The following is a 71,878-nucleotide window of genomic DNA, read 5'->3' as shown; positions in this document are numbered from 1 at the left end:
GAGACTGTGTCCTTGGCTGAATAGGTTCATAAGAATCTCTCCTAAGATCTATGTATGCTTTCAGCTCCCTGTGATCACAAGTCTCTGAGATTTGATAAATGTCTCTTATTTTTCCTCAAGTGGTTGAATGCTTGCAGTCATTTCAGGAACTTGAAGAAAAACAAATATTTATTTTTGACCAGAAGGCCATGTGCAACCAAGTGTTGAATAACCTCCTTCAGATTCCTCAAGTGCTCTTTTTGGTCGGTCCTGTGACTCAGTCTTGTTCCAGGTGTACGGCAATACATCTTCTTCTGGTTAAAATAAATTAAAAAGGGAACTGGCAGGAAAATGCCCCTTGAAAGATGACCGCACCTAGGTAGACCTTTGCTGTTGCTTGCAATTCCGTAGCCAATGCTAATCGTTTCTATGCATGGGGCATCTCCCATTTAGTGATGCTGATGCCTTGCATGCCAGTCTTCCAGATTAGAAACTGAGCAATACTTTCCTCTGCTGTCTTGGTTTGCCATTTCCTCACAAGGCACCATTGCTGCTTCACGTAAACAAGCACAATGTCATCTGGAAGCTTCCTGCACGGAAGCAGCTGCAGACTCCGTTTCCAGAGTACATTAAGCAGGACCATTTTTAGGGGGCCTTTTTAACAGCTGCATCTCCTGGTCAGGGGGGGATCCATGACAGTTTGGCTACCAGAACAAACTTTGAGTTTAAGAGCGTCAAGGGCAAGTTTAAGACGAACAAAGGTTTATTTGTTGGTCTTAAAGGTGCCTTTGGACACAAATTTTGTTCTGCTTTTTCAGACCAACACGGCTACGCACCTGAATCAATCAGTTTGGCTACCAGTACAATTAAACATTAAAAAGAGAACTTGCAGATGTTCAAATGGCTGTCCATGTGGCTCTGAACTACATGTGCTCTGTCTTGTCAGGAATCTTTGGATGTGGCAGGAAACAACTGCTTGCATAATTTGACAAATCTGGACATAGTTTGGAGATGACAAAACTGGTGAGATCGGAAATGGCTGTGCAAAGCTTTGAGGGTGCTAAATGATGCTGCAGTGTAGTTTCTACCATACAGCCCATGCATGTCAGGTATGCACAAATTTATGAATGTAACTCTGCATAAGGATGTTTGAAGCTTCCTTTTCATCAAGGTGTCTCAATCTTTCTTTTTAACTGTCTTTTCAGGGCAAGCACTACTGGTAAGAAGTTTGGCATCTTTGACCCCAAAGCAGTTGTAGGTAATAAATCTACATATATAACAACACAGAGGGTGGCCAGATTGAATAGATACTAATAGATCAAATTGCCCAAGGGTTAGGAGCCTACGCCCAATAGATTAATATTCAGCACATCAGAAACAGTTGGAAACCATAACAAAAAAATGTGCATGAGTCAGTTTCCAGGTTCATCGTCAAGTCAACATTTCATGTCTGCAATATGAGATATCCTCTGAGTTGAATCAATTCATTAAAGAACTTGGGGCTTCTTTTTTTGGAGGGGGGATATTATAAATGCTGCATAAAGGACAACACAACAGAGTTACTGGTGGTTTGTATGGCAACCTCCTGCCCACAGCCTCAGGGACTTGCCAATTGGTTATGATCTTGCAGTGATGAAGATTTTGTGCTATTGGTTGAGGGCTGAGCCTGTATTCAGATATACAAACCAATCCAGACCACAGAATTGCAATGCATGTCTAATTGTGCAGACATGAAGAAAACATAACATCAGTTCTTAGACTTATTTTTTAAAAAATATATTAGCAGTGCAATACTAAGTTGAATTCTACCTTTCTACTTTTGTTGAACCCAGTGATCTTAGAAGGGCATAACTCTGTTTAGGAGTGCACTTAACAGAGTTGTCCCAGCCTAGCTTTTGAGCAGTGCAGAGGTCTGAATTTGACCAGCTGTTTCCCACCATGCTTACATGCTCTGATGTAAGATCATGATGTGACTAAACCAATTTCACAATGCACTCCAGGCAGACATCTCCGGGACTTCTTCAAACTTTGCTCTTGGATTGGGCCGTAAACCTACTTTTTGAATGAAAATTATTTTCTTGGGGCTTTTTCTATCCCTTCCTCTTTCAGACTAGCCCATTTCCTTTCTTCCCATCCCTGTTTTAGTAACTTTCTGAATCAAGTACATACTGCCTAAAATCTTACTATTTTTAAGACTAGCAAGCCAAAAACAAAAAGGGATACCAAAGGAAGCAGACGGTTGCTAATCGCCAGCTGCGTGCATGTGTGCTGGGGAAGGGGAAGAATCATGGCAGCAAAGGAGGGGGAGGTTGTTAAGTCATATGGGAAACATGATTTATGGGGAACTGAAAATGGGTTTGCTTTTGTAACGCTCTCAAAATGTTCTGGTGCGGTGGTGTTTCCAGAGGGAGTAATAATGCGTATACAGAGTCTTGACAATAGCTGGCCAAGGTCATTCTGAGATCTTCATGGCCAAACGGGGATGTGAATTTGGGTCCTCCTGTCTTGGGTCACTTCCACACAGAGCTCCCTCCTGGCTCTGCTGAATGAGGGGACAGAAAAATGTGGATTTTCACACTTCCCTGCCCCTATTGGATGCCCTTTCTCCTCTTGCCCTGAATCTTGCATCCCATTGCCTGTGGATCTTCAGGTGGTGTTTTCTCATTGATAGTAGATACACCACTATAGCGGGGTGTTTGTGGAATGGCACACGGGGGAAAACACTGAGGAATCACCCCATCACTTCAGGGAACACGAAGAACAACAACAACAACAACAACAACAACAACAACAACAACAACAACAACAACAACAACAACAACAACAACAACAACAACAACAACAACAACAACAACAACAACAACAACAACAACAACAACAACAACAACAACAACAACAACAACAACGGTTTTTTGTATCCTGCTTTTCACAACTCAGAGGAGTTCCAAAGCAGCTGACGTACACCTTTGCCTTCCTCTCCCCACACCCTGTGAGGGAGGTGGGGCTAAGAGTGCTGACAGGACTGTGACTGGAGGAGGAGTGGGAAATCAAACCCAGGGCTCTACATCAGAGGCCACCACTTTTAACCACTACACCCAGCTGGCCAAACAGGCCTTTGCCCCATAAGGAGGCAACATTATTTGACTCAGCAGTGTTATCGAATGGATGTAGATCTTGCACTCCTTTGGGCAAAAGCCCCCCTCTCTAAACAGCCTGTGGGTCATGTTCTGTCGCTGCTTCTGACTTATGGTCACCCTATGAATTAATGACCACCAAAATATGCCATCATTGATAGCTTTGTTCAGATCTGCCACTTGAGTGCCATGGCTTCCTTTTCATGAGTCTTTTCCTGCCGCCTTCAACTTGAATGGTCCAGATGGTGAATATATTTGATCCACACAATCATCAAGTTATTGGCTAAGCCAGGAGAAATTAGTTTTAATCTAGTTTTACCTGACTGCTTGAGTTGTGCTTGGTCTGCCACAGAGGAACAGGGGTCCTGATAGCCACAGCATCACTGGGCTGATCGGTTTCCTTCTATGGTATAAATATAGCCCCATTACTGCAGGTTTCCTCTTTCCTCTGAACTGTTTTTTTTTCTTCTCAATATCACGAATCCCTCTCATGCTGCTAAAATTAAATATTACAAAACACGCATATTACACTGTTGCAATCTCTGTAGGTTTACTTATTTGTCTTTCTGCAATGCAAAAACAATGGAGAATGGAAATAGCTGGGGTTGAAATTTCCCCTTCTGGTTGTGCAATTGTTTCTTTGACTGGTTCAGGCCTGGAACAATGCTTCTTCTTCTACCCGGTTGAGGGGTTTTGTTTTGTTTTTTGGCAAGCAGAGAAAGTACCCTGAGCTGGCAGAGGAAGTGGAGATGGCACTCATTCAAGCACGCTTCCTTGGAGGCCACCTGTCCTGGGAAAAACTGATCATTTCAGCAACATGGGCTTTTTCAAAATCCTCCCCCCCAAAATGCTTAGCAAGGTCTGGGGCAGGTGAACAGACCACTTATAGGGGTGGTGGCCCAGTATGGCTCCACATCTTGCTGCAGATTTTCTTGGCTTCGGATTCTGTACCCATCTTATGCACCATCCTTTCTCCTCTGGTGCCTTTATCTGCAGCTACAATTTTTAAAACACACTTTTCTAAATTGGGGTGGAACAACATTTGTGACATGGGGAGGGTGGCAGGGCCACCTGGTTTGGAGACTACCAAGAAAGTCCAGGGTCTCCACACAGAGGTAGGCAATGGTCAGTCACCTCTGAGTGTGTCTTGCCTTGAAAACCATTTGGGTGGTCACTGTAAGTTGGCAGTGACTTGGGGGGAGAGATAGCACCATATCCTGTGGCCGTGAGTTATGCACATTATGTAAGAATAGAAGTGGTAAGTGTCCTCTTTTAGAGAAAGCTCTCTGCAGCCTCAGAGGGGTGGATGGAGAGGAAGGCCCCTGGCAAGCCATTCACCCAATGGGAGAGCAGCTTCAGTGGGTGAGGGAAGAGGCAGTCCCCTAGCTCATGCCCCCTGGGTGGGCCGCCCAGGCTGACCGGGGGGTGGGCTTTCAGCGGAGACACAGAGGCCGTTTAAGGGTTCTGCAAATGGCTGGGCCCACGTTTCTGTAGGAAGGGCCAGAGCACTCCAGGTTGGGTGGATCCTGAGCAAGCCCAGCCTTCTGCCCACCTGCTGCCTCCCTCACCAAGCTGGCCAGACTGGGGACATTGACTGGAGCCCAAGCAGCAGCCAACGAGGCAGAAAGATACCTCCAGCCTGAGCCTTGTAGGAGATGAGCCAAGTTGTGCTGGAGCCCCCATGGCAGCCGACTGAGCCCCAAGTGGATTCACCCTGCAACACTGCGCCTCCTTTGGCAAGAGCCATGGGTAAGGTGCAGGCAGTGGGAAGCCACCATAGGGAGCACTGGGCAAGGAGAGCTATGCTTGGCCTCCCAAGAGCAGTAGTTCCTGAGCTGTCTTCCAGGGTTTCTTGCCACTCAGCTGCCCCCCCCCCAAATAAAGCAACCCAGCTGCCCTGGGCAGCAGGAAGCTGGGCCTTGGCCCCATTTGTTGCCAGTCTACAGAAGTAGAATCATAGAATAATAGAGTTGGAAGGGACCTCATGGGTCATCTAATCCAACCCCCTGCACTATGCAGGACACTCACATCCCAATCACTCATCTACTGTAACCTGCCACCCCTTTGCCTTCACAGAATAAGCCTCTCCGTCAGTTGGCTATCTAACCTCTGTTTAAAAATTTCCAAAGATGGAGAACCCACCACCTCCCAAGGAAGCCTGTTCCACTCAGAAACTGCTCTAACTGTCAGGACCTTCTTCCAGATGTTTAGATGGAATTTCTTTTGAATTACTTTCATCCCATTAGTTCTGGTCTGTCCCTCTGGGGCAAGAGAGAACAATTCCACTCAATCCTCTACATGGCAGCCTTTTAAATACTTGAAGATGGTTATCAGATCCCCTCTCAGTCTTCTCCTCTCTAGGCTAAACAGACCAAGCTCCCCCAACCTTTCTTCATACGTCTTGGTCTCCAAACCCCTCACCATCTTTGTTGCTCTCCTCTGGACACATTCTAGTTTGTCAACATCCCTCTTCAACTGGGATGCCCAAAGCTAAACACAGTATTCCATGTGAGGCTGAACCAGAGCAGAGTACAGCAGTACCATCACCTCCCGTGATCTGGACACGATACTCCGTTTGATACAGCCCAAAATCCCATTTGCCTTTTTAGCCACTGAGTCACACTGCTGACTCATGTTCAATGTATGGTCTACTAAGACTCCTAGATCTTTTTTGCACATAATACTGCCAGCTGTGCTTAGGTGAGAGTGCTTGGCAGCCATGCTAGTGAAGCCATTCCCAGCTTGTGGGCAGAACTCTTGTTGCATTTTTCCCTATGAGTGCCGTATAAAATGTTCTCATATCAAAAAAGGGGGTGGGGTGGAATTGCCCTATCACAGTAACATTCAGCAAGCGCCCTACATTTAAATCCTTGTGGTTTGGGTTTTGTGCATGCACTTTAGCATTAGTTCATTGAATGAAAGGGAACAGAAAGGAATGCAGTCGAAGTGGAGAAACCAATGTTGAAACTGTCCAGACCTTTTTGAAACTGACACACAGCTGCAAGCCAAGCACCAGGGAATTCTCTGCTGTGTTATCAGCCACTGTGAAAAATGGGGGTCACACAATCTAATAATATGGGGAAACATGTTGAGTCCTTTTCCACATTAGGAGACATATCTTGTTTGAGTCTCACTTTGGATTTCCTTTGAATGCTGTGAGTTGACGCTAGCCTTTCCACATCTGGGCTTTCCTCCTCTCATTTCCCAGGTTGAAATTCATGATACACTTTCTGCACTGTCCAACACAGACACCCTCCCATTTGCTCGCTTCCCCTTTTCAAAAAATGCAAAAGGAAACCACAGGTTTGGCTCTTCTGCAGTATGTGCAAACCTGTTGCAAATTAATGAATTCAGATATCCAGTTAATGGGTTTACTGTTTATGTAAATACTTTCCTCAGTTGTGTTACAAAGTGTACTGTGTGTTGTATTATATGCCCGTGTGAAGAATTGTACATTGGAATTAGTTCTTGACCTTTGAAGATCAGAATCCAGGAGCACCAATCCCACATCAGAAACCGAGTCATTGATGTACCAATTGTGCGCCATTGGATTGGGATGAATCATTCTTCAGAAGACCTTCTCTTTTTGGAATAGAAGAATTCATGTCTGAGAATAGTTTCAGGGTGGAAATTCAAAGAAAACTACAGCAAAGGGAATGCTTTTACATCCATTCATTGGATTCTCTGCAGCCACGCAGTTTAAACACGACCTTGGAACTATCGTGCTTTTTATTAACCTTTTTCTTTAATACTTTGAGGCATGAGTACATTTGGTGTAATTTGGTGCTGTAATAAATTGTAGTTGTGTGTTGAAGGTAATTGGGACCAGGTCATTGTATTTTGAATCTCCATACGTAAAGGGTCATTTAATCACATTATACTTAAAATTTGCATGTATAAGGTATGAGCTTAAAGTAGGGTGTGGATTTTCAAACTTAAATTTGACAGTGGTTATCTTTGATTTATCAGTATTGAATGCATAATATTTACTGATCATATTAAAAATATAAGGAGAGGTATGGTTGATAAATATAAAATATGTTTTGTAATAATATACTTAGGCTATGGAATATTAATAATACTTATTTGGATTTAGGACTTGCCACTGAGGAAAAAGTTGTGGTTTGAAAACTGATTTATCTGGACACCATCCTGGCAGGGTTCTTAGAACTGAATAAAAGAAGGAAAGAAAGAAAGGACATTGTAAAAAAAAATCCTTTATTAATTTTGTTACACACCTTTTGGAGAGGTCTTTATTCTTCTTGGTGTTTCACTTCCGACTGTCCTGCTTCTTGTCTTTGGAGTTTGAGTTGGGGCAGGTTGCCCCACGTCTTCCTGCTCCCACATGGGAGAGCATTTGGCCTGGTGCACCTGGTCTGCCCCTGATTTGGGCTCCCGTGTGGGAGCTGGGGCAGCAAAGTTCCCAGTGCAGAAACAGTCTTGAGCTAGAGTGGTGTAGTGGTTAAGAGTGTTGGACTAGTATCGGGGAGACTTGAGTGTGAATCCTTACACATATACATACAAGAAAAGTAGTCAACCCTTTGAAACCAGAGATCATATCAGAAGATAACCAGAAGATCATGGCCCCCCCTATAGGACTGGTGGTTTGCGAGTTCCATCTGCGCCGTTCTCCCCTCCTCCCCCCCCCCACTAGAGGTATTGCTGGGGATGGGACGATGTTTTCACCACATTTTTTATTGTATAGTTTTGATATTGTTGTACTTTATGGTTTTATGTCAGAGGTTATAATGGGTTTTTTTTGGGGGGGGGGGTTATCTGACACTGTAACCCACTATGAGCTTCCGGGGAGTAGCAAGAAATCAATTGCAGTAACAACAACAACAATAACAACAACAACGACAATAACAACAACAACAACAATAACAATAATAATAATACTACCACCATGGAAGCTTGCTGGCTGACTTGGGCCACTCACACTTTCTGTGCCTTACAGGGTTGTTGTGAGGATACAATAGAGAACAGGAGAATGATGTAAGCTGCTTTGGGTCCCCATTGGGGAGAAAGGTGAGGTATAAATGAACCAAATAAGTACATAATAAATAAACAAATGCAGTTGGAAGGAGGAAGACCCTTCATGGTACTTCTCTCCATTTCTTTTACTGGCTACAAGGACATAAAGAAAATTCATATAAATTATATATAAATCATTATGAACAAAACGTTTTAAAGAATTGCTATCTCCAAAGGAAAACAGTGGAAAGCTTAAAAAAAATTAGCGAAAACGCTTGTCAAAGGCCAAACTACGAAATCCCTTCAGCTGCTCCTTTCTGTTTTGTGAAGTACAATGGAGAGCACAATTAGGCTACTGTACATTTCCCACCCTTTGTAGCTCAGCCAAGGCAACAGTTTTGTGCCGTTTCTAATTTCAGCCTTTGAGAAAACACCCAGTGTATTGCTTAGCAGGGACTTTGCTAAGTATAAATGACCTAGAAAAATATTTTCAGTTATGAGGTCCTTCAGCTTTCACCAATTGATATGACTGAGATGGCTCAACTCAGTACAAATTGAGCAGCCTAATACAGTCATTACATCGTGAGTGTTCCAGGAGTCATAAATCTGAATGCTATATTTTGGGTTTTTTAAAGAAAACCCAAAAGGAATTACAATTACATCCTGGCAATCTAAAGTCTAGTTTCGTTCAATTATTGTCAGTATGTCAGCCTGCAACTCTGTAAATACAGAAAGCTCATCCTGGAAGAAATAGAAGGGGAGGCGGGGCGGGGGACAATGCCTGAATATTCATTACTATGGAAAGCATACATACATTAGACCTCAGGCTTTCTAGTCCAGGATTTCTCCCTAGATTAAAATGTTTTGCCCATGATGATCAGGTTTATGGGACACCAGGGATTCCTCACTTTTCCTCTCCTGCCCTCCCATCACACCCACAAGTTTGTTTTGTTTTTCTTCTTGATTAGAGGGAAAATGTTACAGATCTGTAATGGGGAAGGAAGGTCTTATCCTCTCTCCCTCTTTCTCCCCCCTCCCCATTAGTAAAACACCAACACTTTCCATTATAAGTAGGAAACACATGGTTTCCATATAAATCACATTTCAGCTAGCTTTAAAGGGATAGAACAATTTTGGCTCCCCTACCTATGCCTCTCCCTCCATATTTCTAGCAACAAGTCAGCCAATAATGATGGGAAATGTGTCTGCTATGCAGTCTACTCCAGTGTAAATTTGCACAGGGACTGTTTATTGGGCTTCCTTCTCCCAGGGCTGAGTTGGCCATTGAATATAGCCAGGACGCAATGAGCTAGAAATGCCATGGGTGCCTCATTTTGGGGGATCTGGACCTATGTCTGGTAATTTGAGTTTGGGAAATTCCTGGAGATTGAGGGTAAAGTCTAAAGGATGGCAGAGTTTGGGGAGGAGAGGGACCTCAGTGGGATATATTGCATAGGACTCACCCTTGAAAGCAGCCATTTTCTGCAGGGGAACTGACCTCTGTAGTCAGAAGATCAGCTGAAATTCCAGGAGATCCCTGGGCCCCATTTGGAGGTCAGCAACCCTGTGCTTAAGTGGATTCATTTTTAAATGCTTTCTTTATTTAGTGGGATGTTTAGCACAAACAGGCTTGCCATTTGTCCACTGACAGTAGGAAATTCCTTGCTTTTATCCTCAATATCCTGTTCTCGGTCATCTGAAAAGCAGGAGAAAAGAAACATGAGTGGGTGTCAGTGGTGGTACTCTAGGAATTCCCCTAGTCTCTATGATCCTTATCATAGAAGTTACTGAACATTCCTATATAGTCTCCCAGGAGTGAAGTCATATCCTACTTTAACTTCCCAGGCACTGCCTCTGAAACCTCCCAGCATTTGCCAATGTAGGCTTCGGAACCTTAAGGACTCCTCAGCCTTGATGATTCTCGGGACATTCTTTTAAGTATGCAAAGACATAATGGCTGCCATAACACAATGGCTGCCATGAGACAGAAGCAACCACAAAATGGCTGCCATAAGGAACGTGGCTGGATCTCGCCGCCCCCTGCCCTGTTTCATGCTGGTAGTAGCTGTTTTTGAATAAACACTCTCTGAAACACAAAGGTGACATCTTCTGACTTCTGAAGCACTCCTGCAGCAAAGAAGTAGAGGAATGCTGGGAATTTGTATCAGCTCACTGTGTTGGGGAAGAGATGCTATTCAGTTGTTCTACCAAAAGAAAGGAGTATTTGTGTTCTGTGTAGACCTAGGCAGAGGACCAAGCCCAAAGAAAGTCTGTCCCTATGGCCAAAGGGGGGCGGGAGGCATGGTTGCAGCAGCCTCAGGAATTTGCAAGTCAGTCACCTAGTAGGGAGCAACCTGAAGTCCACCCTCCCTTTTTGATGTGGAACACATCTTCTGCCATGCCTCTCGGGATGGAAATGGTTATGGACATGATACCTGTAGTCCAGGGAGCGTGCCAGAAGAGGGAGGGAAGGAGGAGGCCGGTAGAAGTGAAGGTCAGGGCGCTAGCCGTGAGCAAGAGACGGAGATGGTTGGTGGAAACAGAGGCTGGGATGCTGGCTGCAAGCGAGGGAGGGAGGGGGCTGGTGGAGGCGGAGGCTTCTGGGTCCTGAGCTGGAGGCCACATGGATGGTTGAGGCACTTCCCTGGAGGCCTCTGGGGATCTGGACTCAGGTTGCAATGCCAGCGCAGGCCCAGGCACTGCCCTCCAGGCTGGAGGAGGCTGGGGCCCTCTTGGGCCCTCTTGGGATAAAAGGAAAGGAGGGAGGACGGAGGACTCTTGATGCAATGTGATAATGCATGATTTTGAGAAGAGAGGAAGTGGCAACAGAATGCCACCAGTGAATCCAGGGCTAATGACAACAGGCTGTCCTGACAATCCGGATGATGCAGCAGAGATGACTGGGGAGGGACTGGGAATCTCTGTTGGTGATGGGAAGTGCCATCAAGCCGCAGCTGACATAGGCTACAGCAGCAGGGTTTTCAAGGCAGGAGACTTTCAGAGATGGTTTGCCATTGGCTGTCTCCGTGTCACCACCCCGGTCTTCCTTGGAGCCTCTCATCCAAATCCTAGCCAGGGCCCACCCTCCTTAGCTCCCGAGATCTGATGAGATTGACCAGAAGAGAACTCTCTGTTATTACACATTTATTTGGAAATCAGTTCAACTGCTTGTCTCCTTATCTCCAAGTAATTGGAGTCAGATGGCTTATATGCTTATGTTTATGCAGCATTCACGCTGGATGACACCAGGCGCTGGGGATGCTGAGACACCTTTTGCAATCATCCGGGGAAGTCTGAATCGGCTCTTTCGGGAGGCTTATAATCCTTAGGCCCTTTCTGATAAAAGCATCAACCTGTAGAATCCCATGGCTCAAAGCAAGGCTTGGCGGAGCAAAGGGAAGAATCGAACCAAGGATATTTCCCTCCTGTTTGTTTGTTGATTGTGCTACCAGGATAAACTGGCCGCGCCAGAGTTTCTTGAGTGGTGTTATCTGACCTCGCAGCCGGCCAAAAGAGTCATTTCTACCACTGTAAAATGCAGCTGTGGCTATGAAAATGGATTAGTAATGCCCCAGTGCAGGCGAAATCCGGCCCTTGGGGAAGCAGATGCTCCTGCCTGTCAGGATGGAGGTGTGAGAGTCAAAACAGCAGGCTGGGTGGGATGGTTGGCATTTTTGCAACAATGTGAGAGATGGCTGGATTCCTGCTTGGAGGGCCAGCATCTCCCCATTTGTGCGGTTCCCCTCCCATTTTCACAAGAACCCCACAAATCACAGCAGGCACTCAAAACGAAACAGGCATCGACTGTCAGCCTCTAAAACTTCATGCTACCAAGCACCTCTGGCTTCATTGCTTCCAGACTGTTGAACGGATGAAGGTCATGTTAGTTGATAGTTGTCCTGTTAGTTGTTCTTAGTGGAGTGTTCAGATCACTCCGGTCTTACTGAATGTCCGTATCTTCTGGTCTTTTAGTGCTGGGCACATAGAGGGCTTCATCCTGGACCTATCAGAGCCAGAACTCAAGCAGGAGGCCAACATACTACACTGCAAAGAACGCTAGATCCAAAGTATCCCCTCAAATATGTCTTTCATCAGGGGTAGGTGGAGAAGGAGAAAGGAGCTTCTCTGAGCTGGCTTCTCTCTGGATGCTTCCATGTGGGTGAATGTGATGAAGATGGCCAGGACACCTGCGGGGTCACATCCTCATCCCCCTGATTGCTTGCCTACTACTCTTCCTTGTGGCCTGTCACACTGACATACAAGCACCAAGGCAACCACAACTGTGTCTGCCCCTGACCTGAGCTGATTCTCCACTTATATTGTTTTTTCCATTGTGGATCCAGCTGAATTCAAATCAATTTGAACTCGGGTCTTCCTCTACCCCCCCCCCATTGAAATAGAATGTGTTCTGCCCTTGACTGGGGAAGCTCAGAGGGGAATAAAGCACAGCAGGAGTCTCTTTCTTTTCTTGAAGGGGGGGAGAGAGGATTGGAGACAGCAGAGGAGGGGGGGAATAAATCCAAGAGGCAAATTTCTGCTGAGAGAAGTTAGGGCTTCTGGAGAGCAGCCACTTTAAGACAAGCCTTGCAACTGGGAACCAGGAAGACTTTGAACTGACACCGTGGCCAATCAGGGAAGATTGCTTTGCTACAAGGCATGGAGAAGGGAGTTAATTATAAAAAAAGCGAATATCTATATGCTTACTGATGGCGATTTTTCAAATATCGAGGCTTATAACCACTTCTGGATATTGCAGGCGAAAGATAGGGTCCCTCCAGATCAACCATGCTTGTTGCAGAGGGAAAATTTAAAGCACCCAAAATCCAAATGGAAATCAAATTCAGTGTAGGCAGGAGGGATTTATTTGAGCTGTGAGTGGATAAAAAGCCCCATAGAGACTATACCCTAGAGTTGTCAAATTCCAGGTGGTGGCTGGAGCTCCTCCCAGCCTGGACATGGAAAGCCTAGTTACAACTTAGTTATGACTGATCTCCAAGTGACAGTGACCAGTTTGCCTGAAGAAAACGCTAGGTTTGGAAGGCGGACTCTATGGCATCATGCCCTATTGAATCGCCACCCAAACCCTGCCCTCCTTGAGTTCCACTCCTCAAATCTCCAGATACTTCCCAACCTGGAGCTGGAAACCCTGCTCCCCAACCTTCTGGAGAATCCCCCTTTCCCCTTCACCGTGGAATGGCAACACTCACACTCAGCTGGGAGAAAAGTGATGCTAGCTCCCCTCCCCTCCCCTCCCTGTCTTGGCTTCCACACAGAGGCAGCTACTCCCCATCCCACCGTTTGCATCATGAGGGCATCATGCTGACGTCATCCTACGACAGAAGCAGCCTGTCTCCTGTGTGGCCAAGAGGAAGCAACCAAACCTACAGAGCCACAGTGTGCCAAAGCAGACCCTGGGTCCATCCCAGTCGGTATTGTCTCCTCTGACTGGCAGGGGCTCCCCAGGATTCCGCACTGCCTGCTGCCAGATCCTTTGAGGTGCTGGTGATGGAGCTGGGACCTTCTGCATGCCGAGCAGATGTTCTACCACTGAGCCACGGCCTCTGCGCTTGTTTCTGGCATGGCCTGCTCCTTGTGCAAACGGAGAATGGTTCCCAGAACCCCCTGCAAAAGGGCAGGCGAGGCGGGTGCGTAACTCTCAGGATCACGTGCGCCTCTGGCAATATGATTAGGCCCCCTCTGGAAAATATATACTTTGACTGGCTGCAGATTGCTTTGGTGAAGATAAAACATCAGCAGGCACCCTTGGTGAATGCGTCATGGTTGCTTTACCCTGCAGCTGCCCATGAAGCTGCCACTTCGAAAAAAGACCTTTTGCCACAGTGTCCGTTTTGGCCCACAGAGAGATGGGGCAGGAGGAGTATTTCAAAAGAGGTTTATCCGTGGCTGAAACTAGACACCATGAGGAACAACCCAGCTTGGGTCTTGCTGAGTCCCTAAAAGTTGGGGTTGGGGAGCTTTCAAGTGGAGCTTGTCCCTGTGCTTCCCCCTCTAGGGAGGTGTATTAGATGGGAAATAACACAGCTAAAAGCAGCAATTTTGCCCATCCTGGACTGCTTTTTAGAGCTTCCCCTGCCATCCCCTTTCTAGGGACTCAGAGGTGCCCTGATCCTGATGCATATTGCCGGTCTGCTACAATCTCTCCTATGCTCGTCTTGAGACATTGTAAAAACCCACACCTCGCCACAGCTGTTCCACCCATACCCTCACTCAACCCACAAGCAAATTGAGCAGTGTGCTTGAGCATGGCCTCTTATCTTCCCATGACTAAATGAACACAGCTTAGGCATTCTCTCTCCCTTCTCAAAGAACCCTCTACAGGAGGCTGTGGGTTCAGCACCCTTCGGATTTCACATCCCAGGGCAGAGACTAATTCTGCATGGCCCTCTTGGATGGGGAGGGGAGTGAACAGCCCACCACATAATAAAGTAGAGCGTTGGACACTGGACCTCCTTCCCCAAACAGCTGCTGAATTCCTTTCACAGAGCTAATGTGGCATATTATTCGAAACCGAAATCGTACGTGCATTGTAAAGCACAGGAAGGCCAAAATGTGATTATATGGGTATCAATCGATTCAGTAACCTGGTACCGGTGAATCCAAAACAGCCTTTCTGATTTTCACATGTCAGAAACCTGATACCATCACATTTAAGAACAGCCTTTAAGTTTTTCACCTGTGCACATTAGCTGTGGGAGAAGGACCGGGGACACATGCCGGGAAACGCAGCTACAACCTCCCCTCAAATTGCAGCGGATTTAAATTTAGCTTCCGGGTTTCCCTTGGCTCCGCTGCCATTCCCCCCTGCTTTGGTGTGATCTTGCCTGGAGGACGGTATCCAAAGTGAACTTGGAAAAGTATAGAGGAGAAGAGGCTGATTTCCATAGCTCCTCACCTATATCCAGGGCCAATAATTTCTCCTTTGCCCTCTTAAATCTTAGTAGTAGTCAGGTTCCCTTATGGGAGCCAGTGTGGTGTAGTGGTTGAGAGCAGCAGCCTGTAATCTGGTGAGCCGGGTTTGACTCCCCCCACACCTCCACATGCAGCCAGCTGCATGACCTTGGCCCTAGCTACAGTTTTCTTAGCGCTCTTCTCACAGAGCAGTTCTGTTAGAGCTCTCTTATTCCTACTTCTCTTAGAGCTATCTCTGTCCCAGTGAAAGGTGTTTGTAAGCCACTTTGGGACGCCTTCAGTTAGTGAAAAGTGTGGTATAAAAACCCAACATTATTATTATATCCGTGGAACTTTGGGTGATAGCCTTGGGAGAATATTTATGGGTACAAATGAGACAGTGCATGCAGGGGAATTGGCACTCTTAGAGCACTGGGACATTCCCATATTTGCAAATGTTCCAAGTTGTAAATGTAGTGTACAACATCCAGGTAATATTTTGGCTTTCACACCTGTATTGCACCTGTATTTAGGATTAATTTTTATCCTGTGGTTCTCTTATCTCTAATAGGAATGGGTTATTTTGCCAAGGGTGGGACCCCAGAAGGAATGGAATGCTGAGACTTCACATGACATTCCTCTGACAGGAGGCAGCCATCTGAGAGGCCTGATAACCCCACTGGCTGCAAAAGCTAGAACCTGGTTTCATTGATGATATCTCTGCATCACTGAGACTGTTGATATGACCAGCTGAGACAGAGGGGGAGGAGCAAATGAGCAGGCTTTGCAGAGTGGAAAACCCAGCCATGAATATTCCTTGCTAGTGAATAGTATTTAGCTGACTTTTCCCACTTGCTCTATTTCTTTCTTTCTTTCTTTCTTTCTTTCTTTCTTTCTTTCTTTCTTTCTTTCTTTCTTTCTTTCTTTCTTTCTTCTTTCTTTCTTCAGCAGTCTTTACAACATGGTCTTTACAACATATAAGGTAGGCCAGATGAAATTAACAGTTTGCCCATGAGAGATCCAGAGAAATGTGAGCATAACTGAGCTCACTTAGCCTCATCAGCTGTGTGTGCACATGCTAAAGAATGTCACAGAATAGCAAAAAAACACTGAGAGCATACACAAAAGCCACATACTTGATGCTGCAAGGAAAAGATATTACAAGGAGCCTCATATTCTACAGTTAATATTTATAATACTAAAAATGAAATTACTGCCGAAGTCTGTGTTTACATTAATGTGTGCAGCTGTGCATTGTTATGCTTAATGTTTGTTGCACAGTTCATTTTGAGTCTTTGGGGTCAAGATATGTTTACATTTAGGAATATATTTGAGAAATATGAGTGCTGTCTTACACTATCCAAAGCAATTAACAAACCAAGCAACAGTCATAAACCAAACCCATTCTAATTCTGGGTGCTGCAAAGAAATGCCTGAGGATGTCAAAATCCTGCAAAAAGAGAGCTGACACGTGGCCCCCATTCAATGCCCTGCAGTGACATCATAACTCTTGCAGGTTTGCAGGCCTCCTGATTTTGATCAGTGACAAGAGGTAGGTACCCTTTATGGGGAAACAGGGCATTGCACAAGCATTGCGTGAGCAAGTCAGCTTGAAGAATTTTTCCTTCCTACATTTCTGCAAACCAATTGTAGATTGAGCCGCAGATATAGATCTGATTGTTCCCAGCAATTCAGAAAATCTCCCACCACCACTCTGAGAGGTAGAGGAATACAGGGATCCAGGGCAGAGGATCCCCTGCCACAAAGGAGGGCTGGTCACCCTACTAAGATTATTTTATTGATCTACTAAGAATACCATCACATCCTCCCTGGGTCTGCCACAGGTAAATGCCCTGGAAGTTTGATGCTTGAAAGACAGCTCCCATGAGTGCAGGGGCCTGATTTGGCTCAGGACTAGAATGAGGCCTACCCTTTTCCCCTCCCTTGTTTTCCCAACTTGACATGGCCCTGGGCTGCTCAGTTGGCAAAACCAACATGTAGCCCTCAGTATATGTACATTTCCCTGAGGAAGTCAGACAGCAGCTCCCTGGGGCCATTTCAGGTTGGGAAAATGGTGTTGGGAGGAGGTTTAAGCTACTTCTCTCAATTGGCCCTGTTCCCCTGGGAACTGAATTCTGAACACCAGACCCACAGGGCATGGCTGGCTGAAGGTCCTAGTGGTGGATGTGGGAAGGTTGTGAGGACAATGTCATGTTTATGTAGGCCTTGAGGCTGAGAGATACCATTGCTTAGCTTCTTATATGCAATTTTTAAAGAACAGCATTTTGTGTTGGGGTTCTTATTTATGACTTCAGTAGAGAGTAGTAGCAGCAATGCAGTCAACTTGACTGGTTACTATAGTAATGGGGACGGGTCAGACCTCAGGAGTTCTAGAAATCGGGGGTGGGGGGAGGGAATGAGATTTGTGCTAAGAGCTATTCTATTTTGCAAAGAGCCCTAGACAGTGCAGACACCCTGTGGGTCCAGAGCCAGAGTGTTCGATCCACTGTGAATCACCTGGGATTAGCTCACCCTTGCCTTAGAAACTAAGGCTGGGGTTTTACACAGTGCTGGACTGCTTACATCAAGGGTAGTCAAACTCCAGATGTCCCCTACCCACAATAATTACATTTGATTCCGACAATGCATTGTTTTTAACATTGTTTTATTACCTTAATATTTTTATGCAGCATCATATTGATCTATTTCTATCATTGATTGTTGCAGTTTCTGCAGATGTATCTTTTATATGGGTCAATTGACCGAATAAACACTGACTGACTGACCGGCCAAGGCACAAGTCAGTTATCTCCCCCCCCCCCCACACACACACACACTTCGCAAGCCAACGTTGACTTTGCAAGAGCCTTCCCAAGCTGCAGAGTTCTCTTCCAGTTCTGTCTCTGTATGCCACAGCAACTAAGGCTTCTGCAAGAAGGGGGAAAAGGGATCCAAAAGTTAATCCAGAAAGAGACGGAAATCCCAACAGCTGTTGGTGGACCAGTGCACAATACGCTGTTCCATCAACACAAGAGCAGCTCTTCTGACAGATAAGCAATTCCTCTTGCAGAAAAGGGTAGGTCAGTTTTTACCGATTCTCCTTCCCACTGTAGGTTCCCACTTTTCCCCACACTGACCCACAGGAGCACGATTCTGGGCAACACAGAAGGTAACAGTGATGCAGAAGCACATTTGCTCATCACCTCTCTAAAGTTCCACTCCACTCACGCTGGTTAGGGCCCAAGCCACTGTTTATATCAGTCAGCTGTGCTAACTGCGCTGTGACAATGCCTTGCAGCATAGCACACAGGTATAAGTACGGCCTTCCCTCATTCACCGGAAGGGGAACTAATGTGCCCTTCTGAACTCATAGGAGCTGGATCTGTCTAGACAATGACTAAGTGGGTAGAATGCATTCAGTGTTTGCAGGGCTTTAAACACAGTAAACAGTAAAGTGGGAGAGGAGTTTTCTGGAATGGTTTGAATACATTAGAAGGAATGGGAGGGGAAAGTGCTCAGTGACCGTTTACGCACTGGGAACTTCACTGCCCCAGCTCCTGTGCAGGAGCACAAATGGGGGGTGGATGAGGTGCACCAGGCCAAATGGTCCCCCATGTGGGTGCAGGAAGAGGTGGGGTTACCTGCCATGATTAAAACTCCAGCCTGCAGCCCGGCATGAAACCTCCAGTGCATAAACGGTCAGTGAGAACGTTAGACTGTGTTCTCAAATGAGAACAAATTTGTCAATGGGGACATGTCTTGAACTGTGGAATTCTGATCATCACAATAGTTTAAATCTAAATCTGTGCTTGTTTTCAAACTGTGTTCCTGGGAAACCTTAGAATTATCTCAGGTATTCTACAACAAGATCAGTAATGGTGGATGAGCATCTCTGAAAGAGTGTTTTTCATTTGCTTATTATTGGTATTGCAAAGGTGTTGGGTATGTAAGAGTACATGGTCAGTCCATGTATGATGATAGAAATGCCCCACTGGGCTGGCTGGGGGTGAACTGAATATGCCCCCCAGAATTCTCTGCAACATGGAAAACTTCCATAGTAGATGCGCATCGTATAAGATACAATCATTTGAGGACAATGGCTTTAAAAGCGTGCTTCAACACCTGGAAAGCCTTTTCAGAGAAGTCCCAAATTCCTCAGGAATTTCAAGAAAGGAAGTCTGAAAATCAGTTGTAATCAAGTGCACTTAATGTGGCATTTTCTATTCCAGTTCAGTGTTCTGGCCATACGTCAATTCAAAATGGGGTACTTTACTGTGGCATTACTGTGGCATTACAACCATATCTGAATGTTCCCTGTTTATCCATGCAGTAATTACGGTATGTGGGGCAATCATCACAGTCGTTGATACTAATCCCTATGAAATAAGAAGGTCATTGTTATGCCTTCTGCTTTATGGACTTTGGCATAAAGCCCAAGAGACACTCCAAGACAGCCGAGATTTACCTTTCTGTGTACTACTAACAACTCCCAGACATTGTCCTCTGGACAGCACCAGCCTTAGTAGGATGCCAGACATGGAACGTTCAGCAAATTATTCAACCCACTATAGCACACTCACTGATAAGAAGGATGTTGTTTGGGTGGACAATCCTTTTGGGACCCACAACAAACAATGAGTCACATCAAATGTAAGAGAAGTGACTCATCCTGCTTGAGACAAGCTTGTCTAGATTTGGCTGTACTAGGTGTCTGTTTTGGGAGAGACAAGGCTTAATTTCACATGATGCCAGTTGAAATTGTGCTTTTTATGAGATCAGCAACCATATCCGGTTGGTACAATAGCCCTTTTCTGACATTACTTTTGGGGCACTCTACAGAGGATGGGTCCACCCCATTCTGAACTCACGTGAGTGGCAGCCCAGGAGAAGGCCTTTTCAGTACTGACAACCAAACTCTGGAACACTCTCTCCAGGAAGATCCACCTCTTCCCCTCTTGTTACCATCTCCCACAAGTGGGTGAGGACTTTTTGTTTCATTTCACATTCCCTGAATAGCCCCCTCCTTCCTGCCCAATGTTTTCATTGCTGTTTATGTCATTGTATTTTTAAGCTCTGACTGTAATTGATTTAATGATGTGCTGTTTGGGTTTAAATGTAACTTTTATTATATATGATGATGATGAAGAAGAAAAGTTGGTTTTTATATTCTGCTCTTCACTATTTGAAGTAGAAGCGGCTTACAATTGCCTTCCCTTCCTCTCCGCACAACAGACACCCTGTGAGGGAGGTAGGACTGACAGCTCTAACAGGACTGTGATGAGCCCAAGGTCACCCAGCTGGCTGCACATGGAAGATCGGGGAATCAAACCTGGCTCTCCAGATTAGAAGCCACCTTTCCTAGCCACTACACCAAGCTGGCTATTTTAATTTGTTAGCTGTCTGGCCCTTATGAGGGCGGAAAGGTGGGATATAAATGTTACAAAATAAATAATAGTTGTGCTATGTGCATGATTGCCATGTAGTATGAATAGAGCAACGCATGTATTTTCCAGGTTTGGTAGGCTCTACTGGAAACCCAGTTTTGTTTTGGATGTGCATTTGCACATACCAAAGTTGATAATAAACATGTTAATGTGTTCACTTAAAATAGTGACCCTGTGTATCAGGAGGAGCTTTCATCTCCTGACATTGTATCTGAGGAAGTGTGCATGCACATGGAAGCTCATACCTTGAATAAAACTTCGTTGTTCTTAAAGGTGGACTCTACATTTCTTCCGGAGGAGCATGTGGAATAGACCCAATAGGCCCATAGTGTACCAAATGAAATAAGCTCTGGTCTGTAAATTTAACCTTGGGGTTACTTCCCCCCCAGCCATCCCTCTAGGATACTTTTAGGTTCAGCACACAAATAAAACACTAAACCACTGAGTTTTGATTTTAGTATTTTTTTAAACAACTTTTAAATACAGTACTGAGTATAAATTAACTTTACATAAAACGGGACAGGGGAAGAGAAAAAGGCCTTACCACCCTTGCAAATTGGAAGATGCAGGAAAACAAATGGTCTTTAAGACATGAAGGACAAGAGTGGAGAGGAAGAAGTATCTGAGAGTCAGAAAGAAAGCTCTAGGTGTAAGGCTGGGATAGAGGAGACCTGTGAACAAAACCACGTTTTTGGTCAAACTATTGGCCTCCTCCATGGAACTGTACACTGACACTAGAAGATGCATTAATTTTTCCACCATGTTTCTTGATGTAAACCACAAAACACAATTTGATCAGGTGTTCCTGCCCAAAGGCTTTGGGAGTGGACCATCTACAGACGGTGGCCTGGGCTAAGAAAATTCCGGGCATTCTGTGAAAATGCAGGCTTGAGGGATACATTGTCCACAATCACTCCATATCCCTTGAACAAGAGGTTCTAATGGGTCCAACGGGGGAGAGGAAACTGAACCCAACTTTCCCCTCATTCCTTCCAAGTGAGTGGAGTGCCCATTCATTTCTATGGATCATGGAAAAGGGACTGCTGTTAGGATTTAAAAAAACAAAGCACTGAGGGAGGAGACTAGAGATTAGTGCCCTCCAGCTGTTTTCCTGGTTGCTGCCCCCTTTCCCTTGCTCCATACAAGGGAAAGGAACAAGAAAAACTTAGTTTCACCAAAATAACTTAAACCAGCCCTAATGTTAGGATTTATTTACTTATTTATACCCCACCTTTCACCTCAGTAGGCACCCAGTGTGTCTTACATCATCCTCCGCTCCTCCGAAGCATTTGGCATTGGTTCCACATCTTAAGGGCCCCCCAAAGGGTTTATTTCTTCCTCCCATCCCACTCCACCGAGTCTGCACAGTCTTGTTTTCACTTGTGTGGCCATGTAGGCTCACCCATTACCTCCTAGCTAGCATTGATGTGCTGTTCTGTACCCACCTTACTTTCCAAGGGTGTAGTTAGCAAATCTTCTGAGGTGCATTTAAACAGAATAAACATCCTGTGTGCTTAGGACTCCACATTTGAACTTGGGAAAGAGAGAAACAGCTGAGAGGAAGGATGAGACCTATGGAGAACTCACTTGGGACGGAGGAGCAAAATCAACCCCTGTCCATGTCTCCTGCACATCATGATTGACTCTGCCCCTTCTCCTTTGGAGCAAGAGAATAGAGTGAACAAAAAGTGCCCAAGAGGTAGATGGAAAGTAAAATGTTTGTCTCTCTCAATGTTTCCAGGCCTAGTTTATTCTATTCTTCTCTGCTTTCCCCACTAGCTTTTCCCACCGTATGTTTTCCTCCATCTGAGTGAACAGACTTATTTTCTTTTGATTTTGTTTTACATCATTCTTGTAAACAGGTCAGTGTCTCACTCTTCCCAATTGCTCAAAACCTTCACGGGGTCTCATTCTTTGGTGATCTGGAATGGCTTTTTGAACTATGGAAACGAACTACCTGTCCCAGTATCCTAGAAACAAAAGACAGGAGGGGAAGCTTAAAAATAGCACAAGGTGAATGTGGGTTGGTTTGCTCTTCCAGCTTTCTTTCCTTCCCACATGACTAGTGAATGCCATTGACTGGATCTTTGTCTGAGGACTCTGGTTAGACACACTGGAAGTAGGCATGAGGCGCAAATGTGCCACGTGGGAGTTGAGAATGCATCTCTATATCGTTCATAATCTGTTATGGCTACTATGGGGCTTTGTACAATTAGGGCACAATTGCATTTTCATCAGACCAGAAGATGGTCATCCAATGGTATTCATGTGTTAGTATCCTGAGCATTTGCACATTCTTAACTAAGAGAATTCCATCAGAAGAGGGATGGAGGTGAAGAAGCAATAAGAAGTGCCTGTAAATAAGGTCTCACTCAGGGACACTTATGACCGGCAGATGTACAGTTGGCGATAATGTATGTAAGTGAATCAACCCAATGAGTCATCCATTCCGTCTAGTACAGTCCACCCTGCACGGTAGCGGCTCTCTCAAGTTCACATGAAGGGGTTGTACTCTGCCTAGCAGAGTGTCCAGCAGAGATGCCACTGGGACCTGCATCCTTCTATGTACTCCCTCATAGCTTACACCCCTTCTCCCAGGGAACAGAGTCTAGCAGTCATGGAAGCAGCTGCCCCAACAATCCAGCAGAGTTGGAGACTTACTTTAACCCTAAATGATCAGCTTCAGTCTACTCTGTAATTTTATGTTCTACTGACATTAGGCAGGTGTAAAAAGTGAAGCTACTGTATGTTTGGAGATGAGGGTAAATCTGCAAGAAGATATGCCTTGACTGTTTTCCGTACAATGCAACCATGGGACTCACCTAAACCTGCTTCCAATGGCCAGTAGACCATCTGATCCTGGCCTCTGAAGCACTTTGGCTTGCTGGGAAAGAGGAAAGGTTCTGAAGATCAACCCCCTTTGCTGTCCAAAACAGCTGAAGGAGCAACAGGAGACTCCATCACCTCCATCCTCCATCTCCTCTCCTCATGAATCCACACCGCACATGGTACATACACTGCAAGTTTCCTTTTCCCACTATAACACTCTTCAGGTTATACCAAAATCCAGCAACAAGTTCCTCCTATGGAATAAGTCCATAAATGAAATTTCACAGCTGTACATACCACTCCGCCCCACCCAGGATAAGCCACGCCCTCCATAGTCATGTGCAAAAACGGTCTCTTTGACCCAAGGTGTCCCCAACTGCAGCTCCTTTTCTGTTCATTTTCCTGCACACAGTCCAGTTGACAGCAGAGTACAGAAGGTAGATGTATTTTGTTTTCTTTGTTTCTGTTTCCCGAGGCATGGTGTGGTTTAGTGGTTTTAAAAATAAAAATATACATACACACAATTAAAAAAAAATCTATTCAGACATAACAACAGAAGTCCTTAGTGCATTTGCTGTCATGGGATGCCAGTCCAACTGCTTTGCATTGAGCCCAAACAGTCTAAGCCCAGCTAATGTCTGGATTGAGGGGGGGGGGTAGGAGAGAAAATACCCTTCTCCCTGTTTTTTCGTCCCCCTTCAAAAAGGCGATCGGGACCACAAGTGCCACATTTCCATTTGGGTGTGCTGCAACAGGAAGCAGAGAGTCCATTCAAATGACTGTGTTTCAAGTTGTTTATTCTCTGTCCACAGTTGCTTCCTTTGGGAGAACGCTGAAATGTGGTTACGGAGTAAAGAACCTGAAGGGTAAACTTTGGTGGGAGAACATCCAGCGAGTGAGGGATTGGAAAGCACCATTTGCCGTCCAGAACAAGCGATGAGGCAGATGGACGGAGAGAAAAATTCTGAGGACCCCATGGGGGCAATACAGTAAATATATTAAATAATAAACCTGCAAGATAAACAAACAGAAAAAGAACGTTTAGATTCCATCTTCTCCTACCAGTCTTCTCATTCCCGTTATTCTTGCAGGAGATGGACAATATACTCTCAACGTAAGGGTTATGGCTGACAGAGCCTCGTTAAAGCTTTAAAACAAACCTAGAAAATTTCTAGTCCTCACGGTTAGAGACCAAAGCCTAAAAATGTATTAAGCATATTCTCAATATATCAGAAGAAGAAAAAAAAATCTCGTTGCTGTTACAATTTCCAAGCGCTAAACTTGTCAGTGCTAAATTCAGGATGTCAAACATTTTATCTTCACCTGTCCCAGTCTTCAAAGAGGCTACGGACTGGTAGAAATGCCAATGTTTGGGCTATCAGAAGGGGGAAAAGGCCACATGAAGAGGGATTTTGAACATGTGTATGAAAGATGCCTGGCACTATTTTTTTTAATTTAGGGCATTTGTATACTGCGTCTTTCTTCCACCACAGTCAGGGCCTAGTCTGCACACAATAGATAATGCACTTTCTATGTACTTTCAAAGTAGATTTTCCTGTTCCGCACAGGAAAATCCAGCTGCCAAAGCACAATGAAAGTGCATTATCCTATGTGTGCAGAATGGGCCCAGGACCAAAAGGCCTGATAACAACAAAAGTACAAAATGGTCAGTATTTAAATTAATCAAACCAGGTTGTTAACCCCGAGCCTGTCTGAGCTGCCCCTGAGCTCCTCACAACAAATAAATAACATAATACAACCTGCCTTCCAGCTCCGTTGGGAGGCCCTAAGCCTGCCTCATTCCTACAGCAGCAGTGAAAAAGGCCTGGCTTTTCCTGTGTCCCTGAGAGGAAGGAGGCTATTGGAAAAAGCCCATTAACACATTTTTCAAATGAAGGCAAAAATGATAAGAAATTATAGGAATCTTCTCTTTTAGGGGGGAAAGCTATTTAGTTGACTAAATCCAGTATTTAATTTTCCTATAGAATTTGGATTTATTTTATTTAGAGAAAGATAGAGGAGGAAGATATAGTGTGACGGTAAAGGCTAATCAAGAGGAAGAGGGGACACTGGGGTATGTAGGCAGAGGGAAGCAGGGGGGAAAACGGGCATATAGTTCTTTTTCTGCCAGACCTTAGCAAAGCTACAATGGCCACACTTGGAGCCACTTCTTTGTTCTAGGGATCCCATCAATCAGGAGCGAAGCTGTCAGCCCAAGAGACTAGAAACTTGTTCTTTCCCTTTGATGCGGCATCTCAGTTGGCAGGTCTATGTCTTTTCTGTACCTGTTATGCCTGCCTACCTGCCTGCCTGCCTGCCTGCCTCCCTCCCTTCCTGGACAGGTGATAACTTCTTAAGAATAATCAAAGATTGGTACAACCATCAGCCTTCCTCCTTAAGAGAAATCCCAGCGAAGGAAATATTTATTCCTTGTCTCTTCCTCTCGTTTTTTGTACTCCAAATACAAAAAGTAAATTAAGGGTGGTTCTCACGTGACTGCCAAGGAATTGCATTTTAAACTGCTCTCAGCTACATAGGCTAGCCACAAATCATTTTATATGTAAAAGGCAAGGTTGGCATCTCCATTTGCCAAGAATGTTACACACTGAATACCCGTTAGTATTTGTGACTTCCACACTGTGGGCTGGAAGGAATGGAACCTGCACTGCACAGGAAGCCGCATCTAGAACCAATCCCTGCCCAAGATGCCCCAGTGACCCTGGTACAATGCTGGCTTGGGATGCTCCTCTGCTGCACCCAATTTTGTTTCTCTCCCAACGGACAGCTCCTGCAACTTACACTTTGTTCCTAAATTTTGAGGCAGAGGTCTTGTTCCTGTGCATGGCGGTTCCAGAGCACTCCTAGCATAGCAGCTGAGTCTTACCTGATATTTGCACTTCCACCTGTCAGCATCTCTATGCTGGGAAGATATCTTTCAGCGCCTGCTTATCATGTACGTGCTTGAACTTCCGATGCTTCCTCTTTTGTGGCATCAACCGGTGTGCTCGTGCCCTTGCCGGAAGAGGACCGACCGTGCTCAGTCGTGGCGCAGCTGCTGGAGGAGGAAGCACAATACACTGCAGCAACAGTGACTGAGACCCCTTTCACATTACCATTCTAAACCAGATCATTTGTTGTTGGCCCAAATCCGAGTAAAGCAATACAGGGATGGGTGTTACATACAACTAATTTCCTTCTGTTGATGAGCCGTCTCTGAAGTGCTATAGCCATTTCAAACAGTGCCGCTTTCCCCCACCCTTTTTTGCTGCATGATCTTCCTTGCATTTCTTTGAACATTCAAAGTTGAGCACTATAGCGCTAAACTAATATAGCACTTCAGTAGCTCCATTGAGGTGCTTTGACTCCATCAACTACAGCTGCGGTCTCACTGCATCTGAATGGAGTCAATGGAAAGGCATCTCCGTGGTGCTGCTGTAGCACTGAACTGCTATACCGGTATAGCACTATAGAGCTCAACTTAGAATGTTATAAAAAATAGGGAGCAATATTGCACAGCAAGAAAAGGCAGGGGGAAGGCAGCACTGTAGGAAGCACTATGGGCATTTTAAACAGCATACTGCAGCGATTCAGAAGTGCAATGAAGAGATGAACATGAGAGGAAAGCTGTTTTCCTCCAACTTGGCTCAACTATGCCTTGCTAACCCAAAGCAAGTGGTTTTGTATGAACAGGTAAATAAATTCCATTAGCAGCTGGTTACTAAAACGGATCTGTCTGAAACGACAGGGAGAAAATGAGCAACCAGCTACTAAAACAGAATATAAAAGCTGTTTGAAAAGGACCAGAGGAAGGAAAACAAAAGATTGTAAAACAGAAGGCACAAAGAGTTTCCTCATATTCTTATCCATTCCTGCATTCCCTTTCTGTTCCTGGGCTTGTGGGATCTGAATGGAGAAACAGCCAGCTTGGTGTAGTGGTTAGGAGTGCGGACGTCTAATCTGGCATGCCGGGTTCGATTCTGCACTCCCCCACGTGCAGCCAGCTGGGTGACCTTGGGCTCACCACGGCACTGATAAAACTGTTCTGACCGAGCAGTGATATCAGGGCTCTCTCAGCCTCACCCACCCCACAGGGTGTCTGTTGTGGGGAGAGGAAAGGGAAGGCAACTGTAAGCCGCTTTGAGCCTCCTTCGGGTAGAGAAAAGCAGCATATAAGAACCAACCTTATTCTTCTACTACTACTACTACTACTACTACTACTACTACTACTACTACTACTACTACTACTACTGGGCTTGAGTGTGGAGAGGCAAGGGAGTGAAATAGGACTCTTTAATCAGCGGAAGGGACGGAGGAGCTATTCCGTCCCTTTCTCACTTCATCTGTCCATCAATCATTCCACTGCACAGATTCTGTAACTGCAGGATTGATCTTCTTGGGGGTTGGAATGGGTGCAGGAGCAAAGGAACGTAGGAAAACTCTGCAGTCCATGCATGAAATGGTACGGTACTGAACCCTGTCATTTCTTTGCACTTCTCTCTCTTCATATCATAAACACCAACTCTGGTATACTCACCTCTGTGCTCATGCGAACGTGCTTGGCTCAGGGGTCGGGGCGACACGGCCTCACATCGACACTCCAGGTGGTCCTCCAAGGCCACAATGGCTTTATTAAAGGTTGCCTTTTTTTGGACAAATCTAATCTTATTGACCTTTCAAGAGAGATTGAAAAGAAAATGATATGCTGAATCAAGCATAAAACCAACATCAAAAGTGTTCTGTATTTCTCCAGATTCCTTTTCCAGTCTTTGACTGCAGTTCAGATGCCACACAGTTCAATGCAATCACTGCATTCATTAGCTTGGGCCATCCGATATCATTTCCTTGAACTAACCCAGGAGTCATGAGTGTACAATGGATGTGTGAGCTCATGACGGTCCAATAATTAGGATGTGAATTGCTGGACTGGACCAAAAGGTCTGAGAGAGACCAGAAGGCCGCCCAATCCTGCCAATCCTGTCAGAAAGGAGACACTTCCTTTTGCAGCACCACCACCTCACACTGTGCCGGAACTAAAGACCTGATACACTGCAGAGAGAGACCTGCAGAGAAAATAGTCCTAGATTATGCCAGCAGCTGAACCAAGTGGGGTGTTGAGACAATGGGCTGAAATTTAGCTACTGCTTTCTCCTGGAAGAAACTGCAATCCTATTGTGAGCAATGAAAAATCTACCATTGATCAGAGCATCAGACGTATCCTGTCCAGAGACTAAACCAGGGGTAGTCAAAACTGCAGCCCTCCAGATGTCCACGGACTACAATTCCCATGAATTGAATTGGAATTGTAGTCTGTGGACATCTGGAGGGCCGCAGTTTAACTACCCCTGGACTAAACCTTGACCAAGCTATCTGTTTATTCTTCTTTGAAAGCTCTGCTCTGGCACTCTCCAGACACACGCTGCCTGCTAGACAAATGTTTCCAATCTAACAATACAGGGATCTCTATTTTCAGAGGAAGCATTTCCAGGTCACATTTTTGGGCTAGCCTTTGACCTCTGGCTTGCTATTTTCCACAAAAACAATCCCCTGTCTCTGGTGTCATCCCGCCATGCTCATCACTATGGTTTTCTGCAGGAAAGGATTTCCCGCCCACAGATGGTGTAATGAGTTCTCTGACATGTGCCTTCGGACCACAAGCGACCCGTGGAATTCTCCCTCATGCACACAGGTCAAGCAAGGGATTTGCATAATATTTTTAAACCATTTGTCTGGGAGGAAGCATCAAGATCACATTCAGCAGAACCAGAGTGAGAGGTCAGCTGTCAGGTATCCGCTTACAACACTTCTAGACAGGAAGAGGAGGAGAAACCGCTGGCCTGGTGGGGTGTGAACTGAGAGCAAGGTGTGTGTGGGCCGGCTGGAGGAGCAGAGGGCTGTCTATTCCGATCTGCTCGTTCTTCCACTGAGCTGCCTCTGCCTCTGCCTCCAGACGGCTTTTGCTCTGTTCAGTTTACATGCACGACACAGGCTACATGTGTTTCCTCACCAGAGCATCCAAAGCCTCTGCTGGCTAAGTGAAATAAACAGACTGCCAAAGCAAAGCAGCTCTTCTGGCAAAACACCAGATACTCTATAAGGGGCTCAAAACAGATTTTTTTTTTCAAATGCAGAATTCAAAGAAGAGCATTAAAGGAGAACTTCTTGCAAGTCTTGTGCTCCTCTGCAAGTTATGACAAAACACAAGAAGCCCTTATGACAGAGGATGAAATGCAAGTCAGCCAATTCACAGGGGGAATTGCAAAGTCAAAAGACAACACAGACTAAAGCCGTAGCTTTAAGATAGGAGCTTTAAGATATGAATTGAGGGCTATCATCAAACCACAGAATGATGCACTTTTCCATCTGACTGAGCAGTGAGCAGTTGCAAGCCTTGGCTGGATGAGAGAGCGCTGATGAGTCACAGTATGTTTGTAAAACATGCTTTACAAATATACAAGCAGAGCCTACTGGAAGCAACGGGCACTTCTTCAGCAGGCAGAGATCCCCAGAGCGCCTGTGCAGCTCCTCCCCTGGCCTCATCCACCATTCCAGCTAACTATTACAGCTAGAATCAGCCTCTAATATATACTGTGAAGCACAGGACCTGCTGTTGACTCTTCCAGTCAGAAAACAATTTCAGCTGCTAAAGGCACATTGCAGTTCTTTTGCCAAATTCCTAACATCCATCAGCCGAGAATTTAGGCAAAAGAGTTGTGACAGAAGCATTCACAAAGGTCAAATTCACACGATGTCTTTCTATAAGCTTTGTTTTCAGAAGGGATTCAAAGGTAAGTGGTGTGTGTCTGTATACAGTTGTGTGGAGTGCAGGGATGGCTAAACTGTGACACTGCAGATGTCCATGGACTACAATTACCTTGATCCACACGGTTTAGTTTTCCATTTTTTAGTAGTCTGCTGCTCTACCCTCTTTGGACTGCATATCCTCTTGTTCGTATCGGTTTCTACTCTTGCTCAAATGGGAAAAACTGGAGATTTGTGAAGAGGAATGCAGGTCTTTGCCTACCTGGATGTGCCGCACACGGACCCGTGTAGGAAGACAGTGCATGTTTCGGGTGTTGCAGCAGCCTGTGCACCGCTGCACCTCCACACACGGTGGCCACACGATGAAATTGGCGTTTGTGGGATCCACCATGCTCCTGGAGATTTCAAAGACTTCTGCCCGGGTCTTGCATTCAGCAATGACTGCTGGCTCAATGGGTTCCTCGCCACCTGAAACTGGGTCAAAAAGAGAACCGTCTTTGAGAAATCAATTCTGATGGACAAGAACATATTCTTTCCTAATTTTATTGAACGTCCCCTTTACAATCCCATGGCTGTAGAACCTAAGCATCATCCCATGTGCAGCCCTGTTTCTGCTGGGAATCAAGGCAGGGTTATTATCAGACAATTTTTGTAAAATATCTTCTTGTGTATGTAGAAAAAAAAGGAGGGGGGCGGAATGGGGTAATCCTCCTACATATTTGGAATTGACCAGGGGCCTTAAGACTTTAGGTAGACAAGGGTACAGAGTTTCTATGCACAGTTCCGAGTCATTTCCCAGGTCCTTGTGTCTCTGTATTACTATGTGCTGAGAAAGAGCAAAATAAAAGTTCAAATGAAAAAAAATTTTTTTTTTTAAACTCAGCAGGTAGTTGTGAGTTCCTGCACTGTGCAGGGGGTTGGACTAGATGACCCTGGAGGTCATCCAACTCTTATGATTTCACAGACTCAGAAGGGACTACTGGGGGAGGGGAAAGTGTGAAAACTACACAGCCAATTGGCTCCGACCCGCTGCTTTCCAGATGCACCTTTTCCATGAGTTCACATGCAACAAAAGAAGAAGATGCACTCCAGTATGCTCTCTATTTGGGTCTTCTATACCAGACTTAGGCCTGCATTTCTCCCCATGACTTTAGTCCCACACTCTTCCCAAGTCCCACACTCACCTATACTTCGTTTTCCTCGGGAAAAAGGAACATAATTTTGACCGGGATGCTTTCTGGTAGAGTTTAGATAGAAACTGGAGTTGTTTTCTTCTGCAAAAGGGAAAAAGACATAAATAAGGCAATGCAAAAGATACAGCATTGAGGCAAGCAGGTGCCGATTGACAGGTCCAGGAAGAAAGGGATAAAATCAAGGCAAATCATTGATATCTGATGAAAGGCACTTAGATGCCTGGTTGGCATCTAAGGTGTGACTGGACTCAAATCTAGTTCTTCCAGCGCAGACCAAGATGATTACCCTCAGAAACACAGTTCTTCCTAGGACAGTTCCCAGGAGGATCGATTTGGCCATACAAGTGTAGTGCAGAGAGCATGTTCTCATAGGAACATGTTCTGCACAAAGAAAATACGTATTTCTGCACACCTAACAAAATATGTTAATCAGCCCAACATTTGCCAACTGGTTGATTTTGCATAAAAAGGAGTGGGGGAGCACAAATAGGACTGAGAGGCAATCAAGAGGGTTGAATAAGGAAATGTAAATGCAGATTACGAGCAAAAGGCAGATTGTTATACCGGACAGAGAATGGCTGTCCTTAGAATAACGGACTCCTTTCCTTGCATGTTGTGCCACAGAAATGCATAGCCAAGAAGGCAGAAACTGCGTGTGTGTTTTAGTGGAAGTTGAGATTGTGAAGAAATGAGAAGATGATGAGATACAGGGCCAACTTAAAAGTTCAGGTTTTAACTGGAGAACAGTTTGGTGGGGAAGCAGGGGATCTTCCTCTTCCAGCGTCCACTTGGAATCTACCTCTATGCTTTGGTATTTTTCTACTTTCTGCCTTTTTACACTTAGAGAGACCATCAATGAGCCAGTTTCTAATGTCACACACATCTTCTAATGTCACACACAAAATCTAAAAATATCATCTTATATATTTCTCACACTATATCCCATCTATTCCCCTACAGAGACATACTCTGTGGATTGTTCTCTGCCAATTCCCCATTCTTTTCTGCCTGGCCTGAAAAGGCTTGCACAAGACTGAAAAGAGTAAAGAATTCTCGGGAATAAACTTCCAACAGCCTGTACATATAGTAAAAAGCAAATCCTACCCTTTTTAAATAGGCACAGCTGGATGGTATCCGTCAATCAGAGCATATGGCTTCTGACCATTCCAGCAGACAATTAAGCAAAGGCTAAGGGGAAAACGAAACTCAAATACTTTGGCCACCTCATGAGAAGGAAGGACTCCCTGGAGAACAGCCTAATGCAGGGAGCGATAAAGGGCAAAAGAAGAAGGGGATGACAGAGAATGAGGTGGCTGGATGGAGTCACTGAAGCAGTCGATGCAAGCTTAAATGGACTCCGGGGAATGGTAGAGGACAGGAAGGCCTGGAGGATCATTGTCCATGGGGTCATGATGGGTCAGACACGACTTCACACCTAACAACAACCACAGGGGAAAACACATTCAAAGCTGCCATGCGCTGCCATAGCAAGATAAAGCAAACTAAGACCTGGGCTTAAGAAGATGTATTTCCAGAAAGGATGATGCCCTAGAAATATACCTTGCTGAACAACCACTTACTTTTTAATAATCCTTGCTTCTATAGGACACTTGGCTAGAGTTCTCACTATCCAGGGCAGAGTCTGCACTTACTTTGTTTATTCCATTGTCAATCCTGTTGAATTCAAATTGCTTTGAACTCGGATCTTCCTCTTTTCCCCTCCCCTCCCCATTGAAACAGGAAAGTCTTCTGCACATGGTTAGGGTAGTTCAGAAGGGGGGGGAGAGCCAAGCCTCTTTCTTTCGTTTCTTGAAGGGGGGAGAAGCCAAGCAGGGAGCCTCTTTCTTTTCTTGGGGGGTGGGGGTAGGAGAAGATCGAAAAATGCAGAGAAGGGAGAAAAAATCCTGGACCGACAGAAGTTGAGAGAAATTAGGGGCTTCTCCTTTAAGGCAAGTTTGTCACATGACCACCTGTGGCCAATCACGGGTCCTCTACCACGGAGGAGAGCCCAGATTCAAAACAGCCTTTAAATATTGAGCATTAAAAGCACTCTAAGATATCGCACAATAAAGGTAGGGTCACCTCGGATCAATCCTTCTTACTGAAGAAGGAAATTTTAAATCACCCCAAATCCAAATGGAAATCGCATTCTGTGTAGAGGGCAGGGACTGAATCGATCTGGGGTTGGAATAAAAGCTCCGTGCAGTTTACACCCTGGATTTTTATTCTCTGGTTATGTGTTGTTTTTACACCTACATTGTAGAAGCCTGGCTGTCCTGTTATTTGCCCTGAGTCTGCTTCTGGATGAAGAGGAGAACACTTGAGAACTAAGAGAAAAACAGACATTAATAGTTTGGGAGTCTCCAAGCAGAAGGGTCAGGTGCACAGGGTCACAGAAGGAGGGCAGCTGGCAAGAGAAGGAAAGGGCTGCCACAGCATTCAGTTCAGTTCCCAAAACACACACCCCTCTGTGTTCCCATAGGAAATGCTGAATAAAGCATTTTCCGTCAAACCCTCCTGGTCCACCCCAGGAGCTCCTGCGAACAGCCTTTCTAAAGCGGAGGACAATGGCAACACTCGAAGACAAGCCTTGCTCAGCTGCAGGTCTTTCCTTCTGCTGGCAAGCTGACTTGCCGTGGGAAATGGGACAGACGTCAGTGCCATGGGTGTGATTTGGATCGGCAGGCGTAGGGAACTGAAGGCTTGTTGTGATGTTCAGGCATAAAGGCCAGCTTGTCACCGTGGTCCATTAGAGCTGTATCTCTGAGCCAGGTTCTCACCAACGCTCCAAAATAAAGGACCCCCCAGGAGATGGTACAGAAGCAATGTATTATGTGCATCAGAATAATATACCTTCCTTGCAATGTCTTCACAAAAATGCCTTTCTCAGGGGGTGCATCCCACGAAAGGTAGGAACACATCAGTGTCTTTGAAATAAGAAATAGGCGGCAAACCCACTCATGCTCAACCCAGGGAGCCTCAACTTATCTGTATCTGACTGACACCACTCTTATATTGACTGAGTTGTGGTGGAAATGTGTGGTGTAGCAGTTAAGAGCAGCAGCTTCTAATCTGGAGAGCCAGGTTTGATTCCCCACTCCTCCACGTGCAGTCAGCTGAGTGGCCTTGGGCCAGTCACAGTTCTCTTCCAGCTGTTCTTACAGAGCAGTGCTTCCAGAGCTCTCTCAGTCCCACGTACCTCACAGGGTGTCTGAGGTGGGGAGAGGAAGGGAAGGCGATTGTAAGCAGCATTGAGACTCCATCGGGTAATGAGAAGTGGGGTATAAAAACCAACTCTTCTTCATGTATATAGCAAGCACTGCATAACTAACAGCACATGGGGTGAAGCTGGAGACTAATGGTACCTTTAAGGCCAGCAAAGTTTTATTTTGTTTGTTGGTCTTGAAGGTGCCACTGGACCCAAGCTTTGTTCTGCTGCTTCAGACCAACACAGCTGCCCACCAGAATCTAAGCACATGGCAGGGTCAGCAGAAACCTGAGGCCGCGGGGGCTAGTCCAATGCCAATCTCAAACACTTCACACAGAGCCCACACAATCCCAAACGGGGGGGGGGGTGGAAACTAATTAGCAAAGCTCCCAAATTCAGTGCCCTTAAATACCCCAGCTCCTGAGGAAAGGTTGTATTCCTTATTCCTGTGCCAAGGGGCCTGACGGGCTGTGTATGCTTCTTCCCTGCCACCATGCCATTCCCCATTTGCTGGCCTTTTATCAGGCTAGGGTGGGGGGCTGCCTCTCGCCCAAAGGTTAAATTGACAAGGGGGGAAAATAGCAGCACTGTTGACTTGAAGCAAATCCTCTGTTGGAAAACAGAGTTCACCACTCAACCCCACCTTCTTTCCCCTCCAGGGCTATCCTCCTCCTTGACAGAGCAAAACAGCTCCTGCTGGCTGGCGGGGGCGGCGGGCCCAGCCTTGAACAAGCCAGTGCTGCTAATTTTGGAAGGCACACCATTGTGTTGCTTGCAGAGTCCAAGTGAAGGGGGGAGGGGGGAGCCCTAGCCGCTTGCCTTTCTCAAAGGGAAACAATAGCAGAACCCAGCTGGTGCCCTCCCTCTCGCAGTCCCTCCTCCCCTCACAGGCATTTCGAAAGGGAGCGGGAATGCTTTTGAGAGCGCGCCAGTGGTCCGACTGGCATAGGAAACAAAAGCAGGAAATTCTGTTCTCCCGTAGATAGTGTCTCAGCAAGGATTACAAAGCTACAAACAGACAAAACACCAGAGAGAAGGCAAGGGGCGGGGGGGAGAGGAAGACAGACAACAGCAAAAGTTGGAACAGGATGGAATTTGCCCCACAGAAAGCGTTTCTAAATACATTCCAGAGCCAACCCGGTGACTGTGACGCGTGCTCACATCCCTACACGCGCCAAGCCCTCCACGAGCTCCGTGCTGCTGAGTGACCGCAGTCCCCAGAGTGCCACCAGAAAGCCAAAGCAAAGCCCACCCTTCCAGAGGCAGCGGCCAGCCAGTGTGCTTTCCCGGCCCACGCCATCCTCCTCATCCTCGTGTCTTACTTCCTGTACCCCAGGAGAGGAAGGAGCTGGGCCGCAAAATTCACAAGGCAGCAACTGTGCTGCAAATCAGGGAAACCGGCTTTCTAGGGCAGCTCTGATGAACTGGCCAGCCTCCATGAGATCACTGCCCTGATCTAAAAACAAGAGACTATTAGTCATGACTTTGGAGAGGAAAAGTTTTACAAATGTGCTAAAGCAATTAGCTGGGACAGACGGATAGCTCTTGAGGGTATTTTGCTCTTCCTTTCACTTCTAGATAGGCTTGTCAAGCTCCAGGTGGGACCTGGAGATCCCCCGCTATTACAACTGAACCCAGACGACCAGGATCAGTTCCCCTAGAGAAAATAGCTGCTTGGGAGGGGAGCCTCTATGACATTAGACCCTGCTGAGATCCCATTCCTCTTCTCCCCAAACACCACACCACAGGCTCTGCCCCCCAAATCTCCAGGTATTTCCTGATCTGGAGCTGGCAAAGCAACCCTGCTCCTATATCCCAAACTGTTGGTTGAGGGCAGCTGTTGCTATGCCATGCCTGGTTCAAGTTAGCATGACATCAGGCCTAAAAGTACTGTCTACATGTGTTGACAAGGCTGCATCATGATAAACCCCGGTTAGTTCTGTTGTCTGAACACAAGAAAATGGGGTTTGTTGACTGGGACTGCAAACTAGGGTATGTTTGTTCACAGTTTGTTGCAATTGGGGTTTGTTGCCATGTCAGAATTCAGAAATCATCGTTCACAGGCACTCCACCTGGCCAGAGACAACTCCAGATAAAGGCTGTTCTCCCAGCTGGGATTGTGGCTCCATAGCAGAGTCCCTGCTTTACTTGCAGAAGGACCCAGGTTCAATCCCCAGCATTTCCAGCATTTCCAGGGTGCAGGTGAAAAACCTCAGCCTAAGTCCCTGCCAGTAGGGTTGCCAACCTCCAGATGGTGGCTTTACAACCAATTCCCAGACAACAGAGATCAGTTAACCTGGGAGAAAATGGCCAGAAGATAAACTCTACGGCATTATACTCCCCTTGAAGCCCTTTCTTTCCTGCCCTTCTCAGGCTCCACCCCCTCAAATGTCCAGGTATTTCCCAATCCAGAGCTGGCAACTCTATTTGCTCATCAGAGTAGGCAGTACTGACCCTGACAGACAGAAGTCACCAAAGGCAGCTTCGAACCCTTCAAAAATCATGCAAACCAGAATTCATTTGCAATCTGGGAGTTCGTCACTTAGACAAACCGATGGTTTATCATATTTTAATGCAGCCTGATCTCGATAAAATTCTTTGGAGAGTCCAAAGCACTTCTGGTTACTAAGCCACACAATAACCTTCAAAATGTCGACCAGTATTATTCGCAGCTACAGGTTGGGGGACATCCTGGAAAAAACAGGTGGAAGCCGTTTCAGGCAGGGTTTTGGTGGAGAGGAATTTTGAACTTGGGGAATTCCTGACTCAGAGTTCTTACTGACTGTGGATTAAGAGGTCTGAAAGCCTAGGGGAGAACAGAAGTAATGAAAAAATTAATCAGGAGAAAGATGTAGTAGCTGTGTGTTTGTGTGTGTGTGTGTGTGTGTGCTGACAGTGTGAGGGCGGTCAGAGTATTTGTTTGCGAGAGAGACTGGCAGCAACAGCATCCTGGCAGGTGTGCATGAAACACGCCTCCTTCAATAGGTTACCTTTTAAACGGTATCTCAAAATATTTATCTCTAACAGCAGTACATTTTATGGCCCTGGCAGCCCTATTAAAAGTTTCCTTCATCTAGATTTGCCCCTGGCCATTTCCTACTTTATACTGTCAGGATAAACTTTCTCAGAAACCGCAAAGAGGCAGATGAATGTTCCAGTGGCTCTGAGCCATGACTTCACAGTCCCCACCCACGACCTCTTCCCCTACCCCCCACAACGTTCTCATGCATCTTTCTTTTTTCCACCATCATTCCTGCCAAAAATAATCCCCGTGAAGAGATGTCAAATTTGGCCACTATGTGAATCCTGATTTTGTTTAATCAGGCAGGGGCTGTTTCAAACATTAAAGAACCAGCAGCTGCATGCAATGAGTACCAGACACGAGACCTCCGGATGCCTTTTTTGCGTTGGAAGTATTCTGTGTGTACACGTGGTGGAGAACAGTAGTCAAATCCAGTTCATGCCGCATGTAAGGACACATGGTGAAGACAGCACCGTCCTTCTTGCATCTTTTCACCTGTGCACTCCTTTCCCAGGAGATGCTTTGGGCATTTCTCCAGGGTTTTTTTTGTTATTGTTGCCCTATGCAAACTGATTTGCCCAGAACAAGCATAGGAAACAGAAGCAGGCCATAACCAACCCAATGAAGTCCCTCCATACTTTCCCCCCGGAATACCTGGCCTGTACACAAGTGTTAGTGGGATTTGTACACGTAGGATTAGTGGGTCAGGGTGGATTTTGGCCAACAAGCTACAGCTAGTGTTTTGTTGTGCTGTCTGCCCAAATCTGGAGAAGAAAGCATTCTCTTCCTTCAAGTGAACCCCAGTAATAGCATCTCTACTTGAAATACAAGTGTATTTGTTTTCTCCCCTTACTGTTGCTTTGGCTTCAATTTTAAGAAAGATGAACATGCTGTCTTGAGGAGATTTACCTACGGAGTCTATCCGCAGGACCCGCCGAAGGTCACTGATGGAGCGCACCGTGCTGTCACTCAACATTTCATAAATCTCTTCAGGGATGGGGTCCCCCTGCCAGACAATAAAGAGAGAGAGAGAGATTAAGTGTAAAATAAATCCCATATGCTAGTTCTGCACCAGCTGCTTGAAAGTAATGGGAGGGGAGGGGCCATTGGACCCCCGCCAGCACAACTGCAAGACAAAATGTGTAGAGGAGCATTCCACCGCCAAAGTGTGGGACTGGAAACATGAGAGGCTCGATGGCCCATGAGAGAATCTCTCATTCCTGGTCCACAGAATGAAAGCTATGGCACTTGATGACCCTCAGGACTGCACACACCAGAGAAAGCTGAACACACGGCTAATAGGCTGAGCTTGAGGGCCGCTTGAGAGGGCAGGCTGCTGTGGCACGCACAGGGTCCGGGGAGCTTTGAAAAGGCTTCCAAAGATAACACAGGCTTCTCTAATATCAAGACGGCATCCAGAATAGAGTTTGAAGGCAACCTCTAGGTTGGTTCGTTTGCTGATTTTATACGGAGAACATGAACACTGTTCCCCAGTAAATACTGGGGAAAGGGATGCTGGCCTTGTTTGTGATCCCCTGGTGTCTTCTTTATCACTGCAACTCACGTTAAGCCATAAGGATGGATTTTAAACATACTTTTAAAGAGGCCACTTTTTAAACAAATCAATCAACATTTTTTGAATCCCTCATGATAAGAGATAGAGACAGAAAATTACACGGTACCTGCCAACACGTGTATGTATTTTTGTTTTTTTTTTTAAGACTGAGAGCAAATACATGAAGGGCAATGTTTGCCCTCTTTAAAACATTTTTCTCATCCAGATTCTTTCTCACAAACTGTTATTCCCTCTCCGTAGCATTCAAAATCCAAGCGCATATTTGAATCCCCAAGGAACAGGGATGGAAAGCCATGTGGAATATTCCCACCTACCCATTGTTTTCCCAGAAAAGTAGCTTTAGAAAGAAGCAAACAGAAGATGTATCTTGTCTCTAAATGATGACTTTGTGCATAATGTACACTGAGCCCCCAGAGGCTACTATTCACATGTGATTTTTTTTCAAGAAGAGGTCACCTACACTCAACCAATACAGGAGTTATGGCTTCCATGGGCTGGCTGCGGTTGCTGAGCATATATGGCACATGATAAATTCTAGGGGAGGCTGCAGCCATGTGGGACACATTAACATGACGCTAGTATATTTTGTGCCATTCTACAGTTTTCAACTGTCTCTCTCTACTACAAGAAGCTTGCTCCCTCCCCAACACTGCAGAAAGGGTGTGAAGGAACATAGTATTACTAAAGACAGCTGGCCTGAAGGATATAAAATGTAAATTGCAAAGCAACTGATAGCACTGAAAAGAAAAAACCTCCCATTTTCAAAAGACAGGGCAGTTAACCTTCCTTGAATTTTTGCATAGTTATGCAATGTTCTGTAAAGCTGAAACACTTGCTGAAAACATATTTTGCTCTTTTCACTTTCAAATGCCCATATATTTTATGCATCGTACAGCATCTGATCCTCTGCTGTGGGACAGAATCTACGTATTTGTGCAAATCATAACCACGTTCCAATGAAGCCAGCATAAATAATGCCAGGGTTTCTCATTTGCTTTAAACTTAATGCTCTAGTTTTAGGAAGCCTAGTCAAAATATAGGGTTTGATCCCACCGAGGATTTCTGCAGATAGAATGGATTTCCATTTCTATTCATGGAGCCCTACATTCTCATCTAGCCACTCGCACAGCAGCAGTCCAAAATGCTGCTCCAGAGGGATGGAAGACCCCCAAGGACAGCGTCAGGAAGGCGCTGGAGTTGTACAGCAGGAGTAGGGAACTGACTGAAGTTGCTTCTCTTCTTCCACCTATAGAGATTCTCTGCGGGATCGAAGATAAAGAAGGCACACACTGGGCTATAACCAAGATTATGCTCAAGGGAAGAAGAAAACAACTGTTTTTTAATACCCTGCTTTTCCCTACCTGAAGGTGTCCTAAAGTGACTTACAAACACCTTTCCTTTCTTGTCCCCACAACAGACATCCTGTGAGCTAGCTGGGGATCAGAGAGCTCTCAGAGAACAGCCCTAAGAAAACTGTGACTAGCCCAAGTTCCCCCAGCTGGCTGCATGTGGAGGAGTGGAGAATAAAACCCAGTTCTCCAGATTAGAAACTGCTCTTAATTACTAGACCACTTCCCGTCTAGACCACTTTCAATATAGGAATCCACCAACAAGCTCTCCTGCACAAACCTTAACTGAACCAAACAGGATCCCAATCAGATCATTAGAGTGTTTTTAATGAACCTGGTTTTGGGTAGGAGAAGTTCCTGGCTGATTTCACCCATTGTCAACAAAACAAAACACTCCATATCCAAGTAATAACTTCCAATTAAAATATGCACTGGACTCATTTTAGTCTTCAAACACATATACAGTAAAGGAAGGCTAAGTAAGAAGCCCAAACCTGCTTTTTCAACGTCATATCAACCTAAAGAAGAATAGAATAAAAAATTACCATTCCCTAAAACTTTAACTGCTCATTTTTCTCTCTCTTGTCTCACTTTGCTCTCAGATGACTGGTGATCTGGGGAATGGATTGCAAAGGTTCTGCTGCTCTAGTCTAGATACAGGTCACAGGGATTAAATCAGTTTGCACGGGGTTAGAAGACCCAATGGGATTGATAATGCAATACTGAAATAGTACATTTCACTCTAATTATGTGGAAATGACCGAGTTCCCTTTCCACCGATACCCTATCCGGGCTTGTCGGAATGGAGCAGTAGATCTGGAACAGAATACAGTATCATCTAGTTCATCTTCTAGGAAGCATGATCTTCCATAAATCTGCCCCAAAAGTTGTCGCTGTAAAACAGCCCTGCACCATCAGCAGTTATTTATTTACCTTGTATTTTATCTTTTATAGTTTATGTGATCATTTTAAGATCTGTTTGGTTATGTAACCCTATTTTATTATTTTGTTGAAATTTTAAACCCTATTTTTATATGTCTTATACATATTTTATTCCAATAAAAGGTTACTGACTGACTATTTATTTTTGAGTTTATATCCTACCTCTCCTGACAATGTTGACTCAAAGCAGCTCACAGAGTAAAAACAATAAGTGATACCCCATAAAAACTATACAGCATAAAAGAGACATCTTCCCAACCCTTCAATCAAAAACTAACATCAACATATAGCATCAAGATGGTGGTACAAATTCAGGGGGAAAAATCCCCCACAACTTCACTGATCTAGTCTCAAACCGCTGCCGTAGCTCTCGACAGTATATAACAGGTTGTGATCTTCCTTAACATAGGGCAAGACCCATAGATTATAACTCTGGGCACCCTTCCCCGGCCTCAACCAAATGCCTGGTGGAAGAGCTCCATCTTGCAGGACCTGCAGAAGCCTGGTAGTTCCATCAAGGCCCTTGTTTATGCAATGTGTCTTGGTATACAGGCTGTGGCCATAATGAGGGCAAAAAGTGGGCTGTAGGATTGCCAGGTGGCGAAATACCTGAAAATTTTAGGAAGGCGGGGTTTGGGGACAGTCTTCAATGGGGATTCAGATTAGCATTTCAGCAGGAGCAAGGACTGTGGATTGCCATCATCCCACAATCCTCCCACTCATGGCAGCCACAAATGCCCCTGAAATTATGTCCCTAGGAAATAGGGAACCCTCGGGAATGGGAATTCAGGGGATATTTTGGACTGCTGCCCCAGGCAAAGAAAAATCTGCATTCAACAGGTAAAAGTCCCCACACCTGCAAAAACATCTGGGTTGCCAACCCTGGTTTGGAAACTACCTGGGGATTTTGAGGGTGGAGTAGGGGAGGGCAGGGCTTGAGTAGGAAAGAGAAGTCAGTGGTCTCCAATGCTGTAGAGTTCACCCTCTAAAGCAGTCATTTTCTCCAGGTGAACTGATCTCAGCCCCCGGAGATCAGCTGTAATCCCAGGAGGTCTCCAGCCACCAACCCAAGGGAGGTACCAATGGGCCAGGAATAAAGACCAGGAAACTTAGGGTCATTTTCAAATCCCAGCTAGGCTACACAGGAGTCCAGACAGAAGTACTACTGCCCAGCATTCCTGTTCTTTAATAGAACATCAGGGCTCCCAGTGAGCCACTGCCCTCCTAACAGGATGGACTTTTCATCTTTTTGGCCAGACTTCTAGTAAGTTCTCCAGGAAAAGGTCCATCCTTGGTGAGGTACTGAGAACAGTTCTATGCCTATCTCCAGTGAACCTGCTTGAAGCGCTTATGAAATAAAACATAATCAAAACATAGAACAGTAAAGGTGTTAACAATTTAAAACTCACCATTGAGAACAGTTCTTAAGATTTGCTTAACAACAGGTTTTGGTCCAGTTTGGTCCTGCCTCGTTTTGATAGTCCTTTGATAACTTTACTGCTACTAGACTTAGGACAACATTCTAATAATAGCACTTTGAAACAGCTACAACAGAAATGGAAAGCATCAACAACAATCCAAGATATCAAGATCGAGAGGCCAGACTCATTGTGTACATGACCCATATTGGCTTTATAGCTGGTTGGGCTGGAGAGGGATAGAAGGGGGAAAAGCAAAGCAATTGGCTGAAGCATACAGGGCAACTTTTCTTTTGGAGATGGCCAGGGAGACGAGGCCAGAAAGTCCGATGCAGCTTTCTTTCCCTTAAGTAACTGGGCACACTGCCTAGCCAGGCTGCCCATGGGAGCTGTTTTGAGTAAGACTTTGGCTGTTCCGTAACAAAGGGGAGAGAAAGGACCCAGTGCATTTTCTTTGGTCTGTGTTGATAGATAAGATTATTTGCAATATATTTATGAATTTGCTTGTTATCTGGTGGCCTCACAGCAATGGATGAATTTCCAGTTACAAAGAAGCGAGGGAACTACAGTTTTCAGTGTGATCCTAAGTGGGTCTGCTTAGACTCCCACCTGCTCAGATTCTGCACTGGGAGCTGCCCTCAAATCCTGGGCAGACAAGGTGCATCGGGCCAAATGCTGTCCCATGCAGGAGCAAGGAAGAGGCGGGACAACCTCCCCTGGCTCAAACTCCAGCCTGCAGCCTGGTGCAAAGCCATATTTGGGCTTTGTGCCAGGAAAGTTTTCTAAGGATTGCAATGCCAGGGAGATGCTGAGAATTCTCTGTTGGAAATCCTAGTCCTGCCCACAAAGTCATAATTCCCAGGGTTTCCCAGAGAGAGAGAGAATGAAAATTAAACCAGGGTAAGTTTGTTGTGGTATATTTATATGTCCAAAGACCACAAGGACATCCCACTTGGGAGTCCAACAGTAGCTGCCAGTGGAGAAAATGTCAGAATATGAGCCAGTTCCAACAGACTGGTTTGAGCAGCAGTGATGAAATCTGCATCTTTCCCAGCGCCCCACTGGTATGCTGTATTAGGAAAAAAGGACTGTTAGCAAAGCTTTGCAACCCGATAGCAGAACCAATAAATGGAGGCATTTTGAAAGCATTGCACCTGTCAAGAAAAGCAGTTGTGTGCGAATATTATAACCGTATAGATGACTCTGGGTATTTAATCCATGCAGGAAACAGGGGCTCATTTAAAACTGGGACACCTTTAAGGGCTGGGCAAAGGCTGCGTATGTCTGTGTGACTTTGGTGGGGAGGGCACCGTACATTTTCGATAATGGGAGAGCAGAAAACTGGAGGAGCTGTTAGAGAGCAACGATTCTACTGAAGGAATTGCAAAAAAAAAAAAATCCCCAAAAGCCACGTATGGGAGGCCGACATGATGAGGAACTGATTATAGGGCTAAGCTCCCACTCCCTGTTCCGAGAGCTGGGTTCAGGTGCCAAGTTTTTCCTTGTCAGAGATGTTATCAGTTGGACCAAAGCATGTCAACACGCCCAGCTTGTAAAGTTCATTATCCTCTGTCGCACAGAGAGGCGTGTGTGCTTGGTCTACAAAGGCTCTTTCTTTTCTCTTTGGACCCAGGTCTAAAGGCACAGGATCGGGCAGCGTGTGCCTACAAGAGAGGGACTTCAAACTGGAACTAAAAGCCTTGTTTTTCTCCGGTCTACCCTTCTTCAGCAGGAAACTGATTCACTCCAAGCATGCTGATGTCATAGCACCCAGGTCAGGAGAGGCAGCAGGCACAGGCCGTTGTACAGCCATGGTCCAGACAAGCAGACACTCTCAGATACCCGGTGCAAATCATTAACAATAAACCTAAGCCGCCTTCCTCCGAGAAACCACAGGGAGAACGGCAAGAGGCTAATGAGGGGGGCGGACTCTGTCCATAGGCTGATCAAGGCCTGCTTATACAGAAGGAAGGTTGTCTGTCTAGAGCAGGTTAATGATCTCCTTTTAATTGCTCAGTAGATCAAAGAAGACACTTGCCTTGCTGGCTGGCTGGCTGTCAAGTACCTGAGGCCTGGCCTGGCCTTGCTGCAAGGCTGCGAACTCCCAGCCCAGTGATTTTTATATCTCTTTGTCTGCCTTGCCTCTCCAATCTCCCCAAGTGTACAGTGTGTGCTGGCATACATGGCCATATGCTCACAAGCCACCAGGCACACACGTACAAGAGCACTCTTCACCTACTCACAAGGCTCTAATGATTGCCCACAGGTCTGGTTGTCAAAGATGGGCGGGGCAGCTAGAACAGGATCCAGACCTGCTTGTTCAACAAGGAACCCCAGCAAGCGGCAAGTTCCAGTCACCTGGCGAGGCAGACAGCGGGCCAAGCTCCGGTGCCCAGCCATTCGAGAAGCCTGGGCTGCCTGCCAATCATAGGGGCCAATGTTGCACCTGCACAGTCCCTTCTTTTACTGACCAGGAGGTTCCCATTCCCCTTTCAAGCTCTGATTCCCTGATATAAGTATACGTGAGAGAAATGCAAGACACAGCCCATCCCAGGGAACTTCTGGGAGAGAGAGAGAGAGAGAGAGAGAGAGAGAGAGAGAGAGAGAGATACTCAATGAATATAATCATAGAATCAGATAGTTGGAAGGGACCTCCTGGGTCATCTAGTCCAACCCTGCACTATGCAGGACACTCACAACCTTATCACTCATCCATGTTAACTTGCTACCCCCTTGAATCTTCACAGAACTTGGAGAGAGACACTTTTCTGCTTAGCCAGATTAGTATGTAAATCATAATGTACCTGCTTGTCCTGGGGCTGCCCAAAGGCCAAGGGGTGGGGGAGAGACAGAGTGGGGAGGCAGTTTTTTCCAGGGCTCATTTGGCCATGAAGGAAGGATTCATTTGGACCATGCCCAGCAGCAAACGCTGAGCAGTTTGCTACCATGTAACCCAGGCCTGGCAGCTTCCTACTACTCAGCAGCCACCCTACAAGACCTTATCTCACAGTGGTTAGAGTTTCAGATGAGAGTCTGCACTCAGCCATGGAAACTCAGTAGGTGACCTTGGGCTAGGCATCAACCTTCTAGAGCAGGGGTAGTCAACCTGTGTTCCTCCAGATGTTCATGGACTACAATTCCCATGAGCCCCTGCCAGTGTTTGCTGGGACTACAATGGGAATTGTAGTCCATGCACTTCTGGAGGAACACAGGTTGACTACCCCTGCTCTAGGGTTATTGAGAGGATAAAGTGGAGGAGGGGAGAATTATGTTGGGTATTCGCTGGGGTATAAATGAAATAAATAATACAGCCAAAGATGGAGGCAGATAAAAGGTAGGTTTGTGGTTGGGGAGAAGAGGACCTAGTGGGGGAAAGTGAGTTATGAGGGTTGCCAGGAGGAGGGAAAGGAAATAAGTGTGGGGAGGGGAACACTGAGCCCTCCAAACCCTTGAGGGTTGGTTCTCCACCACACAACTTGGTCTCGTAGCTACCACTAATGCACAATGGTTCTGTAGTTTTCTGTGTAGCTGGGGGAGGGAAGAAGTTGAAAGCAAGGGGCTGACTGGTGGGAAGGAGAGAAAGAAGCAGGAAAATAGGAGAGACTATGGGGACTGCCAGGGAAGGGAAGGGGAAAATAGTGGAGGAAAGGAAAATTAGATACCCCCTACAAGTCCTTATGAGTGCCCGGTTTGTATTATTATAATAACATCCCCTTCTTCTCTCCAGTTCTTGGGCTGCCATAGATCTCTATCCCATTTACCCAAGGTATTTCATATGTCAACTCTTTCAGTCCTACAATAATTTCCCCACAGACTCACCTTTTGCATGCTATGTGACCTCTAACCTCAGATAAAAAGTGTATATAGGCCTTGTAAATTCACTGTGCCATTTCCTCATTTCCCATTTTTAATGTGATGAATAAAGGTAGTGCCTGACAAGCAACAGTGAGGGAGGGAGAAGGGAAGATGTCTCCCTATGATATGTAGCTGTGTACACACAGAGCACCATGTTCTTGCAATGGCAGATGAGGATGAATGGAACATCTCCTGAGCTGAAAAAAGAATGAAGGCTCACTTCTAAATTCTATTCCAAGGAAATCATGGCAAGTTATGGAATTCTTAGGCAAGCTTATTAAAGGTAAAGGTAAAGGTATCCCCTGTGCAAGCACCGAGTCATGTCTGACCCTTGGGGTGACGCCCTCCAGCGTTTTCATGGCAGACTCAATACGGGGTGGTTTGCCAGTGCCTTCCCCAGTCATTACCGTTTACCCCCCAGCAAGCTGGGTACTCATTTTACCGACCTCGGAAGGATGGAAGGCTGAGTCAACCTTGAGCCGGCTGCTGGGCTTGAACTCCCAACCTCATGGGCAAAGCTTTCAGGCGGCTGCCTTACCACTCTGCGCCACAAGAGGCTCTTAGGCAAGCTTATTACTGAAGTGATAGAAAGAGCTAGGAGAAGCGTCATAATTTTTTTACTCCTCAAGGGAGTTTTATCAAGAACATTTTGACTTTTGAGCAGGTCCCAACTCCCAGTTTTGGAATCCATCCTATTCCTTTTGCTACAGTAGCTCTCCGTTAAATCTTAGCAAGGGGCGGACTCTAATTAAATCAACATATTCCCTTTCATAAAACAAATTGTTAGAGTTAAGTGGGGTGTTTCTAGATGAACAACCATCTAGAAAATACTACCCCAGTTTCATATGCCCATCATGCTGAATCGATACCATCACTACCACCAACCTGGCAGGCCACCCACAAGGTCCCAGCCAACCCTTGGGGAAATCCGTGCCTTACAGCGATTAACTGTTATGGTTCTGTGTTGTATCAGGGTGGGGTGCATACTGCACACCTGGAGGACAGGGAGAGCAAAGCAGAAAAAAATCAAAGATGTTTCTTCTTTCTCAAGCTGCGATTGGGGGTGGTGGTGGGGAAACACCGTGACATTCCTCAGCATGGAGTAACAGAGACGAGTCCCAGCAGAACCAAGCAAGAGATGCAGCGAGATGACTTCAGCCCAAGGGCCACTGATTCCATGGCTGCGAAGATGCCATTAACTAGTCTGCTGCCTCTGCCAGAAAAGGGCAGTCACCTTGGAAATTTGAACAAGGGTGTCTCTGACTCACGTGTGTCTTTCTAGTCCCTTGAAATCTCGGCTTCTTCAGCAAAGAAAAGCATTAAGACACTGCAGTTTGAATTCTTCCACTCGTCAGTGTAAAAACATACCTACACTGGTATTTATATTACTATAATATGTATTTATATTACTCCTTAGATCAGTGGTTCTCAACCTGAGGGTTGGGACCCCTTTGAGGGTCGAACAACCCTTTCACAGGGGTTGCGGCAGGGCATGCAGCTTGGCCGGGGGAGTGCCATCCACACAACAACCTTGTGGGGTAGATCGAGATAGAGCATTCGTCTGTCTGGAGCAGCGGAAAAGAGCGAGATCAGCATGGTGGGACAAGAGGCAGAAATGAACTGAGAAACCCCGGAAAAAAACACAATTTATATACAATCAAAAACAATGGATCGTCACACCTTTGGTCAGTTTCGGTTTAACACTGCACAATTTTATGTTTGGGGGTCACTACAACATGAGGAACTGTATTAAAGGGTTGCGGCATTAGGAAGGTTGAGAACCACTGCCTTTGATTGTAGTTAAATATGTAGATAAATATTTATATTTATCTCATGGTGACTGCATTGACACAAAAATTATAGTTGGTTTAAAAAAGGCAAAACAATCTTTCTTACCAGCCACAGTTCACCATTTACATTTTAACCACCTCCCAAGATGCAGTTTCCAAGAAAAAAGGCTGAGTGTGGGATTTCCCCAGTACCATCACGTACACCGATGAGTCCAGGAAACCAACAGTCATTATCTTCTGGACCCATGCATCAACTGTTCGGAGAGTCATGCTTGGAAGTACTCATGTTTATGAACTGCTCTGCCATTTCCAGTGTCTTATTTTAGCATTAGTGCTATCTGATTGTTCTAATGTTTTCATACAGCAAATAATTCCATCCAAAGGGGCCAGCCAACAGGGCATGCAAAGCCAAGTTCACATCTACCTAACCCCACCACTCTCAGCCCTACTAGAACATTATTTTGCCTCTTTGCTAAACAACTACACAAAACTCTTGTCTTGTAAGCACTGAGACACCAGAGATGCAGGATTTACCTGCAGTGTGTCGTGAAAAGTGCCATTAAATTAAGTCACAGCTGATTCACGGTGACCCTGCAGGATTTTCAAGGCAATGATAATATTTTAAAGAATCTGGATTATGGAGAAATCCAGATTAGAGGGGCAGCACAGTTTGGAATCCTTGCTCACCAGCAAACACCTTCCTCCTATGCCCCCCTTTGCACATCAAATGTCATTGGAAAAACTGTTGCATATTCATGCAGGCATGCCAAACAGGCACACAAGCTTTCCAGATCCTCATTTAGACCGTTTATGCACTGGGAACTTCACTGCCCCAGCTCCCATGCAGAAGCACAAATCGGGGGTGGGTGAGGTGCACCGGACCAAATGCTCCCCCTGTATGGGTTCAGGAAGAGGTGGGGCAACCTGCCCCAACTAAACCTCCAGCCTGCAGCCCGCCATGAAACCTCCAGTGCATAAACGGTCTTAATGATGCAAAATTTGCTCTCCAGTCCTCTGAGATGACACAGGAAACAGTTTCCCATCTGTAGCTGATAAAGAGTCTCATTGGTACCTTGAGAAAACCGCCATGGAGAAATCAATGAGTGACCAGCTACAGGCTGCAAGTAAGCAACAAGAATCCAAGCTTCAGAGACCGGACCTGAGCAGAAACCGGACCTTGAAAGCATACTGAATGGAACCAGGGATTTCCTAGCTGGCAGAGGCCATCTTCAGATAGAGGCTAGACACTAGGACCATCCTGCCAGGGACTGTAATCCCAGACCAAAGTGACAGTATAGCATGTGTGTGAGAGCACGTGCATGTACGTGCCAGAGGATAAATACACCAAGCATCAGCAGACCAAATGACATTGTGCGCATTTCCTTCCAAGCACAGATTATAGGAGTGGCCAAGGAAAGAAAATGTTTACTGCTTAAAGGAAGAAACATAATTGGCCACATGTATACAAACCAACCACTAAGTAGCCCACATCTCCAAATGCTTCCCTTTAGGACCTGTGTAATAATAGGACAGCTACCGGAAGGAAGCACACACACAAACACATGAACACACACACTCACTCTCTTTCTCTCTCATGATGTCAACTTGGTGGGAGTTTTAAGGGAATGTTCCAGATCCACCTCCTCCCTCATTTGTTTTATTCTCACTAGCTGGGTGGTGATAAATTTCTTGTGTACATCTCTAAGTTTCTGTGTAGTAGTTCAGGTGTGAGCACAACCAATTAAATTTCCACAAGATTGTGAAGCGCAGACTGAAAACCTTCCCTAGGTAATGCTGGAGGAGGAGCATACAAACACCTACATGTATTCATCTGGCATTCTATCCATGCAATAGGCTCTCTGGTTTTAATATCAGGGAGCTAAAGGAACCCCCTAAGACTCATCACTAACAGTTCCCTAAAGTCAATGGGTTTAGGATGTCACCAACAATGACCAAGTAATTAGAGTTCTTCTTGCATGTTGCTTATTTTCCACACACCCCTGATGTTATACTAGATAATTCCTTCTCTATTAAGGTAAACCATATCAATCTCTTATGTACATAAGTCATAGAAACAATTGTGCATTACCGTGTCAGAACCACCACCCACAGGCGATCTAAGAAATCTTACTTTCTTTAAGATCTTATCAGTTGGTTAACCTGGGTCACCAGCTTACCCCTGTGGCATCCCAAGGCACTGGATCAAAGCATGTGGAACAAGGGGGGGAAGGGTTTTATTTAAAGGAGATTTTATTATGGGCATTGTATGTTGATATCCATCAAGAGCCACTATGTGAGAGTGGCGGGCTACAAATCAAATAACTAAATAAGTGGCAGCATCTATTCCTACTCAGATAAAACCAGCTCATGAACAATATTTGATTGATGTGTTCATTTATGTGACAGAACATTCATTCTTTGAGCAAATGTGTTCTCCGCATCTACAGATGCTCATTTTAATCAGGCATCTAATATTTATTTAATGGCACAGATGTTCGTCTTAACTTAGAAGAACTATCAAGTAGGTATGTGCTGTAGTATCTAAGCTAGCAATGCCTTTGGGATCATGGTAATTTCTGCTTCACAACATGGTCCGTTCTTTTGTTTGATGATCCAAGCAAATGTTCTATCATGTTTCGGTGATTGCGGTATGCTCCTCATGGACTCTACTCATACTTGTCTGCTGCAACTACCTGACGTATACAGATGATTAAAAAACTGATGCACAGAGTGTGAATGAATGAAAAATTAGTATGAATGAGAAATTCATGCCTAGGTAACTATGGGGCTGAAGAGATAGTGTCTTTTAGTGCTGTAGGTCTAACCATGATGAACAAACTTTTCTCTTTCCATGAATCAACCTACATATCTGTATTTATTTCATTTATGTTTCAATTTATATACTGCCCCTCCCACACAGTGGCTCATGGCAGTTCACAATAAAATCAACATAAAATCCCCTAAAAACAATATACCCCTATAAACCTCCCCTAACAGTGACAATCCCATCACCCTCCTGCTCAACAGACCTTTTCTGTAACCAGTGTTACGGGAGAGGGGAAACGGGGAGGGGGGGCTGAGGGATTAACTATCCAGTAGGAGACCCAGATCTTCCTAGCCCTGGCCTCAACCAAAGACCTGGCAGAAGAGCTCCGTCTTACAGGCCCTGTGGAACTGGACAGTTCTGTCAGGGCCCTCAGCTCTCCTGGGAGCTCATTCCACCAGGTAGGGGCCAGGACCAAGAAGGCCCTGGCCCTGGTCATGGCCAGGAAAACCTCCCTCAGGCCAGGGACCTCCAACAGATTCAAACTCATAGAATGCAGTGCCCTGCAGGGGGCATAAGCAGATAGGCGGTCCCGCAGATATGAGGGGCCCAGACCACGAATGGCCTTACAGGTTAGCACCAGAACCTTGAACCTGATCCGGGCCACAACTAGCAACTAATGCAGCTGCCTCAGCACAGATTGGATATGGGCCCTCCAAGATGTTCCAGTGAGGACCCTGGCAGCTGCAATTTCCAGGTTAGAGACCGAGGTAGGCCTGCGTAGAGCGAGTTACAGAAGTCTAGTCTGGAGGTGACCGTTGCATGGACAACTGTGGCCAAGCAATCTGATGACAGATAGGGTGCCAGTAGCTTCACTTGGTGCAGATGGAAAAATGCTGTGCACGCTACTCCTGTACCCTGGGCCTCCATAGAAAAGGAGGCATCCAGGATCACCTCCAGATTCCTGGTGAAGGGCAAGATGTTAAATTGCACCTCTGCCAAGGTGGGTAAGCATGCTTCCTTATCTGCCGCCTTCCTGCCCAGCCACAGGACCTTCATCTTGGAGCAGTTAAGTTTCAGAAGACTCTGTTCCAACCACTCAGCTACAGCTTCCAACATCTGGCGAAAGTATCTGGGATCGTGTCCAGGCGGCTGTCCATCAGGAGATAGAGCTAGGTGTCATCCGCATATTGGTAACACCCAACCCATAACTCCGGACCAGCTGGGCCAGGGGGCACATAAAGATGTTAAATGGTGTGGGGGAGAGGACCACTCCCTGAGGAGCTCCACAAGGGAGTCGATAGGGATGCGACAACTCCCCCTCCCCCACACACTGCATCCCTCTGTTTCCAGTTCCTGAGAAAGGCGGGCAGCCACTGGAAGGCTGTTCCCCAGATCCCAGCCCCAGCGAGGTGGCAGGCCAACAACTCATGATCGACCACATCAAAAGCAGCCGACACATCTAACATTACGAGGATGGCCGAACTGCTCCTATCCAGCTGATGCCAGATAGGAAGAGTTCCAAACCACTAAATAATTTCTATTTAGTTCCATAAGACGCAGTCCTCTCTCCAATCTTATCCAATACCTTTATGCACCCTCTCGCCCAACTGGTGCAGAAGTTCGGACTTGGGTGCCATCAATAAGCAGATGACACCCAGCTCTTCCTCCCAATGGATGGCTGCCCAGATTCACATCCAAAATCTTTTGCCAGATTCCTGAAGCAGTGATGGGATGGCTCAACCCTTCAGAGTCAGAGGTCCTATGGCTGGGCAGGAAGGGTCCAAGCAAGGAAGCATGCTTCCCAACCTGGATGGGGTACAGCTGTCAATAGCTCACCCCACCAGAAATCTAGGTGTGATCCTAGACATCTCCTTCTCTCTGGAGGCACAGGTTGCAAAAGTAGCACGGCTGGCACTCTTCCACCTGCACCAAGTCAAACTACTAGTTTGGCTTGGAACACCTAGCCACAGTGATCCATGTGACAGTCACCTCTAGACTGGATTTCTGCAACTCGCTCTAGGTGGGCCCACCCTTATCCCTGATCTGGAAACTACAACTGGTCCAGAATGCAATGGCCAGGATTGTCACAGGAACACCTTGGAGGGTCCACATCCGGCCCATGCTCCAACAACGGCAACAGTTAGCAGTTGAACACCGGATCAGGCTTCAAGTCTTGGAAATTACCTTTAAGGCCATACGGGGTCTGGCTCCAGCATACCTGAAAGACCATCTCTCTGCCTATACTCCCCAAAGAGCACTATGCTTAGCCAATACCAACCAGTTAGTGATTCCTGGTCCCAAGGAAACGCGGTTGGCTTCAACCAGGGCCAGGGCCTTTTCCATCCTGGCCCCACCTGGTGAAACAAGCTCCCAAAAGAGCCCCAGGACCTGTCCAATCTATCACAGTTCTGCAGGGCCTCCAAAATAGAGCTCTTCTGCCATGGCATTTGGTCGAGGCCAGTGCTAGGATCCATTGCCCCCCTTACTCAGACAAGCACCCTCTATGGAACTGCAGGAGAAGAAACATACCTGAAGCATGTTCAATCATACTATGACTGTTCTTGACACTGTTCTTGACACTTTGTTGATATACCCAAACTTATTTTATGCATGTTAGAATTGTTGCTAAAAATGATGTTAAAACAGATGACAATCACCAAATTTACCTGTACTCATTTAACGTTCTCTGTATACTGCCCTAAGCCACAGGGGCAGGTGGTATATGAATGCAAATAAACAAACAAACAAATACATGTGTACGTGTGCAGATTCCCATGTGCAGCTGACACACTCCGAGCAAAGAAGTAGCTATGGTGCTATTGTTGACTGCACCAACTTCTTCTGGGATGATAGCACACCAGGCAAGGTTTTGGATTGTACAGCCAATGGAAATTGTCCAACATAATTTAGCATAAATAACATTTTATTATAGCCTTAAAGATGCCAGCGACATCTGTATAATATGCTGAACCAGCTATCTGAGCTAAGGAAGGGGCATTTTGATTGCATCACCATCTAGGAAGTGCATTCCATCACTGCTACTTTGGCCTGGCTGCGAGATATACTGGGACAGCTGACGGGAAGCACTGTGTAAACTTCTAAAACTTTAGTCATCAGTTTCATATACCAGCCTTTCTCCTAGGAGCTCAAAGCAACATATTATTCCCGTTTATTGTTGCAACATCTCTGCAAAGTAAGAGCGTTGCTCGATGTCACCCAAAGAATAAATATATCAATTTCACCGAGTCAGTGACCCCGTGGCTAGCTTGCCACCGCCGGCCTTTCCAGTATTTGAGCTTTCACGCACAGGAAAGCTTCACCTGTCGAACTTCTACCGCGAAAACCAATAAGGCGCGGGGGAGAACGAAAGGATTCAAACGACTGTCCCTCCAGTCCAGAGCAAACAAACCCCCCCGGCCGAGAAACTAGAGAGGGGGCCTGGGAAAGCGCCGCGGAGGTGCGCCGAGGGCTCAAATTCCTGCTGCGGGGATGCCCGCCGGGGAAGGTGGGGGGGGGGGCGCCTTTCCCTCTCGCCGGAGGCGGACTGGGGGGGGCAGGGGAGGCGAAGAGGAGCCACCAGACAGGCCCCGCCCTCCTCCAAGCAGGTGAGCGACTGGCGGGCGCGGCGCAGGGGCGGGCCACGGAGGGAGGAACACAAGAGAGCCTCTTGGCACCGGCGGGGAGGCGCAGCAGACGTGAGGCGGGCTGCCGGCTGCCTTATTCCCCCGGGCCCGCTCGCACTAAGACCCTTTGTAAAATGTACCCGGAAGGCCCCCCACGTCAACTACTAGGCGAGCCTGGCCGCCGGCTGCCCTCAGGGGAAAGGCACTCTGCACATGCTCCGAGCGGCTCTCGGTGCTCCCCACCAGCCTGCGGGGCCTGTGGCCTGGGGAGCCTTGGCCAGAAGAGCCCTGCTCGGAGCCTCCCTCGTGACCTACAAGGAGAGGGAGAGGCAGAGGGCGGCTTGCTGAGGAGCGCCCGCGCCGTGCCCCGAGGGCTCGCTAAGTAACGTTATTGCAGGACCGGGCCGCTTCCTGCTCTTCTGCCCTCGCCTCGCTCTCGCGCGCTGCCGTCGGCTCGGGGCGAGGAGCAGCCCAAAAAGCAACCCGACTTGATTTCGCCCGTCCCGCCCTCGCCGCTGTGCGCTGCCAGAGCGTCTCCTTCGGCTTTCTGGCCTGCTGCTCCCCTCCGGAGATGCTCTTCGTGTTCGGCGCTTCTTCGCACGCGTGCGAGGGCCTCGGGGGGTTCCAGGCGCCGGTGAGCTCGTGCATCAGGCTGTTAACACTGGCGCTGTGCCCCCTTCTTCATTCATAGATGGAGATTAGAACCACTAGCAAGGGTAATTTAGAATGATTTGGGTTTGTTTGTTTGTTTTTCTTGGTGGTGATGGGGACATTTATCCCTGCCCAAAATGGTCACTGGTTACGGTTTTAAAGGCAATCAAAACTGCATTTGATGAACTTGAATAGGCATTTCAAAGCAGAATTATGTTAAAACCTTTGACTCTTCCCACTATCCATCAGGAAGGGCCGTGTGAGTTTGCTTCCTAGGTACGCTGCTGGGGGGCACTCAGCCAGTGGAAATTGAATCATAACCCCTGCAAACTGATAGGGTGGAATTCCCATACAGGAACACTGTTTCTCAAACATCACATGATAGAAAGGCTTTGCTGAAAATAAAGAATTCCCCAGCTTCTTGGGGAATAAAACCAAAATGTGACACTTCAGTAGAGATTAAATACTGGTGAGAGGAGGTGTAAACTTTCCCTCCCCGTGGTGAATGTAGAGGTGGCAAGCAATGGAATCAATAGAAAATAAGAACTCTAGTCCTTTAAGAGCCCCTCCCCAGTCCCAGTCTCTGCAATCTTTCCCAGTCTTTCCTCCTAGGCATTTGTTTGGAACTGATACAGGATCCCTTCTGCAGCAGTTTCAACTTGGAACAGCTGGGAAACTATGGCCTCAATTACCAACCCCTGGTTGGAATTCAGCTGCCAGCCAAAACTGATATTCAGCTCCCTTTAACCTGACCTCCCTTCGTGGGAGAGAGCATGTTCTATCTGCGCTTTTCCATTCAGACTTACTCCCTCAGGCACCATAATATATACTGCAGAGCCTTCCATTAACTACCAGAGATTCTCCCACCTTCATTGCAGTGAGTAGCTGGGCTGAATTCCCAGGTAGGCTTGTCTGATTTCATCAAAGTCTTTGCAGTGCTTCTCTGGGGCAAATCCAGTGTAGTATTTGAATATATTTTGTGGAAAAGGTTTCTTCCCTGTTGGGAGCCTGCTAAAAAGCCCTAAGGTGTCAACTCATTAGCCACTAAGGCAGGGCTCAAAAGATCTGCAATACAACATCCTTTACCTGACTTTGTTGAGAAAGGCATCCAAAATGCTGCAATAATAACAGCTACTTATAGAAGGTTGTAATTTGTGTACGCTTATATTGATGTTAGGACCACAGGGGTGAATGAGATAATTGGAAGATCTGGTTTGCATAATTAAGGTTCTACAATCCTTAACTACCAGGTAGAGAGTTAAAAGCATATGCCTGCTTTTCTGCACAGGTTGCCTCGGGAATTCAAAACACTGAAAGAACTGCATTTACTCAGACTGGAGGGAACCTGCAAGACAGAACTAAATCACCTTTTTGTTTGGCTGGTAGTCACATTAGGAGTACATTCCTTTACAAGTTTACTAGGGAATAAGTATCCTTGAATTTATTGGTACTTCCTAGTAACTGTAATCCTCTGACATAGTCAATAGGAAGTTAACTTGGCTAGACTTAATGATTTACTTAAATGTAAATAGGTTAGGATATTGGAGAAAATAGTTTCACACATCTGTATTCTTGGAGGTAAATAATACAGTCCAGAAATATAAGACCTTTGCATATATATGTTGCTGATAAACACCTGCATAGACACTCTCACATTGATTTTTCTTTAATCTCACAGGTAGATTCCCGCCCTCCCCCTTATTAATGAAATTCAGTAAGGGACTCACCTTAGTGCTGATGAGTGGCAGGTACCAAAGAGACAGGAAGAGCACTCCAAAATTCATGCCGATTCCAAGCCCCAGAAGTTCCAGACACATTGAAGGAGAGTCTTTTTTTAAAATAAAGGATCTCCACACTGTAGGCACAGAGATGGGAGGTGAAAGTCTCTGCCTAGAGCCTGCCTTGTCTTTCATGCACTGGAGTTTCTGTGCTTTTTCATTTCTACCCCTAAACTTGTCTTCACCTCCAAAATATCATGAAGTCTTGACTGAAGGGGTTTTCTTTTAGAGGCAGAAATAATACTATTCTATCTCCTTATTAGAGAAGGAAAAGTGTCTGAAAAATATAATGGGGACACATCCCCATTAAAAAACTTGCACATCCAAAATGGGTGTCTGAGCCTCCAGCACCCCAGGACTTCACTGTAAGAAGTCTTTCAGCATTTCTTTAGATTTGGCAGTCCACGTGAAATCACTTTCTTTAAAGAGGGGGGAAAGTGGCAGGAGCAAAATTTGCAGTAGTCCTTGGAAAATGTTAAATATCAAAAGTTAAAAATCTTTCTGGGAGAACTGAAGTCTTTGTCTTTCCTTTCTGGTTTGGCGTCTTCACAGTGCTTTCCCCCTCTTTGAGTTTCAAATCTTCCCTTGTTCAGTCCAATGCTTGCTTGAGGTTTCTTTCCCAGGAGCTTTGGTTGGGTGAAAGTTTGAGGCTGGACTGGGTATGTTTGTGGACAGGTGAGCAAATGGTTCTGGTGGAGCTTACTCCGCAGGCATTCAAATCTTGCTAAGTCTCCGGCTGGATTTGCTGCCGCTGCTGCCGCCACTGGTGTGTTTCAGCAAGAAAGAAAAGGTAAGCTCAAGTGGGAGGAGAGACAGCACCAGGGAGAGAGCCAGCTTGGGGCTTGGTTTTTAGTTTGCAAGAAAATAAGGTGTCACCCTTTCAGTTGTTCCTTCTTTTAAAGGAGAAGAGGGAGGCGGGGGTGGAGACAGAGCTTGCAGGAACTCCTCTTGGCTGTGAATCAAAGTGAAAGGGGGAAAAAATGAGGCAGGATTCAGAACTCAACAGAATTTTATTATTTCTTTTTAGAAAAACAAAACAACCTCCAATAACAAACAGTGTGGATGCAGAAACAACACTGATTTCAAAGGGAAGAACCTGGGAAAATATATTCCTTCAGGACAGAATGATAAAGGGATGGGAACTCATCAGAACAGGATTCTGTTCTGTTTTTGGCTCTTAATATTCTCGGCTTTTTTTCGAGACAAGATTAATTTGCGTTAATTTAGTTCTGTCACCTCTGTGGTTCAAAAGGGAGATGGAGGTTTTTAATATCTTTGATCTATCTGCATATGCAGAAGAGAGCCAGAGAAATAGAAAAGCTGTTACAACAGGATCCATGGAGGGGTTGGCGCTTGGTGATGCTTTCAGCGCTAGAAGGCATTCTGTTGCATAGTAATTTCCACGGCGTAATAAACACCCAGGCTCTGGGAAGTTGAGTTAGCAGATATTTGCTGAGGGAAGTAGGGGAAATTAGTTAACAGGTGAGAGCAAGACTACATTTATTATTATTGTTACTGTTATTATTTATTAGATTTATTTCCCGACATTCATGGCAAGCCATCTCATGGTGGGTTTCAAGATAAAACCCCCACATAAAAACACCCAATACCCCATTACAAATCCCCATTAAATCCCAGTGACAAAAACTGTCAACCTCCCCCCCCCACCCCCCCGGTAGCTTCTGCCTCTTGGTGCACGAAGGGGACTACGCCTGCCCACAACCACCAGCAGCAATAATCGGCATGATAGCAGTGTCTTCCAGGGGGACCCATCTTATCTTCCATGCCCTGGCCTCAACCATAGACCTGGCAGAAGAGCTCCGTCTTACAAGCCCTGTGGAACACAGAAAGTTCTTTCAGGGCCCTCAGCTCTTCCAGGAGCTCATTCCACCTGGTCGGGGCCAGGACTGAAAAAGCCCTGGCCCTGTTCAAGGCCAGGCAAACTTTCCCTGGTAAAGTTTCCTCTGCCCACATTCTGAATCAATGAATATGGAAGTTGTAAAAGATGGCTGAAGGTGTCCATCCCTCTGGCTTCCTTCCAGGCATATCCCTACATCTAAAACATTTGACACACACACACAATCTTTCTCTATTGCTTCCATCTTTCAAACATATAAAGCCATTTTGTTTTCAGGCCATTTGACTATTGAGCTTGGTATTGTCTATTCCAACAGGTGGTAGCTATCTTCCTACATTCCTTTCAGCTGAAGATGTTAGTCCTTAAACCCAAGACCTTATCTATGTAAAGTATAAAACACTCTTATCTGTGTTATTTTGTTATTGTATTTATATACTGCCCTCCCCGAAGGCTCAGGCAGTTTACATGAAACAAGAACGATACAAGTAACTCCATTTGTAATAATAACATGGTGATAAACAATAACATTAACATAGTAATAACAACATTATAGAACAGTGGAATACTGCAAAGAGCATTGAATTCAGCTCCTACTGAGGCCCAGTGGGTCGGTCAAATTTGTAGTGGTTGTTGTAGGAGGGAAGCTTGGGGGCCAGTGGGAAGTGGTTGGTTCAGGTCAGCCTCAACCAAATGCCTGGTGGAGGAGCTCCCTTTTGCAAGCCCTGCAGAACTGCTGAAGTTCCGTCAGGGCCCTGATCTCCTCTGGGAGCTCTTTCTACCAGATGGGGGCCGGGATGGCTCCTCTTCATGTGAAACCTGTGGTGCTTGTGCCCATTTCCCTATCTAGACCCGTCTCCATATCTGAGAAGAGCTGTTCTATGGCCATGACTGGTTTTTCCTGTAGATCAAATAGGCAAGAGGTGGATTTGAAAGGCAAAAGTTTAGGGACCTTTGAAGAAAATAAGGGAAGGACAGAGAAGAGAAAAGAAAATAGGTGGCAGTGAAGTGAAAAAACAGTTGATTCAAGTGGGGAGCCGGTGTTAGTCTGAAGCAGCAGAACAAATTTAGAGGCCAGTGCAGGCCCTCAAATGCAGTTTCTGCATGGGGGTGGGAAAAGCCTTTCCTGCTATAGCAAATTGTTACAACAGGATCCACAAAGAGTTGGTGTTTGGTATGGCATTCAGGACTAGAAGGCATTCTGTTATATTGTAATTTCCACAGTGTAATACAGGGTCATTTGGAAACAACTTCTACACTGGGTTGCTGCCAATTTTGTTATTCCTGTGGCTGCACTGCAATTCTTCCCCCTCTGCATAATCTAGGGCAGGGTGCTCAAACTTGCTCTCCAGGTGGACTACAATTGCCATGAGCCACTCCTATCATGGGCATCTGGAGAGCCACAGTTTGGCCATCCATGGTCTAGGGCAGGGGTAGTCAACCTGTGGTCCTCCAGATATTTGTGGACTACAATTCCCATGAGCCCCTGCCAGCAAATGCTGGCAGGGACTCATGGGAATTGTAGTCCATGAACATCTGGAGGACCACAGGTTGACTACCCCTGGTCTAGGGTGTTTTCCCTTACGTTCAGAGCCTTTAGCAGTTAATGACTAAGCCCTTCATGAAATTGCTCCTTGCTTGTAGCATGTGAGTTCTTGAATTTGCAGGGGGTTGGACTAGATGACCCTGGGGGTACCTTCCAACTCTATGATTCTAGGTATCTAGTAGTTACAGCAGCCTTTCTCCACTTTTTTACCATTGTGAAACTCCTGAAACATTCTTCAGCCTTTGAGAAATCCAAGAAGTGGTGTGATCATGCAGAATATGGTTGGGAAGCATAGCTGTGTACACATCCATCTGGGCCCCCTCTCCTTCCCCCTCCCTCCAGGCCCATCGTTGGCCATGGGGGGGGGCAGGTCAACATAAGCATATAATTCGATAAATGTTTAAGTAATTCAAAAAATATATACAAAATTAATGAATTCTCACCCATTCAGGAAACCCAGGCCCATCAAGAAACCCTAAGGTGTCAGGAAACCCTGATTGAGAAAGCCTGATTTGCACAAACAGCCTGGAGCCATAAAATGGCCTCAAGACTGCCTTGTATGGCTGTGTACCTGTGAAGGTGATTTGGTCTTTGGGTGCCAGGAAGAGTCAGGTAGAATGGTCTCTTCACAGAGAAATGTGATATATTCCCTAACTTTGACGAAATCTCGCCACAAGATACGTAGATTGTGAACTTCCCCCTCTCTGTTTTGAACACATCTGGTGTAATTGGGTGGTCATCTTGTTTGGTGGTGCTATCAAGAATGAAACAAGAAGTACTTTGACTGAGAGGAAGTGGATCCTGTAGCGGAAGCAGGAAGGGTTCCCTTGGTCTCAGAGTACCTTCTCCATTATGCTTAAATAAAAGCCCCATGTGCAAAACCATCCTGTCTGCTAAATGAGCTACTTCATACCCACAAATTTTATCAAATTCAGACAGCTCAATGTTCTCATTCTCTTTCTCTGACACATAGATGTAGCCAGACACATGCAGGATTATAGTCCTGCTCTCATTTCACTTTTTAGACATATTTTTCACTGCAAAGACTAGGGGCCTTGGCAGAGAACAAGCGTCTCAGGCTGAGCTGACAGCCAGCTGCGTTGAGCACTCAATCTCCATATCAGAATTTCATTCCAGCTACAAAACTAGGGTTGCTATCCATGTAGCGCCCCAGGGCCCTTTCTTTGGTAGCCACAGTACATGAGGAAGAGCTGCCTGTTCAAAACTCAATTTCAGCATGGCATTTCTAAGGATTTGATGCTTTCTGCATTCATTCATTTCCAGAAAGGCCCTGTTATGATCTTTTATAATCTAGCCCATATCACAATTCAGGGGACTTAAACTGCCATGCATAGCAAAATAGTATAGACATATCCCATACCGTTATGTTTGGTGAGCTAACGCACAAAAAAATGTAGTAATCACATAGAAAAGCTAGGAAAACTAAGACTAATGAAAATTTTGCTTATAGAGCAGCTAGTCAAGGACTCTCTGGAAGCAAAAATATTGCTCTGTCCATTGCTACCTGCTGACAAGCCAACTCCATGTTGGTGCAGGGAAATCCCTGTGGGAAATGCAGTCTTAAGCAAACTTATTAGGAACAAAGTCTCAGTTGAACACACCAGGAGGTGAGTAAACAGCTGATAAATGCTGCCCATCCCCCTGTAGCAGCCTCCTGAAGCTTTGAGGTATATCGAGCAAATGTATTACTTGGATAGAGCCATTTCTACATTTGAATATTGGGGCCATTTCAAATTCCATTGGGATTTCTAGATTTGATGCATCTAAACTGGCTCCTAGTCTGTTTCCAGGCACTATTCAAGATACTAGAGTTAACCTTTAAAGCCCTTTATGGCTTGGGACTGACATACCTGAAGGGATGACCTAATCCCTTATGAACCTACCTGACAGATGACCTAATCCCTTATAAATCTACCCACTCTAGTCATTTTGGGAGGCCTTATCTTCTAAGAGTAGGTGGGGGATAGGGTTGCCATCCCCACACTGGGGGCAGGGTGTCCCTGCCCTTGAGCTCAGTTGCCACCACCACCACCACCAATTAGTAGGCCAGTAGAGGGCCTTACTGTCAGTAGGGGAGGCCTACATCAGCATGTACATCATTGGCTGGGACACAGTGAGGTCACTTCTGGTGGGCACTGGAGGTGACTTCATCACATTGCCAGGGATACTGTGAAATCTGGGCAAAACCTCAATGGTTAAATGGCAGCATCCCTGCAGCAACAATGCTGAGATGCTGTCGTTAAGCCTCTCACACACACACCGCTTGTGGCCATTAAGAGAGCCTTCTCAGTTGTGGCACCAAAACTCTGAAACTTTCCAAGGAATCACCTCTGTCTCCTGGTATTGCCATCCTCTGCCAGAGGGAGAAGATTTCTTTCTTTAGTTTAGAATCTCCTCAGGGATCCCTCCTTCCTGCTCTATTTGTATGTATTTTTTGGTTTGTGTATTTTACCTTTGGTTTTAATTGTCTTAATGTGTGATTTTTCTGTTGTTTTTTCCTGTTTTTAAGATGCGATTTCACTATGTCTGTTTTGAGTGTTTTGCTGCCTTCATGGCAGAGTATGGATTTGAACCCGAATGTCTCTAGGCCAATGATCTGCCTACTCTACTACGCTGGCTGTATATAATTTTGTTTGCTTACTTATTAAATGTCTAGGCCACTTTTTTGACTGGATTGTCCTCAGAGTGGCTACTCTTTCTGTATTTTAGCATATGGAAAGGAAGGAAGGATGCGAATGACCACTTTGTTTTAGACAGAGCCCCAGACAAATAACATGATTGTTCTTTTAAACATCTTGGAATGTTTCTCCAGCCATCACACCTATAGGCAACCTATGGCTGTCTCCTTATCCAAGCAGGGATCAGTGTGTACTGTGATGGGGTGTACTGAGCAGTCTCTTTTACGCACATCAAACAGAATTTGTGCAGAGTCCAAGGCTATCTTACCAGCAAGTACAATGTTTGTGACCCAAGACTCTTGGGAATCTCAGGTTGAACCCTTCAGCCTTTGGTGCAGTGTCTTTTCTACATCCGGCTAAATAACGTGGGAGCTGAGATGGGAAGAAGATTATTTATTTACACGTGGATGATGCTAAGAGGAATTTTTAGAACCATGGGTTTAGAAAGAAGCTAACATCAACTGATTCTTCAGACAACGAGGAAGAGGATGTTTGGAAATCCACCTAGAGCCCTGGATGGGGCCAAAGGTAAATAGTATTCAAAGCCTTGGAAAAATTCAGCAGCTATTATTTTAGTTTACTTACCAAGAGAAAGAAAACGATGGTCTGACCTTGTGGAATAATTAAAAGGGTCCAGGTCAGATTCAAACAAAATGGAGACAGGTATTATTATTATTATTATTGGACATTACTTATGGCGGGTTACAACATTAAAAACCCCACAATAAAATATAGAAGAAGAAGAAGAAGAAGAGTTGGTTCTTATATGCCGCTTTTCCCTACCCGAAGGAGGCTCAAAGCGGCTTACAGTCGCCTTCCCTTTCCTCTCCCCACAAAAGACACCCTGTGGGGTGGGTGAGGCTGAGAGAGCTCTGATATTACTGCTCGGTCAGAACAGCTCTATCAGTGCTGTGGCGAGCCCAAGGTCACCCAGCTGGTTCCATATGTGGGAGCGCAGAATCGAACCTGGCATGCCAGATTAGAAGTCTGCACTCCTAACCGCTACACCAAACTAAAACCATTCTTAAGTCCAATGACCAATTAACCCTCTCCCCACCCCTCTGTTTAACAACACCCCCATCCGACGCCTTGGGAAAAGATGCAATGGGAAGAGAGCCTGATGTCCTGGCTGAACTGTGGAGGGGCCCTCGATCTTATTGCCACCCGACCTCAATCTCAACCAAATGCCCAGTGGAAGAGAACCGTCTTGCAGGCCCTGAGGAACTGTACAAGCTACATCAGGGTCCTCAGTTGTTCCAGGAGCTCATTCCACCCAGTCAGGGCCAGGACTGAAGAGGCCAGGCATACCTCTTGTGGACCAGGGACCACCAGTAGAGTCAAGCCCACTGAGTGCAAAGCTCTATGGGGGCATAAGATGAAAGGCAGTCCCTCAGATACTGGGGCCCAGTCTGCAAATAGCCTTGAAGGTTAACACCAAAACCTTGAACCTGATTCGGAACCCAATTGGTAGCCAGTGCAGCTGCCTAAGCACCAGCTAGATAGGGGCCATCTAAGGTGTTCCAGTGAAGACCCTAGCAGCTGCATGCTTCACCAGCTGTAATTTCCAGATCAAGGACAAGGGTAGGCCCGCGTAGAGCGAGTTACAGAAGTCAAGTTGGGAGGTAACTGTTACATGGATCACTATTGCCAAAGTGCTCAGACAGGTAGGGTGCTAATAGTCTTGCTTGGCGTAGATGGAAAAACACCTGTTGGACTACGTTCATAACTTGGGCCTCCATCGATGAAGCATCCAAGGTCACACCCAAGTTCTGGGCGGATGGTGCGATGTTAAGTTGCGCTCCAGCCAGTCTGGGTAAACGCACTTACCCCTCCTGCCCAACCACAGGACCTTTGTCTTGGAGGGATTGAATTTCAGGCAGCTCAACTCCAACCATCCAGCCATGGCTTCCAAACATCTGGCAAATGTTTCTGGGGGAGAGTCCAAGTGGCTGTCCATTAGGAGATAGAGCTGGGTGTCATTTGTGTATTGGTGACAACCCAGCCCATAACTCCGTACCAGCTGGGCCAGAGGGTGCATAAAGATGTTGAAAAGTGTGGGGGAGAGGACCTCCACCTGCGGAACTCTACAAAGGAGTCGGAAGGTGTGAAATGTTTCCTCCTCCACTGCAATCCTCTGTGTCTGGTTCTGGTACAATCTCTCTCTTGGAGACATATGAATGGTAATGTTTCCTGGCCCCTGGCATAGTTTTCCAAGTATCACCAACTGATGGGAACCAGCATGATGTAATATGTAGAGCATTGAGTTTGGAAACAAGAAACCCAAGTTCAAATCAACTGTGACATCACTGGGTTGTCTTGGTCAGACTACTGTCTTGCAGTCTAACTGACTTTTGCAGGAGTCAGTCTCCACTGAACAAGGATGGAATGCAAACCCAATAGATGGAGGGGAGTGTAGCACCTTCTTGTCTTCTGTCCCAGAATGTGTTCTGATTGGGTTTGGCAGAAACAGTGCTAAACCATCAGGGCAACCATCTGACATTCTTCTCTCAAAGCTGTTCTCTCTTCAGCATCTTAAAATGTCTTAGGCGCACGTTAAGCCCACTTCCTCATTTTTATTTTGATCTGTATTTGTCAGCAAGAGTAATTTCTGACAAGCTATTCATATAGATGAATACATGGAGAGTGATTTACTTTCAGGTTAAATATTTAGCATTTAGATGTTGTCTTTTGAATTGCAAACAGCTTTGCAGACTGCTTTGCAGACATGAGCTCAGTCGTCCTTCTGATAATCCCATCAGGTCAGTAGCCCTGTCATTCAGATTCAGGAGTGAGATACAGTAGTTTGCCAAAGTTTGGCTGATAGTCTGAGTGGTGCTCACTGGTACCAAGTCCTGGCACCTTGGGAAGGGAGCTTTCCTAAGTCCTAGGAGGGAATTGGTGGGAAACAATGCAGTCTTATAAATGACTGCTACCATCTTTTTAAAAAAAATCTTTGCATTAAACTACCTGCATTCCACGGTTTCTGCTCCTAAGCTGAAGTGGCTTCCTCTGTCTTTCAGACCAAGCAGGACCACGCCTGTGATTGGAAAGAAATCCCTTCCCACGCTCCTCAGAAGATACAGCACCATGATCAAGAATTTGACAGTTTTTCTTCCTAGACATTTTCACATATTGTTCTGTGCACGCTTTCGCTCACAGGAGGCATAAATCTTCAGTGGACAATATGACATGAAAAATAACAATGCAGTCTCTGCAATGTGGATAATGGAGTTGTTCGTTGCGGTTGAGATCCATGAGTTAATAGCCCAGTGTGCTGAAAGTCTAAACAAAAGCTGGCAAAGATGGCCAGGAACCAAATGACCACCAATATGGCCCAGTAGACAGGCTTTGAGCAAGCCTTGTGTCATGTCTTCAGGGCCCTTCTGCAAAATGGGGATAAGCATTTCATAGGGCTCTTGAAGGGAGTTAAACTGGGATTAAGTTGCCAAAGTATGCATAGATTTCAATCCTACACATTGAGGAATGAGGCTGCATAGCAAAGCATCTGCTTTGAATGCAGGTGGTGCCATCTTCAGTCCCTGGCATCTCCAGTTAAAAGGCTCAGGTAATAAGTAATTTGAAAGGCCTCTGCCAGAAACCCTCAAGTGCTGCTTCCAGTCAGAGTAGACATTAATGACCTTGATCGACCAAGAATCTGATTAGGTAGCTTCATATGAACCAAGAAGTTTCCTATTCTGGCCTCACTTCTGCCATGAATTGCCATTGGCAAGGCCCTGTGCCTCAGTCCTGTTTCTGCAGCACAGGGGAGAAAATACTGACATAAAAGACTGTTGTAAGTGATTTCTCCTAGAGAATGCATGTGAATGTGCATAGCTTAGTGTTGTGCCTCTAGACCAGACGCATAGCCTTGGGCCAGGCTTCAGACCCAAGGACAAAGTATTAATTAGCATCCAAACATGTCACTAAATAAAAAAGAGCACCGGTGTGGTGGTTAGAAAGTCACACTAGGATCTGGGAGAACAGAGTTTGAATCTCTTCTGTATTGTGGAGACTTGTTGGATGACCTTGAGCCAGTTGCATGCTTTCAACCTAACCTAACTCCCAGGGCTGTGGGGGTAAAAACAGAGGAAAAGAGAACAATGTAAGCCCCTCTGAGTTCCAGCTGGGGAGAAATGTGAGGAATTAATGAAGTAAACAAACAAACAAAATTGATACACTGTGTTTCTCGCAATGCTCAAAGTAGCACTCTGTTTCTAACAGGTGAGATGGCAGAAACAACTAGTTTCTCATCCATTCTATGCCTAAAGCACCCTTGTGTTTCAATAGACTTGCTCCAACTTTGGTGGGGAGATCAGAATAATTTTCTGAATGTGTAACCGAGACCTGCTGTTGTTAACCTAATCAATTGCACACATGACTTGAGGGCGTCATTTGGCAGGGAAAGAGGGGGATGGGGAAAGTTGACATTGTGTAGGGTGGATTAAAGAATTAATGGGTGTTTGGCATTTGAATAGAGTGTCTTTTGCTGAATTCCAGGAATTGTAAGAGTAAAAGAGAGGCCTGTGGCTTAAAAATCTTTTCAGGTATTAAGGGGGGGGCAGCTATTCTCAGTGCATGTGAGAACAAAAGATGCCACCTAAGTGGAGGCTGAAGCATCAGAGAAACTACCAAGTCCTCTTGGTGATCCACTGCTTTAATGTCAATCAGCTTGATTTTGATTTTTATTCTCCAAAGCTTCTCCTTGAACCATCCCTAAGAAGCGAGTTGGTAAATCAAACCAAGAGATTGGTGAAAGGGGCCTTTCCCAGGAATGGTTCTTTTCTGTGGTGGCGTCACAGCGGTGGAATGGCCATCTTCAACACAGGCTCCTCTGACAACATCTGTTATCCCTCTAATTTGATTGTTAATGCTATTGTTTATATTTTTCTACTTCCAGGCTCTGTAGCTGTTACATTTTTATCTCTTTTATCTGCTGCTGTGAGAGACTTGCTGTCATTAAATTTTGATAGTCTGTTTATATTTTATGCTGCCGTATTTTATTCTAATGCTACAATTGTCATTCAGAGAGGCAGCTATTTGTATATTTCATCTGCCAGCATAATTTATGGTGGCCTTCCCCCCCCCCCCTTATGGGCCTCCATACACAGTGTATTGTCCTTAGATTCCCCCTTGTATCTGCCATGAATCCTGTCTAACAGGTGAGCAATTGGAATTCTGTGCTCGGAACTGAATTGACCCAAGCGCAAAGGTTGCTTTTGCTTTGAGCCTCCCTCTTTCACACACACCAGGTAGTAACTGTTTACCCTGCTGGGGGAAAATTATGTATAGTACATGTAAATTTCTTTAGTGGGACAAAATGCTGATCCCGAATGGCCTTTGTCCAAGTGGCAATTCAGTCCCACGGACGGAACATGCGATCCACGCATGTTGGGCGTGAGGACACACACAAGCATTGTACAGTGTAGTTAGGCCCTGTGGTGGTTCAGAGCCATGACTGTGGAATAATATTGTTATGAAATTGTTGTGTCATGTTCTGTTGCTCTTTGCTGTTTTGGGCACGCTTTTGTAAAGGCAGGCAGGATATTAAAAAGGTTTTAATAAATAAAAGCTATTCCAAGGTTTTGTGATAGTTGCTTCTCTAAAGCAGCCTTTCTCAACTTTTTTTACCGTTGAGAAACCCCTGAAATGCTCTTCAGGCTTTGAGAAAGCCCCAAAGTGGCACACTCATGCAGAATATGGTTGGGGAGCACAGCTGTGGACACACCCACCTGGGGCTCCTTCCCTTCCCACCCCTTCCAGGCCATTATTGGTCATTTTGGGAGGGGTAAGCAGGTCGACATGACCATATATGGTCATATCACTTAACAAATGTTTAACAAATTTGAAATATATATATATATATAATAAAAATCACTTACTCATTCGATAAACCCTTCCAGGGTCATCAAGAAATCTCAGGGTTCCATGAAACCCTGGTTGAGGAAGCCTGCTCTAAAGTAACAAGATTGGCTTTTACTCTTAGTTTTATTGTTGAGAGGGAGTATAACTCTAAATATATAGGGGTGGGGGGACCATGCTGCTGAGAAACTAGGTTCTTTGCTGTTTTCCCACTTAAAGTTCCCACGGCGAGAATTGCAAAGAAATGTAAAAAAGGAGTAGAGACTTCTGGGCTCTGGAGGTAATCGACAAGTTTTTTTGGTGTTCATTTTAGAGGGATATATTAAGATGTGTGTGTCCAAGTGTACCCCTAGCTCTTATTTAATGCAAAAGGGTTTATTGAAAAAGAAACATTAAAAATAGTTCTGAAAGTGCTATAAGCATTTTGAGTAGCGGCATGTTACTCGTGATGGGTGTGATTCAATAGATGCCTACATCACACCAAAATGCATATAAATGTGCACAGTTTGGAAGGCTTTGATCTAGCTTTTTCAGTGTATGGCATGAAGTTACATGGCAACCTCCCCCCCCCCCTTTATGATAAGAATTACTAAGGCAGGCAGCACAAGATGAATCTGTACAACAGTTAGTGACAGCTCTACAATGCCTAGTATTTGGAAACCATATACAGTGCAAATCAGCAGATGTACTTTGAAAAATGAAAAGTTCTTTACCATGGCTGGTGATTCATGTATTAATCCAATCTTATCCTGTATACTGGGCATTTGTTGGCAGAAATCCCACCCTCTGATTCCATACAACCTACTAAAATGGATGAGATTTCTTATTTCATCCATAGAAAGAATGCACTGGAAGCATGAGGAAGACCTGTCCTTTCATAACTTTGCTTGTGAGTGCCACATGAGGATGAAAGGGTGCTCAGAAGGGGCAGAATGTGGGATTGAGACTGCTGCCCTTATCAGCTGGTGGATGTGACAGGGAAGGAGAGATGCCCGGAGAAAAAATAAAGCTGTTTTCAAGGGAGATCAGTTGCCTCAGACTTGTGATTTCTGTAAATTTTATGAGCAAGGGATTAAACACCCTTCCCAATAGAAAGATCCACACTGAATTGATTCATCCTTTCCCCCTTTGGACTTCAGCAGATAAAGGAGCTCACCTTGAGGGGCAAGGGATGGTGCACTTACCCTCCCCCACCTCTCTCCCCTCCACCTTTTTCCTGTTTTGATTGGGGGGAGGGAACCTGCTTTCCTTCTTTATTTTTACAAAGTGACAAGTATTGCTGGAAATAAATATCTCCCCCCCAACCCCAAATATAACAATATAGCTGTTTATTTATGACATACATCACAATACATCCTGTTATTTGGGGATATTAAGACATTATTGTTTTTTCCTGACTGGAAGCAACCGCAAGCCCCCCCCCCCCGCCTCATTCCTTTCACAACCACTACCCAGCCCCTTCTCTTAGAACCCATCCATCCCCCCCACACACACAAACACACACAACTCACCATCCTCATGTCCTTCACTCCTCCTGCAGCAGCAGCAGCAGAGGAAGCCTTCCGAACAAGAGTAAAAATAGGCCCGGCAGTTACTCAGCTCCTGAGAACATGATGACATGACTCATGAGGTAAAATAAAGAGATGTGAAAAATCAAAAGCGGTTGCATTTCTCCCCCACCCCACAACCGTGCACATGCTTAATGCATCCCATGCCCACCTCCACACAGGCCCCTGCTGCTTCTCAGCTATAAAGGAGAGGGGAGGAAAAGAAAATCATTCTCAAATTATAGAACTTACTACCTGGATAACAGCTCCAAAAATGCATATAATTAAAACAAAAAAAAAGAATTTGAGCTTTGTTTCAGTTTCCAGATTCTTCTCTCTCAAAAAGTAGCGTTTTGCTTTCTTTCATGGGAGCTCCTCACGGCCAGCACATATGGTAATCCAAGGTGTGCATTAGCCAAGGCTCTGTTTCAGCTTCACTCTTGCTTGGCATGGAATGGGGACTAATATTTATTTATTTGGAAGTTTATACCCCATCTCCCTCCCCTACATAGCTTGTAACATCATTCTCTTCCATTTTGTCTTCAGAACAACCACCCTGTGAGGTAGGTTAGACTGGCCCAAGGGTACCCAGTGAGCCTCTGTAGCGGTGTAGGGTTTCAGCCCTGGGCACAACGCCACACCAGATCTCCCCTAATGACCTTGGACCGCCTCAGAGTGTATCCCTGAGGCATTCTCAACCTACATAGTCCATCCTCCACTATCTCTCACCAGTCATACTTTTGCCTCTCCCCTTTACCAGTTTAAGAGCTTTTTGGGAAAGAACTGGGGCGGTTTCTCAAATACTTCCCATGCAGAAAATGTGGCAAGTGCAAGTAGATGTTAACCCCCAAAGCCAAATGTGTGGCTAGATGATTGTGACCTGTGCTTTCATGGACAATAGTGTGGTTCATCAGCTGCAGTTTAGGTGATGAAGCAAGCTATTATTTGCAAGAGGTCATGTCACAATAAACCATTTGACTTTCAAGGTGTCTCAGACAGCATTTTCAGTCTTGTTACTCATCCAGTTTTCCCAATGTTTTTCCAGACTAATCTCAACTCATCCTTTCCTTGCTTGCTTCCAATTTATACATAACTACCACCAGTCATGTGGTGGCTGTTATATGGTATAGTACTGATAGGTTCACCATGCAAACTGGGTGATTTTCAGTATC

The 71,878-nt window shown here is 45.7% G+C and overlaps 1 protein-coding gene and 1 long non-coding RNA gene across 6 annotated transcripts; one reads left to right on the top strand and one right to left on the bottom strand.

Moving 5' to 3' along the window:
• Positions 1-20,886: 20,886 nt before the first annotated feature.
• PDGFB (platelet derived growth factor subunit B) lies at positions 20,887-71,577 on the bottom strand. 5 transcript variants are annotated; one of them, XM_077339468.1, is made up of 9 exons: positions 71,436-71,577; positions 70,671-70,761; positions 57,150-58,152; positions 38,361-38,457; positions 31,213-31,302; positions 30,291-30,502; positions 27,804-27,939; positions 26,154-26,321; positions 20,887-24,280 (listed from the first exon to the last, which is right to left on the bottom strand). In XM_077339468.1, exons 3-8 carry the CDS (start codon positions 57,333-57,335, stop codon positions 26,185-26,187), a joined length of 858 nt encoding a protein of 285 aa, XP_077195583.1. In that variant the 5' UTR covers positions 57,336-58,152; positions 70,671-70,761; positions 71,436-71,577; the 3' UTR covers positions 20,887-24,280; positions 26,154-26,184. The 5 variants fall into 5 exon arrangements, with proteins under 5 accessions (XP_077195583.1, XP_077195579.1, XP_077195581.1 ...); XM_077339464.1 differs by having other exon boundaries at positions 26,154-26,324; positions 71,436-71,576; XM_077339466.1 differs by having other exon boundaries at positions 26,154-26,324; positions 70,959-71,558.
• LOC143838326 (uncharacterized) lies at positions 54,778-68,276 on the top strand. Its single transcript, XR_013231345.1, has 2 exons — positions 54,778-55,487; positions 66,321-68,276. It is a non-coding gene; the product is annotated as an uncharacterized LOC143838326 (long non-coding RNA).
• Positions 71,578-71,878: the final 301 nt, after the last annotated feature.

The sequence above is a fragment of the Paroedura picta genome, chromosome 5 (assembly GCF_049243985.1).
Source record: "Paroedura picta isolate Pp20150507F chromosome 5, Ppicta_v3.0, whole genome shotgun sequence".
NCBI lineage: Eukaryota > Metazoa > Chordata > Lepidosauria > Squamata > Gekkonidae > Paroedura > Paroedura picta.
Note: the sequence above shows the minus strand (reverse complement) of the source record. Positions and strands in the feature narration are given on the sequence as shown.

What these genes read in the sequence shown, in the direction of transcription:
- PDGFB (XM_077339464.1), bottom strand. Translation starts at nt 57,335, where the DNA reads ATGAAAGACAAGGCAGGCTCTAGGCAGAGACTTTCACCTCCCATCTCT. An exon ending in TGCCACTCATCAGCACTAAG is followed by an intron (nt 38,458 to 57,149) that starts GTGAGTCCCTTA and finishes ATTGTCTGGCAG; the next exon opens with GGGGACCCCATCCCTGAAGA. An exon ending in CCGAGGAAAACGAAGTATAG is followed by an intron (nt 30,503 to 31,212) that starts GTGAGTGTGGGA and finishes TTTTTGACCCAG; the next exon opens with TTTCAGGTGGCGAGGAACCC.